The sequence below is a fragment of the Ursus americanus genome, chromosome 2 (genome assembly GCF_024610735.1).
Source record: "Ursus americanus isolate L20-20 chromosome 2, mUrsAme1.1.p, whole genome shotgun sequence".
NCBI lineage: Eukaryota > Metazoa > Chordata > Mammalia > Carnivora > Ursidae > Ursus > Ursus americanus.
The window spans coordinates 16571146-16637066 of record NC_142128.1 but is presented as its reverse complement, the minus strand read 5'-3'; the positions used below and the strand labels follow the sequence as shown (position 1 = coordinate 16637066).

Genomic DNA, 65921 nt, shown 5'->3' with positions numbered 1-65921 from the left:
AGTGTCCGTCCGCGGCCAGTTTCCCCCGCTGGCTAGCGCCACGGCCTCTCTAGGAGCGGCTGGAGGTGGAAACTCGTTGGCATTAACCCTGGGCTGGATGGCCCCGGCTTTGAGGTGGGGGATGACGGGGAGCCCTGGAGCCGGCGGGAAAGGCTTGGGTAGTTTGTGTGCTATGTCCTAGGTCTCCGTCCGTTCAGGACCCTGTCTATCCGTCACCCGGGCCGTGCGTCCGTCTGTGCCTGTGGCCAAGGGCGAGGCGACGAGCGAGACCAAGGTCAGCGAGAAGGAGCGACGCTTCCCGGCGCCAGCGGGGGCGGTGTCTAGCTCCCCTCCCCTCCCGGGCCTTGGGGTCAGCTCCGGCCGCGCCTCGGGAACCTGGACGGATCCCCCCAGGCCTGAGCTTCTGAGTCTGAGACTCCCACCTCCCAACCCGAACTCTACTCCTCCGCCCCGGCGCGCCCACCCAACTCCTCTTGCCCCCTCCCATCTCGGCTCCTCCTAATCTCCACCCTGCCCCCTCCGGGAGGGCTATGATCGTTGCCAAGGAAACAGCCCCGCCTCCGGTTTCCAGAGGCACCGCCCCTACCTCCCAGGGAATACAGCGATTGGCCGCGGGAGCTCGAGCTCTCATCGTCCCGCCTCCTCCCACTACACCAACGGCTAGGCGTTAAGGGTCGCCAGGGAACGCGAGGCCCCTTTCTGATTGGCTGGAGGAGGCAAGCGGCTTCCACCTACTCCAGCGGTCAGAAGAGCCTGCGGGAGGGCTGAGCGGGAGCTGCCCGGCGTCTCCCTTCCAGTGGTCGGGCTGGTGCTTTCAGAACTTTTCCCGTCCCCGGTTACCTTTCATTATGTCTTATCTCTCTGAAGAAAGCCAAGGGATCTGGAGACCGCCTTCCTCCCCAGGTCGCCCGCATACTTCCTTTCCCAGCACTTTCCTTTCTCCCACAGGTTTCTGGTGCTGAAGGGGCCCGTAGGCGGATCCTCTCTTTTCTATTACCTGCCTATCCCTTCCACCTTCCCCAAAGTGGGAGCCTTAGTCCCTGGTTCCCGGATTTTCTCACAGAGAGGCAGGGATCCTATGGGAGTTACTTGCAGGTGAGGGTGGTGGAGTTCAGAAGTAGAGAACCATCTGGCCTTCAAGGGAGCTAAGAACTCCCCAGTCCTGTCTGACGGGAACAGAAGCTTGTAGAAGGGAACCTGGGAAACACTGCCCTTGGTGCAACTTTGAATTAAGGGAAAAGTGATTCTGGAAAGACAATTCTTGTCCCTCTTTTTACCCTTGCTGCTGAAAGTATTTTTGGTAGCGTTCTTGACAATGGATGAGCCAAATTCTCCCTGTGTGAGTGACGAAGGAGCCAAGATTGTGTTTTCTCGTTGCCTTCTCAGACAAATGAAGGGAAGAAACTGGTTTAGGAGGAAAGACGACATCTTCCACTCTCCTGAAAAGAGATGAGGACAAGAATCTGGAGAATTGCGAGTAGTAAAAGCCTAGAGAAAACAGAGGCTGACAGATAGAGTCACAACTATCTCCCTACAAATAAAGCAGGAGTACTTGTCTCCTCTGCAGAGGAACAGCTTCCAGCTCCATGGCTCTCCGCCCCCCCCCCCCCAACTGTCGGTCTGTCCTAAAACCTTGTGTGAAGAATGGCTCACACAGTCCAGCACTAGATGGCCCACACGGGCAGGACACCCTCCAAATGCCCTGACTATGGAAGGAGCTGGCACTCACACAAATGAGAAACAAACATCTCCTTCATGACACACTTTTCTCTGACCTCCAACCTGCTTACCCATCAGAAAATTTACACAGGAGAGTATCTGTTCCTTGCAGTGTGTGGAGAGGCCTCCAGCCACAGCTCTGACCCGGTCCCGTTGCCTGCAGCGCTCTCTGCAAGCCCCACATGCAACAGAAGTCCAGCCAGAGCTGCAAGCTGCTTTGGCACCTCCATTGCCATGTGGAAATTCAGTCCTCCAAGCGCCTAGAGTAAAAGAGGAGCTGACTTCCAGGCAGGCTCCTCCACCACCAGTCCTATCCATGCAATGGGCCCGACTACCACTCACCCATAGCAGTGAGAGGCTCTGAGCACAGGGAATCCTCCGATGTGGGTTCCAGTATGGCCCGGCGCCAACTAATCCAAGGCAAGAGTCCACTGACATTCTACCACTGTGTCCTAGCGAGGAAAAGTTGTGTTTGCGTCCTGAGTTGGGTGGCCACTTTGTCCATAGGATCATTCCTGGTGTGCGGCAGCCCTGGGACAGAGGTATTCAGTGTCCAGCCAACGCTGGTGGTCCAGCCAACTTGGCTAACACTTGAGCAAAGGTCCTCCATGTGAGGGGGACTCCTGTGTGAACTGCTCTTTCCCTGCATGCAACGGACAAACCCTCTAAGAGACCTTCTGTCAGAAGCTACGAGAGACGCTCCTGTATATTCAAGAAGATTTGAGGCACCCAGGAAGAGCTCATCCATGGCACAGTCCCCATTGGGAAGAACAAAGAAAACGGGAGTTTTTGTATATGGCTAGGCCATTCTCTGACCTCAAGCATTTGCAAAACTAAAAGCAGCTAGAAAGTAACATTTTGCTCAGAGCATCATTACCAGGTGTAAGATTCCATCCCTGGAGATTCTGATTCAGTAGTCCAGAAATGGAGTCCAGGGAGCTGGCGACATTTTAGTTACTGAATGGGATTCTGTGGCAGAAAGGGCTTACTTTGAAAACTGGGTGGCTCAGTTGGTTAAGCATCTGCCTTCAGCTCAGGTCATGATCCTGGGGTTCCGGGATCAAGCCCCACATTGGGCTCCCTGCTCAGTGGGGAGTCTGCTTCTCCCTCTGCCCCTTCCCCCCTTGCTTGTGTGCTCTCGCTCTAATAAACAAATTCTTTAAAAAAGAAAAAAAAAAGAAAAATACTGGCCTAGAGCAGGTTTTTGCTTCTTTGAGTCATAAACATCTTTGCACATCTCATTCCTAGAGACACACAAACATTCAAAAATATTTAGGGATCTTGGGGCACCTGGGTGGCTCAGTCAGTTAAGCATCTGCCTTCAGCTCAGGTCATAATCTCAGGGTCCTGGGATGGAGCCCTGCATCCTGCAACCCGCATCACAACCCGCATCGGGTTTCCTACTCAGTGGTGACCTGTTTCTCCCTACTCCCCTGCCGCCCTCCCCGCCCCCGCTTGTGCTCTCTCTCAAATAAATAAAATCCTTTTTAAAAAAATGTTCAGGGGCATTTAAAAGCTCAAGTCAACACTTGTCCTTATTTTGTATGGCTTGGACAAGTTAGGAATGGGTCATGTGGTCATGACATTGACCTTTCACTCTGGCCACGTAGTTGGGGCTCATTTCGTCTGGTTCAGACAAGCATTTCTCCTGATGCACCAAGAAAGCCCTAGGGAAACCCTCTTCCTGCCTTAAAGTGCTTTGGGGTCTGAGCCTCAAAGACCTCTGGTAGCAGAGAGAGAGAAAAGGGAGCCCCACCTCTGGTGGCGATATCCATGCCAAGAAATGAGGAGCTGAGGCTGAGGCTTAAGCATTTCGTGACACTCAAAAATCAACTAAATGGCAGAAAGTTGGGTCACAAGGGCAGGAAGGAGAGGAGCTGGGTCTGGTTTGGGGGCCCGAAGCAAGCTTTGCAAACTTCAAAGCACTTGGAGAAAGTAGTAATTATGGTACCTCTAATTGGCAAGTGGAGGGCAGGATCCAGATCTGGCTTTGAATCTGAGCTGAGAACTGGTGTTGCCGGCTGGGCTTTCCCCGGGCAGTGCGGAGGGTGAGGCAAGGGGAAGGCTGTACACTGGCTTCTCTTTAGGGAATTAAAAGCTTGTACAAAGGTAGCACCTGCTGCCAAGGGGCCTCTTTTCACTGTGCGTCCCCCTTGTGACAAGATGGCACCTAAGCCAACCTTTCCAGTAAAGTTGGGGTAAGTCAGGTCCTGGTGGGGTCAGATGTGAAGATTAAATAGATGCCAATTCAGTTGCTTTTTTCACCTGAACAGTGTCTTTCCCCCCAAATTTTCTACCTCTTCCTTTAGAAGTTTCTCTAGGTTGACAAATCTGGTTTCTTCCTAAGATAGACCAGACAGGACATGGGGCAGAGTTGGGTGAAGAAGGCAGGTGCGCACAGATCAGCAGAAGGCGTCAGCCCCCGCTGTCACTCCTGGAGGTGAAGGTGAAGGAGGCAGGGACGGGTCTGCCCGTGGCTGGCTGCTTCATCACCGGGCCAAGGCTGGACTCTGACCACAGCGGAACTGGGTGGATGATGGGTAATGGAGTCACAAGGGACACGGCTTGGGAACACAGATGAGCGGTTCCCTTGGCTACTGACCCCAAATGTTCCTGGCCTCGTCCCTCTTTGTTCATGATGAGAGACACTTGAGAAGCGGCAAGCTTTGCTTCTGTTTGCCCTGGAACTCATCTCAGGCTGGTTTCTCCCTTGCCTTGCTTTGCTATGTGGCTGTTCTGTCATCTTGTAACTGGGTTTCACTGACACCGGGTTGCTCTGTCCCTAATCCAGGTCATTGCTTGGGAGCCGTCGTAGGGAGGGAGCAGAGGCCTCTGGAACCTTGGCTGAGACACTGGCAAGGAACTCAGGAGTGATGTGGTAAAGACAGCAGTAAACCAAGAACCCCGGAGTCTCACTCTGAATGTGACCTTGGACAGGTCACCAGAGTCAGAGTCCCCAAATGCAAAAGGATAGAAGAGCTAAGATCTCTTCCAGTTCAAAAATGTGGCGAGGCCCTCCTGGCTGGTGAGGGTGGCTAAGGCCTGAACAGTAGGGCTCTCCCAGGGAGGCCCAAGGAGGGCTGGAGGGCACACTCAGAACCTTCCTCTTTAAAATCATGAATTGCCGGTCAGCCGACAGGCCTACAGTGGTGTGGCAGAGAATACCTCTCCGTTTGGGGCAAAATATAGAGTCCTGACAGCCTCCTGGGGACTGGGCTGTCCTTTCCAAGCTACGTGGTTCCCTCCTCAGGCAGTTATGAGGGCAAAATGAGTTGAAGGACAAGACAGTACTCTGTAAACCAGAGAACGTGATACAAGCAAACATCTGAAAATAAGCCTGCTTTTCCTCCTCTCCTGCTGCCCTTTCACACAGGTGCTGTCGGCCTGAATCCCTGGGTCAAGACAACATGAACGCTATCCGCCAGTTTGCAAACTCAGGTGACTCCGGGAGCCCAACGGGTCCCGTAAACAAGGGGACAATGCCCGACGGAGAGGGCCTGCTGTACCAGGGACACAGACAAGCGAGGACGAGGGCCAGCTGATGCTGGTGGCAAGCAAGGAAGGGCTGCTGGGCAGGCTGAACAGCTGCCCCGTGCCTCCTGCCAACCGTGCTTTTGTGGGAGCTCAGGTCGAGTTGCCAAATCCTTGGATATTTCAGAAGAGGCCAGAAACCTGAATTTTTGTGTGAAACATCCTTTAAAGTCTTAACCACGATTTGTAACATTTTTAAAGGCTGGTTGGACCAAAAATAATTTGTAAAAGGTTGCTAGAAGCCAGATTGAGTACATGGCTGTCCGTTTTTAACTCCTGCACTAAAGACAGTGGATACAGCAAACTTCCTTCTACCTCAATCCTCTTAGCATGTCTAAGCGGAGAAACAGCCTCGTCTTCCCACAGGGGAGATCTTGTGCAGGAGCCTACCTCGGCCCTAACGGAGCAGAGGGGACTTCTAGAGTCTGGGACAGTAGGGAGCAAGGTGTCAGCAGATCAAGCTCGTGAAGGCCTAAGATAAGAGGGTCCTCATCCCCAGGTCCCCCTCTTGCCTGGACTTCTGTGACCTCCCTGGAGCTGCCACAGACGTTCAGGCACCTGAGCCCAACCCGGGCCTCGGGCAATGTCTAGATCTTCACCCTTTGCCCTGACATCTCTGAGACCATCACCCACACTCCTGGAATATTTCTGGGTAGTGCTGGAAACCCACAGGTGGGTCCAGGTCCCCTTGGCCAGGGGCCAGAGGCACAGGTAACGCACTGGCACCCCGGCCCCTGTGCCCCCCGGCACCAGGCCTATGGACCCACTGGTGCTTGGCCATGGCTGACTTCTGGCCAAAGCACCTGCCACACTGAGGACAGGGGTAGGGGCGTTCACCGCTGTGGGTGCGCCGATGGGCTGCCATTTCAGAGCTCTGTCGGAAACAGCGCCCACAGTCTGGGCACGCGTAGGGCTTCTCCCCCGTATGGGTGCGTATGTGGCGCCGAAGGTCTGACGCGTGGGCAAAGGCGCGGCCGCAGTCCGGGCAGGGGAAGGGAGTCTCGCCACTGTGGACCCGCTGGTGCTGGTAGAGGGCAGAGCTCTGGCTAAAGCAGCGGCCACAGTCAGCACAGCAGTAGGGCTTCTCGCCCGTGTGGACCCGTAGGTGAGTGGTGAGGGCAGAGCGCTGGGTGAAGGCCCGACCACAGTCCAGGCAGCGGTGCGGCCGCTCCCCACGGTGGATGGCCCGGTGCTTGCTCAGAGAGGAGGCCTGGCTGAAGCCCTTGCCACAGTCAGGGCAACGGAAGGGCTTCTCACCCGTGTGGGTGTACGTGTGCTCCACGAGGGTGGAGCGCCAGGCAAAACTCTTCCCGCACACATAGCAACCATGACGCCGGTCGGCTCTTGGGACAGGGGGATGGGCACAGAGTGGGGGGCGACCCCGGCGAGGTGCCTTGGACGGCTGCTGCAAGCTACAAGGGAGCCCAGCAGAAGGGTGTGTCAGGGCCTTCAGCCCAGGACGCCGAGCTTCCACAGAAAGGCTCTTCTCCAGGGCCTCCGTCCCTTCTCTTTGTCTTTTCTCTTCCTTGTTTCTGGTATCTGCTGGAGGGTAAGGGGAGAGCTCAGACCCTGGCTTATCCTGGTCCTTATGGCCAAACCCCAAAGGGTGACAGAGAAGCCTTTTAGATACAGCCACCTTCTGGACCCACTGCTGCCTCTGGGACTCAGCTCGGTACAGGCAGGGAAGTTCCGAGTGACCTTTTCCTGAGCTGCAGAGGGCAGAAAAGACGCCGAGACAAAGAAGGAAGGAACAGAACACCATACATTCTACCTCAGAGCTGCGGAAATGGGGTCAGAGGGGACATTTCTGCTGGATCATGGAGGATGAGTGGATGTTTTAGGACACTCCAGGCAGCAGGAACAGTAAGAGAGGCAGGAACATGGTCGACATTGACAAGTTCACAGGGAAGGGATGCACTGCAAGGATAAATGGAGGAAGTAAACAGTGGCACCCACGAGAAAGGAGACGGCCAACGAAATTGTAACAGAAAGAAAGGACACTAAAACACAAGAGGTGGCAGAGAAGCTATGGTGTGGCAAAGCCGCAGGAGGGATGATGTGAAGCTCAACAGAGCTTCGAGACCAGCAAGATGTGAGGGGCACAGATCCGCTGGAGAGGCAGGTACGCAGGGTCCCGCAACCCAGCAGAGCCTGGGCCACACTCCCAGCCCCTTTCTAGGCTGAACCCTGCAGCGAGGCAGAGGCCTCGGCAGGGAAAGCAATTCAGGGAAGAAAATGAGGGGCAGGGAAGGTGTTTGGCAGAGGGCAGCTGGCTGGCTCGGGCCCAGAGGCGGTCCCAGGAGACGCAGGACCCCATACTTCACCTGCGTCTGCTTCTGTCAGACACTCTCCCACCTCCGGATCCCGGGCATCCGGGCCCCACAGGTCGGCCTCTTCCTCCACCCAGGAGATGAGAGCTGGCTTGGTGCCTCGGAACCCTGGGGGAGGAGAACGTAAACCCCACGCTGCCGGGAGGCCGCCCCCCGCCGTCCCGGCTTCCCGGGCCTCGGGCCTCCAGCTGCCCGGGCCGGCCCCGGAGGCTGGGCGGGGTGGGCGGGGAGGTGGCCCGGGAGAGCAGGCGGGGCCTCACCGAGCGCGCCCAGGTGGCCGTAGGTCTCCCGCATCACGTCCCGGTACAGGGCCCTCTGCGCGGGCCGCAGACAGCCCCACTCCTCCGGGGAGAAGTACACCGCCACGTCCGCGAAGCTCACGGCGCCCGGTCTCCTCCGCTCGCGTCCGGCGCCGGCCGGTTCCCACGCGGGGAGCGGGGTAGGCGGCGGCGCCATGGCAAGGGCCGGGCCGGGGTCCGCGGAGCCGCCCGTGCCGGAGGACGCCCGGGAGTCGGGGCGCGGTCCGGAAGGCCGCGAGCGCCGCAGCCGGCTCCCCGAGGGCCCCCCCGGGTGGCCGAAGGCCAAGAGCCGCCAGCAGAAGGACCCCAGAGCATCAGAAAGAAATGGCGGCAACGCGCCGCCCGAACGTTGCTCCGACGCAGCCCGCCCAGATGGCACCTCCCCCGGGGTCTCCAGGTGGCTTTGTGCTCGAGCCCTCAGCCAAAATGGCCGCGACGGCGACAAGTGCTGGAGACGGCGGCCGGCGGGCCACCCCTGCCCCGCGAGGGGCCCGCACCCGCCGCGCTGGGACGTTCAGCCTCCGCCCCGCCCGGCTTTGGAGGCGGGACGCGCGCGGCGGGAGGTGCGGGCTGACCCGGCCGGCTCTGCCTTTGTGAGTGCCACGCTCCTTTTCGTCCCCGGGCCGTTCACGAGGGGGGTTCTGGGTCTCGGCCCGTCACTGGGTGACAACACACTTTTCCCAATGTTGAGAGGAGAAAAATGTAGTGGGTAAAAGAGAACCTTCTCTACTGGAAGCTTCTTCGAGCCTGAAGTTCTGGGAGCTTCTATTTCAGGAGATCGAGGGGGAGGTTGGGAGGGGGAGTAGGGGAAGGTATGTAAAAAAAGTCAGAAGGACCCACTTTCTGCAACCTTCCTGTCTCCGCACGTGCCCTGCAGGAGGCCGCTGCAACATCTGTGTGCCTCTTGCTCAAGCCCAGCTCCTAAGCTCCTGATCACAGAGCCACCTGCCCCCTTGCCCCTGCACGAATTCCCACTAGCACCACGCACTAGACATGGCCCCAAATGAACTCCACCCGAGCCTTCTTCCCCCAGCCTGCTCCTCCTAGGGACTCTTATAAGCAAATGGCACCAACTCTCCCTATCATTTCTACCTCCAACCTCCCTCTCTCACTCCACACATTCATTGATGGCTTACTCTGTGTCCCCATATGCCTTCATAAATACCCTACTTAAAGAAGACTTGATGATTTTCCTTTGGTTGCCTAAATCACTGAATTTCACACACCTCTTGGAAATGCACCTCCTTTCACCAGGTCTGGGGTCTAGTCGGAGCTTCTCTCTGCATTGCTCCTTCCAGAGTTCTTCCTGAGGCTTCTGCCTAACACCTTGTATCTGGTCCGTACTTCTCCCCACACCTGAGGAGCTGGGCAAGTACAGGTGATCAAAGCAGAGAAGGGAAAAGGAGACGAGGAAAAGCCTGGAAAAGGTAAGGATGCAGATTTGCCCAGGGAGCTGACTGAGCCCTAGCTACTCTTAGCCTCAGGCCCCTGAAGGACACAAGAAAAAAAACAAGAAAGAAAATTTCAGTAAGAGTAATGGCGTTTTATCATCTGTCAGTGCCCTCTCCTCACGGTGCTGCCTCTCACACACAGGCCTGGAAGAGCTCTGAGTGGTGCTGGAAACTCACATTGGGGTCTGGACGCTCCTGAGGAAGAACCCAGGACAGAGTTCACACCCATGTGTCAGCCCTTGTCCACGGCACCAGGCTGGCACTGGGGTCTGCTGGTGGGCCTCTGGCTGAAGCACCTCCCACAACGGGGACAGGAATAAGACAGCTTGCCTGTGTGAGTCAGCAGGTGGCATGAGAGGTACCAGCTGTGGCAGAAACAGGTGCCACACTAGCTGCAGGTAAAGGACCCCTCTCCAGAATGCACTGAGTCAGGTGAAAGGTCATGGCAAAGCGTGCCTGCCCCCGGGGCAGGGTGCTGTGTGAGTACCGAGAGTCGGGGGTTGGGAAAGGCCTGTCTACCTGGGGTGCTTTGACCAGAGGCTCAGAGACGAAGCTAGTGTCTTTCATGACACCAGCTCATGACAACTCCCCCAGTAGACTCCTTCTGCTGGCTCCTTCCAAATGTTTCATTTTTCTGAGTGGCTGTTTTGAAACATTGCGGATTCAAAACTTAATTTTTACCTGGTTCAGTCAAACTCTATTCAATGTTCAGGTGACAGAATCAACTTTCACAACGGCAGATGGGTGCCTAGCCTCTGGAAGCACCTGCCTAGATTGCATCGGCCAACTGAGGGGGTCACGGTGAGTCAGGGGCATTCCCACTTCAGGACCAATCCAGAGAGATACCCTCAGCCAGAGGAACAGCTGGTACAAGGCACAGGCACGTAGAGACAGAAAGGTGAACTGCTTCCATCCTAAACTTTAATTCCCACACTGCCGCTGACCTAGAGTTTGGATCATTTGTACAGTGTGACCTGATCTTGGGGCCACTGGATGCCTCAGTCAATTAAGTGAGAAAGAGAAGGTCAAGATTCTAGTCTCCAGTGGCTATCATAAATTCAGGCCAGCAAAAAGTACTAAGGAACATGTAGATGGTGTTTTTCTTTTTTCTTTTTTTTCTTTTTTTTTAAGATTTTATTTATTTATTTGACAGAGAGAGCCAGCCAGCGAGAGAGGGAACACAGGCAGGGGGAGTGGGAGAGGAAGAAGCAGGCTCCCAGCAGAGGAGCCTGATGTGGGGCTCGATCCCAGAACGCCAGGATCACACCCTGAGCCGAAGGCAGACACTTAATGACTGAGCCACCCAGGCGCCCCTAGATGGTGTTTTTCTTTTCTTTTTTCTTTTTTTTTAAAGATTTATTTATTTATTTATTCGACAGAGAGAGACAGCCAGTGAGAGAGGGAACACAAGCAGGGGGAGTGGGAGAGGAAGAAGCAGGCTCATAGAGGAAGAGCCTGATGTGGGACTCGATCCCATAACGCCGGGATCACGCCCTGAGCCGAAGGCAGACGCTTAACCGCTGTGCCACCCAGGCGCCCCTTCTTTTCTTTTTTAAAGATTTTATTTATTTATTTGAGAGAGAGAGACCACGAGCAGGGAGCCCAATGTGGGGCGCCATCCCAGGACCCTGGGATCATGACCTGAGCCAAAGGCAGACACTTAACGGACTGAGCCACCCAGGCGCCCCTAGATGGTGTTTCTTTTCCTTTCTTTTCTTTTTTTTTTTTTTTAAGATTTTATTTATTTATTCGACAGAGATAGAGACAGCCAGTGAGAGAGGGAACACAAGCAGGGGGAGTGGGAGAGGAAGAAGCAGGCTCATAGCAGAAGAGCCTGATGTGGGGCTCGATCCCATAACGCCGGGATCACGCCCTGAGCCGAAGGCAGACGCTTAACCGCTGTGCCACCCAGGTACCCCAGATGGTGTTTCTTGTTCAACAAAACATTTTCCCTTCCAGCTAGACCTGGAACATCACCCTGACTTCTCCTCTTTCTCTCAGGTATCCACCTGGGGATCCCAAGCATCTACACTCCACGGCTGGGCCATATGAGGGCTGGTTTGGGGTCTGGGAATCCTGGGGAAGAACCCTAATCACTCAACAAACAATTCTTCATTCATTCATTTATTGAAAACATACTGGGCATCGTGTGTGTGGCAGGCATTGTTCTAGATGTTTTAGGTGTTGGGAGACATTGGTGAGCCAAGATAAGGTTTCTGCTCTAAATTTACACTAAGGGAGAGAGATGCCACCTATGAGCTCTGGGGGCACAGATACAGAGATCTTCAGGCAGTTAGAGAGCTAGACGAAGAGCTGCAGTTAAGACTTCCTGCATGGGGCAGAAGAGCTCCAGGAGGAACTTTTTAGGGGCGGCATTTGAAAAGGGCATTGAAAGACGTTAGATTACCATTAAGCCAGATGTGTGTCCAAAAAAACCAAAGATTCCTTGTAGCTGGAGCCAATGGCATCATTCTCCTGTAGGGAGGGAGGGGGTTTGAATTGGCGGTTAGCATGCCAGGGGCTTTCACACTGTGGTACACAGGTACTGAACTGTTTGCAGAAGTCTTGGGGCACCACGGAGGAGCCGGCCGAAGAGGCTCAGTTGTAAATTTCAGTTAGGCCGATCTCGCGGGGGTCACGGGAAACGAAGTCATCCTAGGGCAGGAGGAGTTGGGGGCAAGTCTGGCACTCAGACCTGCGCATCCCATCCGCCCCCTTCCCTTTTCACAGATCCGGATGGCCGGACCTCATCGAGCGTACCCAGGTGGCTACCGGTATCCCGCAACACGTCTAGGCATTTGGGCCTCGGCGCGGGCCGGAGACACCCCCGTTCCTGGGGAAGAAATACGCGGCTACCTCCACGAAGTTCACGGCCTTTGGCCTTATCCCCCTCCTCCATCCGGCCCGGCCTTGGCGGGTACCTCAGCAGGGAGCCGAGAGCAGGGCCAGGGACCCAAAAGCCCCTCCCCACCAGCAGCCCGGCTCCGGGGAGCTAGAGTCGTCCTGGCCTTCGCGGCCGGAAGTAGCCGCTGGTGGGGCCGCTCTAGGACAGCTAGAAACGGTCGGTTACGCGAACTCGGTGGTTCCACGACGGAGAAAATGAAGGCGCCCTCGGAAAAGATGGTGGCATTCCAGTGTTTTTCAATTTTAGAGAGAAGCGCCTAACAAGGTTACTGTGGTCTGGGATTGATGACCTGGTGTACTCCGCTCTTGAGCTGGCTTCTGTTCCGCAAGCCGCCTTGGGAGCCGCTCTTGCCCACAGTTAAGATGGTCGCAGCCGCTTCGGCGTCCGTGTTCAGGCCCGGCGGGGCGAAAGGGGAGGAGGGCCCCGGGCCGCCAGGGGTTCGAGGGAGGGGCAAGGTGGCCAGGACTCCCGGGGACCTCCGCCTGGCGACTCCCCTCCAATTCCCTTCAGAACGCCCACTCAATGACCTGGTCTTAAAAGAAAATTTATTTTTGGCAAGCTAGTTCATTTCTCAACTTTTTTTCATTTACAAGGTACAGAATATTCTGTGACGTGCCCTCCCCCAACCCTATTCTTCTATTATCTGTTTCTTGAACATGTCTCCAGATATAGCCTATCTGCTGTTTCTATCTATTCGCTAGCTCTTTAACCGAGGGCACTGGGCCGAATGCCTCTGAACGCCTTAGAGTTCAGCTACTTGACAGAAGCGGAAACTGAAGCCTGGTCGTTACCAAGGTCAGGCCGCCCATTAGAGCTGAGCGGCTGCAGACTCCTAAATTCGAGCCTTTTCCGCTATCTTGCGCTGCCTCCTCCAGGCCTGTTCCAGGAAAGCAACTGAAGACTTAGAATGCGCCGACCCCTGCTGACCTTGTGAAAACGAACTCCATTCTCCATTTAAGTGATGATGGTATAAAAAGTAGGTGAGTTACTGAATGACCTGGCTCATTTGTTTTAACGCTCCGTTTGAAGGTGCCTGAAGCCTTCCTAAATCCTCTACGGGAACAATGGCCAATTATGCAAGGGCTGCAGTTGGTTCTGTGGTAGGACTAAGACATTAATCATGTTAGTTTATCTTACTTGATCACTTACTATATGCCAGACTGTTCTAAGCGCTTCTGTCTGTGAACTCATTGAACCCGCACAATCCCTCAGAGGTAAGTGCCCTTCTGGATCAGGAAACAGGCACAGAGGGGTGACCTTGCCCCAGGCCACCCAGCTGGTAAGTGGCGGAGCCAGGATTCAAACCCAGACAGTCTAACTCCAGAACCCATGCTGTAATGCTTCCAGTAATTGAAGGTACGATCCCAGCAACCACAGAGCGAGGCAGGATTTTAAGCCAGGTTACCAAGATGCAGTTGAAATGTGGGGTAGCGTGTGGAGCAGCAACCTGGGGGGTCAGAAGAGCGGCTTCTGGCTGCATATACAATTCCATGCTGTGGTGTAAATGTAAAGAGAAAAAAAAACTTATATGATGGGCAATAAGTATTAAAAGTAAGTAAAAAGGTTGTATTTAAGGATCATGTCATGGCAAGAAAAAAAAAATGTCATTTGGGTGTTTAGGAGGGATGTGAAATTGCCCCGGAAGAAGGGTGACAACAGGCTTCACAAAAGGTACCCTGTGGCAGCTCTCACCAGCGGGCTTCTCTGCTCAGGCCCTTGCTGATGGAGGTCTGGGTCGCCTGGCTGGTCTCTGGGCCTCCAGCCTTTCCCATCCATCAACACCACAGCCTGGTGTAGTGAAAAGAGCAAGAGCATCCACTGAGAAATCCAGAGATTTGGGTTCCAGGCCTACCTCTGCCTCTACTCCAGTGGTCTGATCTTAAGTGAGATCCTTCCCCTCTCTGGGCCTCAGCCTCTCTCAGAGCGAATTCTGTGAAATAGTGTTCACATAAAAGCTTGTGGAAAGAACCAGGAATTCTTCCCCACGTCCCCCAGAGAATCTCCTCAGCAAAGAAACCTATTCCACCCACAGCTTCCTAAACCCTGCTGAAACCTTTGAACCAGGCAAAAAGTTCCCCAAAGCTCCCTTCCAGTTCTAAAATGCTACAGTCCCCCCTGTCATCGCCCCCCAACCCCGGCCATCCCAGGAACTGACCCCTCTGTCTTCCTCCTCACTCAGCCAAAAATCTGGTCATCATTCCTGGCTCCTCTGATGCTCTCAGCCCCCACATCCAGCCCACAGACAGGTCCTGGCCCTTCAGCTCCCAGTGTTTACGTCCAGCCTTCTGCCACTCTCCATCTCCACTCTGCTTGCCCCACTGCAGTCCATTCTCAGAGCAGCCAGAGCGGGTTTGCCAATGACATCACCTTGCCACTCTGCTTGAAACCTCCCCGTGGTTTATATGAGGTCCCTAGAGTAATCAGATTCATAGAGAGAGAAAATGGAATGGTAGTTGCTGGGGGCTGGAGAAAGGAGGAGTGGGGACTTAATGTTTAATGGGTACAGGGTTTCAGCTGGGGAAGATGGAAAAGTTCTAGAGAGGGCTGTTGGTGATGGATACACACACAATGTGATTGTACTTAATGCCACTAAACTGTATACTCCAAAATATATAAAATGGTAAATTTTGTATGTGTATTTTACCACAAGGCAAAACCAAACATAACCCAGTGGCTTCCCAATATATTTAGAATCAAATCCAGATTTGGCATCGTGGCAAGCCAGAGTTCTATGACCCGCTCCCTTCCCCCTCCTCCAAGCTCATCGGTGATTCTCCTCCACTCAGTTCCTCAATCCAGCCACCAGAGTCCTTTCTGCACCTCACCTAAACTCAGCCCTACCTCATAGTATGGCACCTGCTATTCCCTCTGCCTGGAACCCCCACCCCCACCCCTGCCAACTACCAGCCTCTGAAACCCTGCACTCCCTCATTCCCACATCCTGCCACCTGACCCATTTCCCCTTGGCTCCTTATCATTTGGATTTCAGTTCAGATGTCTCCTCTGCACCAAGACCTGGCCTGAGTACCCGTCTGCAACAGGCACTTTGAGGACATCCTCTGTTTTAGTACCTTCGTGATACTTATTGTTTACAAGTTACAATAACTTGTCTCGTGTACTGGCTTATCACTTGTCTGTCTTATCTTTTTTTTTTTTTAAAGGTTTTATTTATTTGAGAGATTGAGCGAGCAAGAAAGAGCACACGCAGGGGGGAGAGGGAGAAGCAGGCTCCCCGCTGAGCAGGGAGCCATATGTGGACCTGGATCCCAGGACCCTGGGATCATGACCCAAGCCAAAGGCAGATGCTTAACCAACTGAGCCACCCAGGCACCCTACTTGTCTGTCTGCCTTATGTGCTGGCTTATCCCTTGTTTTTACCGCACCCCTCTCGAATGTAAGCTCCAAAACAGTCTGCATGTCTGTTTTCCATGCCATATCTTGGCACACAGAATAGTGCCTGGTACATGGCCAGTACTTAGTAGGTATTTGTTAAATGGATAAATGCACAAGAAGGCAGACAGCACTCACTCTGTGCCCTGTGCTGACGTGGGCAGCTCTGTGCCTGATATACTACGCCGGGTTCTGCTCCGCCCTCCCTCGTGGGGCCTCTTCTCTCCCGCTCCACCTTCTCTTTGCCTCACCCCTCTCCAGCGCTGGTCATCCCTTGTCCTCCACACTGTCCCCCTCCTGCCTGATGGCCCCTCGCCAGGCCCTCAGGCTCCCTTGCTCCAGCTCTCCAAGCTCGAACCCCCTGGGACATACTTGTTCACAGCTCCTACTGTCAGTCACTGAGCCACGCAGATTCTGTGGCAGAAGCCTCTCCTGAGTATCTTTCTCCCCAATCCCAAGGTCAGCAAACAAGGGCAACTGCAAGAGAGAGTCTTGCTTTTTAGCCTGGCCCCAGTTCCTGCTCACCTCTTCCTGGAAGCAGCTGCCCCACAGATCTCTAGTCTAGTCTCCTGCACAGGTCACATCTTCTGACAGAACTGGTCAAATAGCCCTGCTCCTGTTCAAGACCTATGTATGGCTCCTCAGTGCCTACCGGGTAAACCTCAAGTCCTCCTGCGGGGATCTGTGGCGTCCCCAGATGGCTGCGTGTGTCTTCTCTAACCCTTTACCTAGGTCTTTATGTTTCACTCAGGTGGAGCTGCTGACCGTTCCCTATACATGCCTAACCTGGTTGAAATCTTTCCCATCCTTCAAGGCCAGTTCGAACCACCTCCTCCAGGAAACCTCCCTTGATTCAGAAGACCTGCCCAGGTCTCTTTGTCCTCCTCACATACTATTTTGTATTCTTTTAGAATAACAGTAACCAGTGTTTTTTAAACACTAACGAGCAAGGCTCTCTTCTGTATTATCTCATTTAATTCATATATCACTCTTAGGACGTAGGTGCTATTATTATGCAGGTTTCACAGATGAAGAAACTAAGGCACAGAGAGGCGGGGCACTGACTTGCCGGAGATTAACCTCTACTCCACGCTGTGCCCATTTTTCATCCTTTCTATGAGACAGGCTCCCTTTGCCTGAAAATCTCGCCCCACTCCAATTCCTACTCTACTCTTCCTACTATTTCTACTAGAATTCCTACTCATGTTACGGGAAGTACAACCATCTCCTTCTCCAAGCTGCATTTCCTGGTGGATCACCAGCCAGCATGGGTTAGGTGGGGCCTCTGGACTTCTTCCAGCATAGCCCCAATCACCATGGAACATAGAACCTGAGTCCCAAGTGTCCCTGGAGCACAGCACAAAACCCCACAGAGGCGTCATATGATGTTTGCTGAGTGAATGAGTGAATGAATGAATGGGATCAGCCTGCCTCATCCTGGGACTCCCTTACCACTGAGTAGTCTCTCCCACAGAAGCCACTCAATCTATGGCCACTGAATGTGGATGGCACTTTCTAAGTGAAAGGTCACCGGCCTTGGTGGGACTCTCCATTTTCTGCTGAGACTCCCTTCGAAGGCAGGGCTAGGCCCCTGCCCAGACCCCAGTTCTCACCTCCCCCTCACCTGAGCCCCGCTCTGTTTACTGCCCAGATGTGACTGCCCATAGAAAGGGGTAGATATCTAGGCACTGTGTGTTTCCAGTTTTGCTGCCTTATAGCAGTGACACTTTGAGAAAATCCCTATTTTCTCAGAGCCTCAGTTTACTCATCTGCAAAATAGGACTATCGATGTCCCTGTCTGCTACAGGCTTCTTTACATTTTCGGAAGCAGAAGATGTCGACAAGAATTCACTTTTTCAACAAATGTTTATTGCACATTTACTCTGTCATACATACTATCTTGTTAAAATTTCAGCCTTCACAGTAACCCATTGAGGTAGATATTTTTAATCTTTATTTTACAGATGAGGGAGCTGAGGCTCAGGGACAGCGTGTGACTTGCCAAAGAGACTAGATCTGTGCTTCTGTACCCTTCCCACCCACTTCACTTCCCAGGCTCCCTGCTGCTCTAAGTTAGCCAGGGCTTGACCATGCCCTGGGTCCCAGGGCCCCCTCCCCAGGCCTCAGTCCCCTCAGCATTTGCCTCTGATGTAGAGAAGCAGCAAGGGGAGGGTTCCGAGACGACAGTAAGATCCTGCTTGTACCAGCTGCTGAGATGAATAGTTGGAGAAAAGTCCAGCATCTCACTCTCTTCATTTTTTTTTATAAAGACTGGGTGGGGGAGTAGTGTTAAGTTTAATCTATTTGCATCTTTACAGGCACTTTTCTTTTTACAAGTTTTGAAACTTGAGGGATCCTTGAGGGGAGACCAAGGGATGAATTTCGGTTCCCAAATCCCTGCCCCAGAAGCCCCCCTTAGGGCTCAGGCAGTCCAAGGTCAGGCTCAACCCCAGCCTGCAGGAGCAGCTCACCCGCACTCCTCAAAGATGTCCGGGTAGTGTCGGAACAGCACAGGCGGGTCCCGGTCACCCCGCACCGGGGCCCGAGGCACAGCCCGGATCCCAGGCCTCCGGCCCCGCCGCCCCCCGGAGCACGAGCGGTGGATCCACTGGTGTGCTTCCACGGCGAACTTCCTCTTGAAGCGCATGCCACACTCCGGGCAGGGGAAGGGCCGCTCCCCTGAGTGCATCCGCCGGTGGCTGACCAGCAGGGAGGGGTAGGTGAAGCGGCGGCCACAGTCTGCACACACGTGGCGCCGCTGGCTGTCCTGAGTGTCCACGCTGGGCGCCGGGGCTGAGGGCTGCGCACCTGTGCTCTGGTTCCAGGCAGCATGGGCGGGCGGCTGTGCTCTTGCCGAAACTTTTCTGATGGTCCAGTCAGGGCTGTGTTTCACCAGCTCTTTAGAAGGCTCCTTCCCAGGAGTCTTTCTGGGTCCCTTGGCTCCTGGCCCTTCCTCCAGGGCCTCTTCCTTCTTGTTTGGGGTGTCTCCTGGGAAATGGGAATTAAGATACATTTTATTTCATTTTTATTTTTTCAAGATTGTATTTATTAGAGAGAGCGCCAGCACAAGTGAGGGGAGCTATTTGACAGAGAGCACAAGTGAGGGGAGCAGCAGGAAGAGGGAGAAGCAGGCTCCCTGCTCAGCAGGGAGCCCCATGCGGGACTCGATCCCAGGACCCTGGGATCATGACTGGAGCCAAAGGCAGCTCAGGCAACTGAGCCACCCAGGCGCCCCAAGATATATTCTAAAACACATTTGCTTACACCATCTCAGGTTACAGAGTTCTTATACTTAGGGAAGTGGCAGAGAAGTACTGCCCAGGCTTTGAAGGATGATAAACAAGGTTCACATCTCCTAAGGGTGACTTATCCGGGCTTTGGCCTCTCATGTTTCAAATGGGAATCAATGGTTTCTTACTTCACAGGGTTGTTGGGAGGACTAAAGCAGGAGAAGCATGTTAGGCATTTAGTAAATGCTCAATAAAACAATATTATTATTGTGTTTTCTCGATTTTTTGTAGGATAAGACTTTACAGATGAGGAAACATATTTGCTCAAGGTCACTCTGCTAGGGGATGGTGAGGGGAGAAGAGCCACATTGTTAATTACTGGGCAGTTTCTCTTGAACCACTTTGCCTTGCTTGAGGAATGTGAAAGGCAGACCTGAAGCCGCTTCCATTCCTAGGGGGTTTTAGTCGTTCTTGAAAAGGGGAGAATGAGTGGTGTCTTCGCTAAGAGGGCCCTAAAAACCTGAGTCTGGGACTTGGGTTCCTGATTCTCCTACTCTGGTCCTAAAATGACTAACTGTCCCAAGTTCTGAGACCTTGTACCAGGTCTGCCTTCTTTCCTCCTTTAGTATCCAACATCGGTGGGCTCTTTCATTCCTTTAAGGTTGCTGGAAGTGGGGATCCAAAGGAAAATTTTGTGAGACAGGAAGCCCTGGAGCACCAAGTGGGGGGAGACTTGGGACAATCCCTCACCTCTCAGAGCTCCTCCCAGGCTTTCCCCCTCCTCAGGATCCTGGGCGTCGGGGCTCCAAGCCTCACTCTCCTGTTCCATCCAAGAGATGAGGGCTGGTTTGGGGCCTGGGAATCCTGGGAGAGAACAGGGATCACAGTGCTGGCCTGAGCGGCTGTCCTGGGCAGATGGCATCCCCCTGCCAGGGTAAGGGCACCTCCTCAGAACTTAGGCTCAACCTGGACGGGGTCTGCAATGCTCCTGCCTGAAGGAAGCGGATGCCGGCTGGAAGCACTCCCTTAACCTGAGGCCCTGGGAATGGAGATGGCTGGTGCTGTTGGTGGAATAGTGCGGGATTAGGGCTCACAATCCTCTCGGTCCTCATGTCATCTCCCCTGTGAACCCCAGTGAAGGAGGAGGGGGGGCTCTGGCCCGGGGCCTCACCGAGCGCGCCCAGGTGGCCGTAGGTCTCCCGCATCACGTCCCGGTACAGGGCCCTCTGCGCGGGCCGCAGACAACCCCACTCCTCCGGGGAGAAGTACACCGCCACGTCCGCGAAGCTCACGGCCCCGGGCTTCTTGTAACCAGGCCCGGTCTCCCCCAGTCTCAGCGCCAGAAGCGGGGCTGGGGGCGGCGCCATGGGGCCTCCCGGCCCCGAGCACCGGCCGCCTTGTCCCCGAGGCCACCGCCTTCCCGCGCGCGGCCTCAGCTTTCGTCGTCCACAGGAAGGGCTCCGAAGCTCGGGGCCCCGCCCAGTCTTGGCGTCCGAACGCAGTCGAGGGTATAGAGGTAGCAGGGACTGGCTGCTAGGGATTCGGGGGTGGTGATGGGGACAAACAAAACCCCTCGGTGTTTATTCACTTCATGGCAGCTTGGACTTAGCCGGGTTAAGGGACCCGGAAGGTGTCTTCAGAAAATATGGCGACATCCTGGCTTCAGTTGTCACTGGACGCTCTTAAGGGCGCCATTCCTTGATCATATCAAACATGGCGCCTGCTTGGCTTCTCTGGCCTCAGCGGCCACTTGCCCTCAACTACCATGGCCGCTGCAGGTGCGGGTTTTAGGCGAGGCGGAGACGGACCTCGGAGAAGAGGAAGGGCCGGGGGGGTGGGGGGTGCGGAGCCATCCTGCCCTCAAGAAAGATGGACGGATCGTGGCTTCCAGCACCGCTCTTTGCCCGCACTGCCCGGCGGCGGGTGATTGGCCCACAGACCAGGAAGAGGCTGCACCGCCAGGCCGCGGGTTGGCGGGGCGTTGGAAAACGCGTCTCGGTCACCTGGCCCGAACCTGTGGAGACTCTCTGCATCTGTGGAACTCGGGATTGTGCCCTCGACGATCTCTCTCTATGCCTCCCGACGGCGGGATCAGGAATCGGGTCCCTAGTCCCTGCGAGAGACGCACATACCCCTGGCCAAACCCTGGGGACAGCCGAGGTAGAAACCAGGTACACGTTTACCGTTGGGACCGCGGCTGCGGAGAGCGCCCGGCTCCTTGCACCCGCGGGACGGCTCTCAGTTTCTGGCCTGGAGTTTAGGGGGAGGAACTTTGCTCGGTGAGGTTGGAATCGGAGTGGGGAAATTTTACATTTGAATTTTCTGCAAATTAATATGGTTTTAAAAAAGTAATACAGAGGTTTATAATGAAAAAGGCAGCCCCCTGTACCCTTTCACTTTGTTCCCTAGAGACCACTTGTTGAACTCTTTTTATGAATCTGAATTATATCATACATACAGTAAAATGCACAGCTTTTCAGTGTGAAATTCGCTAAGTTTTGACAAATGCATACAACCGTGTTAACCATCACCCAAAACAAAATATAGAGCATTGATGAGCCCTGCATGTTTGGTTGTGCACACTTTTCAGTCATTATTACTAATTTTTGACTGTGGTAAAATACATGTAACAAAAATTAACCATTTTAGACCTCACAATTCAGTGGCATTTAGGACATTAACAATGTGCAGCCATCTTTACTGCTTTCATCACCCCTGAAGGAAACCCCTTAACCTTGGAACCGCCACTCTCCCTTCTCCCCTGCCTCCATCCCTTGACAGTAACGAATCTTTCTGCCTCTGTGGATTTACTCTTTCTGGATATTTCACGTAAATGGAATCATGCGATATGTGGCCTTTTGTGTCTCATTCCTGACAGCAAAATGCTTTCAAGTTTCATCGATGTAGCATTTATCAGTACCTTACTCCTTTTTTGTGGTTGGATAATATTCCCTGGTACGGATACAGGTTTCCCCTGCTATTTCAAAGTAGAGCATTTCTATGAAACCTTTCATCAGCTGAAATGGTGTTAAAGCAAAGAAACAATTACCATTAATTTATATGGAAAATTTCTTGAGCATTCGCAGACCCCCAAAATAACCTCTCTTAGGCTTTACTGATACTTTAGGACACATCTTGCTAAAAGATGCACAAAATAAACGTAGATCAAGCACAGATGCTCACAGAGTTCAAAGCTATAGTAGTTTGATGCGGAGGGGCTGAGTGTAGCTCCCTGGGAAGGAGCTTGTTGGGGCCGCTGTTGGTGCTCGGGGTGTGAGCTGCCTCTAAAAGTAAAAATCCTCTTCAGATTTCTTTTGGCTAGTGAAAACAGGTACTAATGTAGGTTTTTCTTAAAGTGAAGTGGGCTAATGGGAGCTTTTGAAAAGTGAGGGGACACCTGGGGCGCCTGGGTGATGCAGTTGGTTCGGCATCTGACTCTTGGTTTGGCTCAGGTCTGATCTCGGCGTTGTCAGACTGAGCCCTGTGTCCAGCTCCATGCTCAGTCGGCTTGTGTTTCTCTCTCCCTCTCCCCCTCCCCCTGTGCTCTCTCCCTCTCTCTCTAAAATAAATTCTAAAAAGAGGAAAGTGAGGGGACACCTGTATACCATGTTTTTATTCATTCTTCAGTTGATGGAAATTTGAGTTGTTTTTACCTTTCATGTTGCTGTGAACATTTTATTTATTTATTTATTTATTTATTTATTTTAAGATTTTATTTATTTGACAGAGAGAGAGACAGCCAGCGAGAGAGGGAACACAAGCAGGGGGAGTGGGAGAGGAAGAAGCAGGCTCCCAGCGGAGGAGCCTGATGTGGGGCTTGATCCCATAACACTGGGATCACGCCCTGAGCCAAAGGCAGACGCTTAACGACTGCTCCACCCAGGCGCCCCTGCTGCCTATCCTACCACACGCTGTCTCTCCTTTGTGTTCACAAATGTTCTTCATTGCTGTTAGTGCCCTCTCCGTCTTTATATTTTCTTGCCCCACCCTTGCTGTTTTTTACCTGGAATGCTTCTGCCTTTTGGTGTGACTTCTGCTATTTCATCTCAACAATTACTTGCTTATTTTATAACTTTTTAAACTTGAGCCCTGGAGGGGCCTCACTGCACTCATTGTGGTCAATAATGTAGAAATGGAATAAGGAAAAATGTATCTTCAGATAGGAATCTTCTTCTAAACAGAGAATCAACTTTACCTACAGAGAAACTACAAAGGATTTCACCAGGACCAAAAAATACCTTGTCTACTCAGCTACTGTGATATAAGTCACTTCTTTTTGTACCAGGGATGGAAAAAACTTAAGGAGATGGAGCTAAACAATAAACCTGGGTGTTAACTGATGAGATCGAAACAAACTTTCAAGACTAAAACTGCCCCATCCTGAGTGGCCGATGTCATGTTGTTTTTTCTGCCAAAAATTATAAAAATACAAAGATGCTCTTGGTTTCAGATTGTTTAATTGCCCACCAAATTGTATATGTTTGTTCCAGAATCTCGATCAGATATAATTAAAAGAAGTTATAAAATATACAAAGATAATTCAAGTTCGTAAATTTTACTTGTCTATAACAGGCTGCATTTGAGTATTTTTAAAATATTTTATTTATTTGAGAGAGACAGAGTGCGAGCAGCAGGAGGGGCACAGGGAGGGAGAGAATCTCAAGCCGACTCCACACTGAGCGCAGAGCCCCACATGGGGCTCCATCTCACGACCCTGAGATCACGACCTGAGCTGAAACCAAGAGTCCAAGGCTCAACCGACCGAGCCACCAGGCGCGCTGGGGCATTTGAATTTTAAGGGAGATCTGAAGTTTCTTGCCTAAAGCTCGGCCTTCCCTTGAAGTGTTTAGGGATGAAGTATGATGCCTGCAACTTACTGGGAAATAAAATGTATAAATGAACAGATGGGGGATGGATTGATCGATTGACATGTGATAAAGCAAATGCAGCAAAATTATGGAATCTAGATTACTTGTAGAAAGGGCATGAGTGTTTCCCATAAAATTCTTACAACTCTTTTGAATGAAAAATGTTATAAAACGTTGGGGGGGGCACGTCAAACTATGACAACATGTGAGGTGCTTTCACGTTTTATCTCAGACAACCCTGTGGAGTTGCCAAGTGAGACAATTAAGGCTTAGAAAGGTTGAATGACAGGCTTAAGGCCCCACAGCTAGTGGGGACTGAGCCAAACCTGGAATCCAGGACTACCAGTTCAGGAGAGGCTATGTGTGTGGTAAAGTAACACCCAGTTTCCATTCATAACCATTTTTGGAACCCGCGGGTTCCAAGAGCAGTCTTTTGTTCAAAGAGATACTTGAGTCCCCCATGACCGTTCCTGGCATGCAGCTGTGCTCAGCGCCACCCACGTCCTTATTCCTTCAGTAGTCTCCTGATCAGAAGTACAGCTAGCAGATCAAAGTGGGTCAGAAGGACCCCTTCTTAACTGCTGACACATACAAGCATTACAATAAAAACTAGCCTGGAGATACTTGGCCTTGATGTCAAGCCTAATCACAAGTCATTTACTCTCTTAAACAAAAGCACCAGCATTATGTTTCCAGCTGCTGTGGCCCAAGAGCACATCTTTATTCAAAAGGTGTAAAATCCAGAAAACATGCAGATATCTAAAGAGGAAAACACCGCAGTCACTAATTCACAAAAGTTTGAGGGGGAAAAAAAACCTTTAGGCTAAGCTTGACACTTCTGTGCACAACGCGCATAGTGGGCACGGGGCAGGACAGTTCCCCACCTGAAGCCATTGTTCCCCTCCCTATGGTCACCTTCAGGATTTTAAGACCAAAGAGTGCCAACAGTGGCTTGACATTGCACACGTCTCCTTGCCAGATGTCTCATCAGCACTGGCTAAAAGAATCCTTGGATGGGCTTCCCCCGCTGGGGATAGGCCCAAGGTGTGCCTTCTGTTCCAGGGGATGCTCAGAGTGTGTATGGGCTCCTTTAATAGGTTCTTGCATCTAGGGGGCCCCATGTCTGAGGAACAGGAGAGATACAGGCCAGAAAGCAGAATGCCCTAAAGAAGAGAACAATCCAGGCAAGAAAGCCAGGTAGGTGAATGATTTGCTGGGAAGAAACTCCAAGTGAGACTTGGAAGTGGGAGCAGGAGCCTCAGAAAGTGGGTTCAGCCTTCAGGTGGCCTTTCAGATTCCTGCCTCCTTCCAAAGGACCAGCCCTGTGCTCCCTTACCTCAGAGCTTTGTTTTCCTTACATGCCTACTTCCTTTCCATTCCTTATCCCCCAAATGCATAAACTTTGCCTTTTCCCTTCCAAAGAAGATGAATCATCTCTCGTGAGCCCTGTCACCCACATTCTTGAAATATATCTGGAAAGTACCGGAAATGAACTGGGGGATCCTGGCCTCCCAAAACAAGGACTGGCTCCGAGAGCCCTACTGCAGGCCGCTGCCACGTCGGCCTTTTGCCAGAGCGATGGACCCACTGATGGGCTTCCAAGGCGTACTTGCGCTTAAAGCCTTTCCCACATTGTGGGCAGGGGAAGGGCCGGCTGTCAGAGTGAATGCGCTGGTGACTGAGGAGGAGAGATGAGTAGGTGAAGCGGAGGCCACAGTCTGGGCAGGGGTAGGGCTTCTCGCCTGTATGTGTGCGCCTGTGGATAGCCAGCAGGGAGCTGTAGGCAAAACGGAGGCCACAGCTGGGACAGCTGTAGGGCTTCTCGCCCGTGTGCTTGCGCTGGTGGATGGCGAGCAGGTAGGGGTAAGTGAAGCGACTTTTGCAGTCTGGGCATGGGTAGGGCTTCTCCCCAGTGTGAGCCCGTCTATGGATGGCCAGGGAACCCCTCTGGCGGAAACGTCGCCCGCAATCAGGGCAGGAGTAGGGCTTTTCACCTGTGTGGATGAACTGATGCTGGAGCAGGTACTTGCGTTGGGAGAAACGAGCCTGGCACTGGTCACAGGGGAAGGGCCGCTCCCCAGAGTGGACCCGCTGGTGGTTGGCCAGGAGGGAGGGGTAGCTGAAGTTGCGGCCACAGTCTGGGCAAGAGTAGGGTGATTTGCGCGTTGTAGTGGCCTTGAACCAAGGCTTGACTGGGCTCCGCGCAGAGTTCCAGCAGAGCTCTGGGCAGGCAGCTCTGTGCCTGGCACCAGGTGGCCGGCTGGATGGTAACCACTCCTCACGAGACACTTCGTCACGCTCCATCTCTTTTTGCTTTGGACACTTCTTCAGTTCTTCTTTCTCTCCACTCTCATCCCTGGATCCTGAGACAGGGAAAAAGATAAAACTTGAAACTCGGTAGCACATTCCATAGTTCCATACAGTGGCCTGCCCTGGGAAGCAGCATGAAGGTCTGAGTGTATGGCGGTCTTGGGACTGGGGCCTCATCAAGCCCAGAAAGCTATCCTAGAGTAAAAGCAAAATTCATCATCTGGCTGGTGTTAACACAAGAAAGCTCTGAAGACTGGAGATACATGGAGGTGTCAACAATATGGAACCCCTAATCTGTCCGGTGACGAGGGTGGCGATGGTCCCAGCCTTCATAGAGCTTACAGTCCTGAACCTGCTTATGATCCCTTTGCAAAACAGCCATTAAATGATCTCCCTTGGTGCCATTCAAGGCCATCGCCAAAATGCCTACACTTGGACTGTGCTCCAAGTTCCACCAGAAGACCTGGGAACAAGCATTTATTATGACATGGCTGCAGAGAAAGCACATCTTGATTTTAAAATCTCTGATGAATGACATTTATCATTACAGTGTGATCCACATGATATCCAAAAGGAACATTTGTCTTCATTTTATTACACAACAAAAAATCAAATTACAGATGTGTTCCTCCTTTCCCTTGGCTGCCCTGGCAACTCGGGCACTATTTTGCATTAAACTCGGGTTTTCCGGTATAATTAAGTGGTGCTGTAAGTCCCAATTTAGCTGCTCTATGAGCCATTTTGCAGTGAGACTGGAACTTTCTGGAGATGAGGTGTAGGGAGACACGATGGGGCTTTGGAGGGGGCAGTGTGTACTGTGTATCCGAGTTGGGGAAGGGGTTCTCAAAGGTCCCATACTGGGTTTGAAGTGAAGTACCTGTTATCTTTCCGCTGTCTCTGATGACAGCTGCTGGGCTCTCACCCTCTGGATCCTGGGACTCGGGGCTCCACGCCTCCACCTCTCCTTCCACCCAAGATATAAAAGCGGGTTTGGGACCTGAAAATCCTGCGGAAGGGAAACATTGGGTTCGGCTGAGAACCCGAGAGGGGAGGATGAGGGTGCTTCCCCAGTGCCCCACACTTCCAAACCACTTGTCTCTAGGGACATCAGTTCCCCCCTTCCCACGGATTACTGGGTCCTGGATGGACCGCCGGGCCTCACCGAGCGCGTCCAGGAGGCCGTAAGTCTCCCGCATCACGTCCCGGTACAGGGCCCTCTGCGCGGGCCGCAGACAGCCCCACTCCTCCGGGGAGAAGTACACGGCCACATCTGCGAAGCTCACGAACCCGGGGCCGCTTTCTCTCCTCGGCCCGCTCCCAGCCTCCCCGGGTACATCCGCAGGGAGCCGGGCCAGGGGCGGCGCCATGGGAAAGCCCTCCAGCGCTACGCCAAGAGAGGATTCTGGAACGTGTGGAAAGGCTAGAGCCTTCCTATCTTCTGAAAAGGTCCTTAAGGGCCATAGCACTGCCCTTGACCAACATGGCGTCCCTCCGGCCTCAACCTCCCTTGCCTTTCAGGTCTGCCCTTACGTACCAAGGGGAAAACCAGAAGGGAGGTTGGAGCCGCAAGCCGTAGATGACGTGCGTTGATTGGACAGCGCCGGGTGGACCGGGTAAGAAGTAAGGCCGTGATTGGTTTTGCGGGAGCGGCCTATTTGAAAGGCTGAAGGGAAGAAAGCCACTGGTCTGAAGGTGGCGGGCGCTGAGGGGCAGTCGGCTCTCTTCTCACCTGGCTTTTCCCGGACAGGACCTAAAAAAGAAGTTTTGACGGGTTGGAGCCACTCCCTTCTGCTACTACATGAGACCTGTTGCGAGCAGATGCAGGTGTCCCGGGCTGGGAGGTGAGTAAAAGCCGACGGGCGAAAACCGAGGCGGATTCTGGAGATGATGGAAGTGAGGGATGGGCTATCCCCGCCTGCTCTGGAGACTCAGGTTAAGGCTAGCCCCGGTTCCTCCCGGTATTTGATTTGGCCCATGCCCCGAGGTCACAGATGTCTTGCCTTATACAGACGCAGCAGCTGAGGAACAGAAAGCCCAGGTGACTGCTCCCCGGCGGCAGAGCCGGATTCACAGTTATTTTCTGGCTTCCAGGTTCAGCTAAGTGCTAAGACTTAGCTAAGTGCTTACTGTACCCTGTCTCAATCGGGAAGCTTGTGTTTAAATTACAGCTCATAAATGAGTAATAAAACTGGGAAACGAATCAGATCATCTCTTAATCTGTTTTTCAAACTTGTCCAACTAAATAATATTCACAGGAGCAGAGAAGGAAAGTTCTAGAGATATAACAAAAAAGTTGTCCATCCCCACAGTGAAACCACTTTGAAGACATAGGATAGCTTTACAATTCATGTGGATATGCATTCTATTTCGTAATATAACCAAACTCAATAGAATGCATAGTCAAAAGTAAGATTTGCATAAATGTTGAACGCTCTTCCACTATAGGTGGAGTGTAAGTTGGTACAACTACTTTGGAAAACTGGCAGTATCTACTAAAGCTAAATATATGCATACCTATGACCCAGCAATTCCACTCCTCCCTCTATACCCAACAGAAGTGCGTACATATGTTTACTGAAAGACATGTGCTCAAATGTTCATAGCAACACTAGTTACAATAGCCAAAAACCAGAAACTATCCACAACAATAGAAGAATGAATAAAAATATTGTGGAATAGTCATTGGAATACTATTCATGGAATACTATTCATAGAATACTATTCAGAAATGAGAATGAATGATCTAGAACTACGTGCATAATATGGATGAATCTTGCAGGCCTGCTGTTGAGCCAAAGAAGCCAGACACAAAATAATATGTAATGTGTGATTCCATTTATATAAAATGTAAAATCTGGCAAAGCTAATCCAAGCTATTACTAATCCAAGTTTTTTGTTTGTAAAGTGCTGATAATATTCTGTTTCTTGATCTAGGCGCTGGTTACACGATATGTTCAGTTTGTGAAAATTGACCTGCACACTTACGTATGTGTGTTATGCTTCAGTTGAAAAAAAAAAAAAAGGTCTCCTCCCTCTAGTCTTCCTACCCCTTCCTAGAGGCAACCTCTATTACCTGTTTCTTGTGTCCTAGAGATAATTTAGGTACATAAAAACATGAATGTTTGTTGGTTTTTCACAAGTAGCATAATAAACGCACTGTTCGCTTTGCTTTCTTTTCTCACTTGATACATCTTGCAGATTGTTTAATTTCAGCACATATAGATCACTTTTTTTAATGGCTGCATAACATAGTGTTCCACTGTATGGATGAAACAGTTTATTTAGTTCATTTTCTGTTGATGAGCAATGAGTTTGTTTCCAGTCTTGCTACCATAAAATACTGCAATCACTATCCTTAGATATACTTCTTTAGGCACATATATGGGCATGTCTGTAGAATACAATTCTAGAAGCAGAATTGCTGATTCAAAGGGAAGGCTAGTGTTTTAAACCATTTGTTAATTTAAGTTATTAAGACTTTCTCCCAAATCCACAAGAAGTGTTGCTATATCCAGAAGATATAATATTTATTTTGCATCTTCAACCTGCCCGGTTTTGAGAAGCATGGTTGTTTTTTTTTGTTGTTTTTTTTTAAGATTTTATTTATTTATGTGTCAGAGAGACAACCAGCGAGAGAGGGAACACAGCAGGGGAGCGGGAGAGGAAGAAGCAGGCTCCCAGCGGAGGAGCCTGATGTGGGACTCGATCCCGGAACGCCGGGATCATGCCCTGAGCCGAAGGCAGACGCTTAACGACTGCACTACCCAGGTGCCCCAAGAAGCATGGTTTTAAGGTCTTTTATTTATTCAGGTAACATCGCAGACAGAGTAATGGACACCGAAGTTGGCTATGTTCTTTCTAATCCCTGAAACCTGTGAATACGTTTGGCAGACAGGACTTCGCAGATGTGATCGAGCCAAGGATTTTCAGATGGGAAGACGATCTTGCATTATCCCAGTGGGTCTAATGTCATCCCAATGATCCCTATAAAAGGGAGGGGAGGCTCCTCTGGTCTTGGAGCTAGCTTACAGCAACTGAAATGGCTAAAATGCACCAAGAAGGTCAGAATTGTCAGTAAATACAGGACCCAGTATGGTGCCTCCCTCAGGAAAATGGTGAAGAAATCAAAATAAGGGGCACTTGGGTGACTCAGTCGGTTAAGCGTCTGCTTTCAGCTCAGGTCATAGTCCCAGAGTCCCCGATTGAGCCCCGGCATCTGGCTCCCTGCTCTGTGGGGAGTCTGCTTCTCCCTCTCCCTCTGCTCCTTCACCCACTCATGCTCTCTTTCTCTCTCTCTCTCTCAAAGAAATAAAATCTCTAAAAAAATTTAAAAATTAAAAAAAAGAAAAAAATTCAAAATAAGCCAGCACTCCCAAGTACATCTTTGCTCCTTCCGTGGCAAACCAAAGATGAAAACAAGAGCTGTGCCGGTCTGGCATTGTGGTTCCTGCATGAAAACGGTAGCTGGTGGTACCTGGACCTACAAGACCACTTTTGTTGTCACAGTGGTCTGCCATCAGAAGACTGAAGGAATTTTTTTCATTTGAAACATTGGTAGCCCGTAATAAATGAGTTAATTTATGTAAGCAAAAAAAAAGGGAGGGAGGAGGCAGGAAGATCAAAGTCGAAGAAGAAGGGACAACAAAAACGGGTGGGAGTGAAGGATTGCCGAAAAGGGGACACAAACCAAGGACTTTTGCAGCCTCTAGAGGCTGGAAAAGGCAAGGAAAGGATTCTCCCCTAAAGACTGGCAAATGCAACCTTGCTAACACCTTGACTTTAGTCCCGTAAGACCTATTTTCAGACTTCGGACCTACAGAATTGTAAGAAATAAGTTTGTGTTACTCTAAACCACCTAGTTTGGTAATTTCTTACAGCAGCACTGGGAAACTCGTCCAGGTAACACTGAGGAGCTATCTCTGAGCTTCGTCAAGTACTGTACTGGGTGTGGGAGCACTCTCCCAGCTCTGAATTCAAGAACTGAAGACCTGAAGGAAGCATTACTCAAAGAGATCATGCAGAGTGAAGGAAGCCGTGCACAGAATACCCACTGGAGGATTCCAGTTGTATGACATTTTATAGCAGGGTAAATGAATCTGTGGTGGGGACACAATTAGAGCAGTGGTTGTCTCTGGCAGGATGGGAATGGGTTTAACCAGAAAGGGAACTTTGTAGGATGATGGTAATATTCTGTATCTTGATAGAGGTTTGGGTGTAAGCATTGTCAACACTCAGCAAATACACACTTAAAATCTGTTTGCATTTGATTCTATGTCAGTTTATTTTTTAGATGTACTTAGGTATTCTTCTGATAAAATAAAGATTTTATTTATTTACTTGAGAAAGAGCACAGAGGGAGAGGGAGCACAGAGGCAGAAGGAGAAGCAGACTCACTGCTGAGCACAGAGCCCGACACGGGGCTCGATCCCAGGACCCTGGGATCATGACCTGAGCTGAAGGCAGACACTTAACCGACTGAGCCACGCAGGCGCACCTCTATGTCAGTTTAACTATAAAACTCTGTAAAGCAAGTACAGAGCTCTAGTTAATGGTGTGTATGCTGAAATGTTCAGGGGTGACACATACTGATGCTGACAGTTTCTTTGAAATGCATCAAAAAATAAAATAAAATGGACTGGTGGAGAGATGGATAGTTCTGCAATAAAGCAAGTGTAGTAGAATGTTAACGCTAGAACGAGGTGGTGAGTACATGGATAGGAACCGTAAAATTCCTTCACCTTTACATTTGAAACTTTCCAAATAAAATGGGGAAAAAGAAAAGAGAAGCAGGCTGGATGTTACCCCCACAAGGCATGAATAACCATTTTTAAAAATGTACAACTAAGTGGCATTTAGTGCATTCACAGTATTTGGCAAACACCACCTCTCCTTCAAAACTTTATCACCTCTGTGATTTTGATTTGATTACGTTGACTGTGGATTTCTTTCGGTATTGCTGCCATCCTAACAATATTAAGTCTTCCAATCCATGAACACAGGGTGTCTTTCTGTGTATTTAAGTCTTTAATTTCTTTCAGCAGTATTTTGTAGTTTTCAGCGTACAAGTCTTTTGCCTTCTTAGTTAAATTCTTTCCTAAGTATTTTATTCTGTTTAATGCTATTGTAAATGGAATTATTTTCCTAATAACGTTTCTGGATTGTTCGTTGCTAATATATAGAAATGCATCTGATTTTTGTGTGTTGATTTTGCATCTTGCCACTTTGCTGAATTTATTTCTTAGCTCCAACAGTTTGTGTGTGTGGAATCTCCAGGGTTTTTAGATAAAAGATCCTGTCATCTGTGACTAGAGATCATTTTACTTCTTCCTTTCCACTTTGGATACTATTTATTTCTTTATATTGCTTTATTGCTCTGGCTAGAACTTACGACACACAATATTGAAAAGAAGTGACAAAAGTTGGCATCCTTGGGGTGCCTGACTGGCTTAGTCGATAGAGAGTGTGCGACTCTTGATGTTGGGGTCATGGGTTCGAGCCCTACTTTGGATGTGGAGCCTACTTTAAAAATAAATAAATAAAATATTAAAAAAAACAAAAAACCCTGGGCATCCTTGTCTTATTCCTGATTCTGTGGGGAAAGTTTTCAGTCTTTCTCCATTGAGTATGATGTTAGGTGTGGGTTGCTCATCTATGGCTTTTATCATGTTGAAGAAGTTTTCTTCTATATCGAATTTATTGAGTGTTTTTGTCATGAAAGGATGTTGAGTTTTGTCAAAATCTTGTTCTGCCTTGAGATGATCATTTTTTCCCTTATTATTGTGGCGTATTACATTGACCTGTTTTCATCTATGGAACATTCTTGTATTCCAGGAATATGTCCCACTGGGTCATAGTGTATAACTCTTCTAACATGGTGCTTTGGTTTGCTAGTATTTTTTCAGGATTTTTGTATCAATATTTGTAAGGGATATTGGTCTATAATTTTCTTATAATGTCTTTGTCTAGCTTTGGTATCAGTGTAAGAGTTTTTAAAATGTATTCTAGATTCAAATCCCTTTTCAGATACATTAGTTGAAAATATTTTCTCCCATTTAGTAGACTGTCTTTTAATTCTCTTCAGGATATCTTTTGAAGCACAAGTTTTAATTTCGATGAAATCAGTGTATCTATTTTTATCTTTTATCACTTGTGCTTTTTGTGTCATACCTAAGAAACCATTGCCTGATCCAACATCACAAAGACTGACATCTGTGTTTACTGCTGATAAGAGTTTTATAGTTTCAGCTCTTACATTTAGGTCTATGGTTTGTCCATATTGAGTTAATTTTTTTTTAAAGATTTTATTTATTTATTCGACAGAGACAGAGACAGCCAGCGAGAGAGGGAACACAAGCAGGGGGAGTGGGAGAGGAAGAAGTAGACTCCTAGCGGAAGAGCCTGATGTGGGGCTTGATCCCATAACGCCAGGATCACGCCCTGAGCTGAAGGCAGACGCTTAACCACTGTGCCACCCAGGCGCCCCTTGAGTTAATTTTTTTTTAAGATTTTATTTATTTATTTGAGAGAGAGAGCAAGTTTGGTGGAGGGGCAGAGGGATAACCAGACTCCTCGCTGAGCGGCGAGTGCAACGCAGGGCTCGATCCCAGGACCCTGAGATCACAACCTAAGCCGAAGTCAGATGCCTAACCAACTGAGCCACCCAGGCATCCCGAGTTAATTTTTATATATGGTTGAAGGTAGGGATCCAACTTCATTCTTTTGTATGTGTCTATCCAGCCCCAACACAATTTGTTGAAAAGACCATTTCACTTTTGGAATTGTCTTGGCAATTTTGTTGAAAATCACTTGATCATAGGGGCGCCTGGCTGGCTCAGTTGGTAGAGCATGGGACTCTTGATCTGAGGGTCATGAGTTCAAGCCCCACATTGGGCATGGAGCCTACTTAAAAGAAAGAAAGGGGACGCCTGGGTGGCTCAGTCATTTAAGTGTCTGCCTTCGGCCAGGATCCTGAGATCAGCCCCACACCAAGTTTCCTGTTCAGTGGTAAGTCTGCTTCTCCTTCTCCTTCTGCTCCTCCCTCTGCTCGTGCTCTCTCTCTCAAATAAAACCTTAAAAAAAAACATCACTTGATTGTAAACATAAGGGATTATTTCTGGAAGGACATTTTCTCTTACTTAATAAAGTCCTCTCATTTAATCGTTCCGTCCTTCAGCTGGAGATGAGCGTCTCTGCTGTGACCTAAATGGGAGTACAATGACCACAGTGAGAATGTTGTAAGGTCCTTATACTGTGCCTGTGGTTTGGAGATTTTGGTCAACATTAGGTTTTTTCCCTCCAAAAGATAAAAACCTTTTAAATCCTTTAGCAGGTCCCTGTGAAAATACCATACTGTGTACAATAAAAGTGAAAGGCGAGTAGCTAGTATCTGACGCTTACCTGACTGAGCCACCGAGGTGCCCCAGTCTTTTTCATTTTAGATTAAAAACGGGCAGGAGCACCTGGGTGGCTCAGTCAGTTAAGTGACCCACTTTTGATTTTGGCCCAGGTCGTGATCTCGTGATCTTGGGGTGCTGAGATCGAGTCCTGCATGGGGCTTACATGGGGTGTGGAGCCTGCTTGGGATGCTCTCTCTCCCTCTGCCCCTCCCCCGCTCTCTTGTGCTCTCTAATAAATAAATCAATAAATAAATGGGCATACAGGGCTCGCTCCGGCAGTACATACAGTAAACTTGGAATGAAACAGAGAGGACTAGCATGGCCCCTGTGCAAGGATGACACGCCGGTTCGTGAGGCAGACTCCCAGTGAACTGCCACCCTTTCCGGATGAACTTGGAGGGAACAATGTGAGTCAAAAGCACAACAGGCATCACCGAATAATGAAAATTGGGGCATCTCACTAGAAAAATATTAAAAATAAAATAAAAATAGGCATACAGCTAAAGAGGAATATTAGACTTAAGTTAAATATATGTGTTGAAAATTTAAGGGTAACTTCCAAAAGAATGTATAACTTTCAAAGAACAAGGGGTGAAAACCTGCGTAAAGAGAGACTATGTAGCAAAAAATCAGTAAGTGACAAATTGGGAAAAATATCTGCAAATTATATTCCAAAGGACTAATTTCACATTAAAGAAGACAAAGACTAACAACAGAGAAATAGGTAAACAATATAAATGACAATTCACATAAAAGAAAATACATGGGGCTCCTGGGTGGCACAGCGGTTAAGCGTCTGCCTTCGGCTCAGGGCGTGATCCCGGCGTTATGGGATCGAGCCCCACATCAGGCTCTTCCGCTAGGAGCCTGCTTCTTCCTCTCCCACTCCCCCTGCTTGTGTTCCCTCTCTCTCTAGCTGTCTCTATCTCTGTCGAATAAATAAATAAAATCTTAAAATAAAAGAAAATACAGCAATGTCTTAAAGCATTGGAAAAATAATCACTCATAACGGGAACGCAAGGTAGAATCCCATGGCAGTATTTTTCAGCTTTCAGATGAGCAAGGATCAAAAAGTTTACTGATGGGGGAAGAAAAGTTTGCTGAAGAGGGTGGGCAGGGGGAAAGAAGTGTGCTGACACTCCTGTCCCAAAATAGGCCCCCCTCATCACTTTCATCCCCTCACCCTGCACTGACCACGTCCTGATACTGTTTGTCTTTTTCTTTAGCCTGGAATCTCCATGAGGGCAAGACTGTCTTTTCCACTGTTGCGTTTCCATCTCCTAGAACATTACATGGCCTGTGGCTATTGCCCAAGATACTTGTTGAATGAAGGAATGAATGATACACTGTGTTTTTGGAGGTAGAGGCATTCCCACATATGGCTGATGGGAGTGTAAATTCATTCAGCCTCCTTGGAAAGTAATTTGGTAATAATTATTAGAATTGCAGATACAACATTCATGTATTTGTTCATTTTTTAATGGGTACATAGTGTCTGGGAGGATGAAAAAGTTCTGGAAATAGGGGTGGGTTGTCCAACATTGTGAATGTCCTTAACGCCACTGAACTTAAAAATGGTGAAAATGGTAAATTTTATGTATATTTCACCACAAAAAAATCTGCAATTTTGTACCTTCCACAGCGATTTAAGAGACCAACTTTTTTTACTTCCAAAACTTATATCTTGAACACCATTTATAGGAGATTTGTACGAAGTATCCTGTGACTACAATATTTTATTTGCAAGAGTGACTCCTGGTTCGCAGCAGGCAGGACCAGGAACACAGACTTACCACGTGGCCACAGCTACAAGCGAGCTTACCTGATCCTGTTGGGACACCTTTTATTCTAGGGCTCCTGTCCCTTTCACAGGTATGTTGAATTTCACTTTCAACTTTGTAGGAGCATTTCCTGGTTTGCTTTTAATGACATCTAAACCAGTAACTTTTCTGTGTTTGTTTATTTATTTTAAAGATGTTATTTATTCATTTGACAGAGAGAGAGAGAGCACATGCAGGGGGAGCAGCAGGAAGAGGGAGAGGACGAGGCAGGCTCCCCTCCAAGAAAGGAGCCCAATGTGGGGTTCAATCCCATGACCCTGGGACCATGACCCGAGCTGAAGGCAGGCGCTTAACTGACTAAGGCCCCCAGGCACCCCTTCTTCGTGTTTGCTGTTAAGCTTGAATTCACAGGACCATTATGATACTTTTTTTGCATTTTCCCAGTTTCTTGACCAGTTGTTCTTGGAACTTGGGGGGAAATGTATACATTTCCCAAGAAACGCCGAGAAGGAATTCCTACATGTATACACACTAGAAGGAACCCCAAGAGGCACCAGGAGCACTAGAAGAACATGAGGCATGAAAGCTAAGTTATGAGAGAACTTCAGTGGGAAAACTAAGATAAATAAGAAAAAAATTAAACTATTGATTTGCTAAGTCATGAGGCGTCTTAAAGGAGTTTCAGTGGGGCACTACCTTGTCTAACAGCCGGCTTTGGAGTGAGAGCTGGCTTGGAACCCTGGCCCTTAGGTTTACCAGATATGTGATCCTGGACAAGTTATTTAATGTATCAGTGAGCCTCAGTTCCCTCCTCTATTAAAGGGAAATAATACCTACTGTCAGGTGTGCAATTTAAGGTTACCCATTGTTTCGTGGATGCTGGCAGAAGACAAGAGACTCCAGTGTCCTAGACAAAAGACCTTATTCATGGCACAAAAGCCACCTGAGTATCATGTATAAATTGGCTCTTTTGCCTCCTAAGCTCCACAGAGGCAACAGGGAGGGGCCTGACGGATGCTGGGCACACCGTGAGTTGCACTATGGGGGAGGAACAATGAACCTGGGGAACCTGGTGTTTTAGGGTAAGTAGTAAGCAAGCTGCTCTTTGTCCCACACAGAGACACTACTTCTCCTTCATGGTTACTTAATGCAAACACAGCCCTAAGAAATGGCTGGGGAGAGAGTAAACGAGTCGTCAGGGCCTTGTCGTTTTGGTTTTTTTCTTTCTGTACTCTAGGGTACAGCTTATTAAAGGAAAAGGATACGGATTAAAGTCAGCAAACGGAAAAGGTGCATGGGGCAAAGCCCGGGAGACACCAGACACGAACTCAGAAACTTCCAGGTGTCTTTGTCCAGTGGAGTTGCACAGGGATGCCCTTTATGCTTCCAACAGTGACTTGTGACAATACGTGTGAACTGTTGCCAACCAGAGAAGCTCACCCAAGCCTTGGTGTCTAGGGTTTTTATTGCGGAGTCAGTTACACAGTCGTGGAGTACTCACGTGACTGACCTCAGCTACTGACTCCGTCTCCCAGAGCAAAAACAGGCATTCATCAGAAACCACATTGTTAGGATAAACTCATCTGGTCAGACTGGTACAGCATGGCTCTCGAGGCCTCCGGCATACGAAAACCCCCTAAGCGGGCAAAATATTACAAGGGCTCGGAATTGATCTCCCAGGAATGAGCTAAGTGCCAGTACTGAAGATGAGCTTTCTTTGGAATGTGCAGGGTTTGAGCAGCCTAGGCCGGCTGAGTTAACCCTTTTCTGTTTTGTTTTGTTTTGTTTAAGATTTTATTTATTTGTTTGACAGAGAGAGAGACAGCCAGCGAGAGAAGGAACACAAGCAGGGGGAGTGGGAGAGGAAGAAGCAGGCTCCTAGCGGAGAAGCCTGATGTGGGGCTCGATCCCAGAACACGGATCACGCCCTGAGCCGAAGGCAGACGCTTAACGACTGAGCCACCCAGGCACCCCAAGTTAACTCTTTTCTGTACGCGGCTGATCTTCACGAGTCCGCTCCCCTGTGAACTACGGTGATGTTTTGGATCTCCGAGAATTAGAATGTGTCTAGATCCAATGTCCAGTAATCCCTGAAAACTCTAGTTACTTCCCCTTTTCCTGTGCCCTGCCACCCTGGGAAATGGCTGCAGGTACATTTGGAAAAGGCTAGAAGGAAGATAGCATGTTTTTGCCAGTATAACATAGGCCTTCATCAAGGGACTCAGCCTTTCCTCATTCAGGAGGCTCTAGGTCTGGAATCGGCTCATCTCACAACTTGCCGAAGGCAAGGCCTTGCTTTTCTGGCATACTCAGCAAGATGTGGTTCAGTGCGAGGGCCACGTGGAAGCACATCTCTGAACTACCCTGTGGGGTTCTCATACACATTAGATCAGACTGTATATAAAGTGCTTAACACAGTACCTGGCCCATCATGAATACTCATCAAACTGGCTACAGTACTGTTGCAGGAGGCCAAAGATTCAGCGAATGCGGGCTACGGTTTTAAGACATTTAGCTGAGGGGCGCCCGGCGGGCTCAGTCTGTAGTACATGCGACTCTTGATCTTGGGGCTGTGAGTTCGAGCCCCCTGTGGGATGTAGAGATTACTTAAAAATAAAATCTTAAAAAAAGATTTTTAGGCTGGCATGTGTGTGTTCCAGGCAAGAGAGGGACTCTGAAACCATAAAACTAAGAGGCTAGAAAGAGTAACAGACGTAGCAAAGTCCCTGAGAGGGCAGATGAAATCTCGCACAGCTGTGTTGGTGAGCGTAGTGCCGAAGTAAATACCGGTAAATGTGGAGTCTAAGAGTTCCTATTTGAAACCTTGGGTTTCTTAGTGCAAGAGAAGGTAGTCACTGGTTAAGGATGTAGGGAAGACTTGTCCTACTGAAGGCTCACTGAGGTTGGAGATCAGGAAAGGCGTCGTGCTGGCTTCTCTACGCAGCACTGCAATTCTCCCCTCTCCACAGCTCATGGGCGATACATCCATATTGGGACAGTGGATTAGTTCATTCTTTGGGTGGCAAGTAGCAGAAACTCAAACCACGTGAAACAGAGGGGGAACGAATTGGAAGGATAATGGCATCTCCCATCTCCCAGCTGGTCATGGAATGGACGCTGGGACCGAAGTGCCTTAGGGGACCTAAGAAGCTGTAGCTCGTCTTAGCCCTCCACTGACCGCAGACTGGAACCTGGCCTCCGAGTCTTATGACTTACAATCTAGGCCCGAAAAAATTACAAAATTCCTAGATAAAGACTTGGGTCAGCCTGGTGATAAAGGTAGAATGGCCAGGGGCGCCTGGGTGGCGCAGTCGTTAAGCATCTGCCTTCGGCTCAGGGCGTGATCCCAGCATTCTGGGATCAAGCCCCACATCAGGCTTCTCTGCTGGGAGCCTGCTTCTTCCTCTCCCACTCCCCCTGCTTGTGTTCCCTCTCTCGCTGGCTGTCTCTGTCAAATAAATAAATAAAATCTTAAAAAAAAAAAAAGAATGGCCAGCTCTAACACAGGGCTAGGCAGACATTCGAATAGCTGTTAGGATAGGGCAGGTCTCCATCAGAACCAAAAATTTTTACCCAGTCAAGGACCTAGACTTCTATTTTATAAACAGTGATTCCACAAGGAACATCATTTTTCGACATTTTAATGAGACCCAATCTGGTATGACCCCTGTCTTGGGGGAGCTCATCCATTCATCCAAGGAGAAACAGACAAATAGTTACAATGCAACTCGCTAAATACCAGAACAGAGGTAATTACAAACACTGTGTTGCCCAGCTGCTCTCCCACTTCGGGGCTGAGATTTGGAGAGCTGAAGGAACAAGCAACAGGGGCAGGAACATGACCCACTCCAGCTGTTGAAGAGGAGCGAAGTCATGTTCAGAAACTCCAATTTGGTGCAGCTACCCAAGGCAAAGTGGTAGGCCTTGTTCACTGAATGCGGTAAAGCTTTACTGAGCAAATACTCAGGGGTGGGTGCCAAGGAGGCATGTCAAAGATTAAGACACGTTGCTGCTGCTGCTCCGGGGAGCTTCTGTGAGGAAGGCAGGCATGAACACAACTCGATGACTGCAGACTCTTCCTGCCCTGTCCTCAATGACTTAACTTTCTACCCTCCTTGAACGGCCTCATCTGACTTACTGAGGACTCATGAAAGGTTCTGTGCTGATGTCTCCTTATTCGATTGGGAATCAGGGAGGAGTAAGACCCAGGTCTCAAGGATTTCTAGCCACTGGCTGCCTGGAACTAATCCAAATCCACTGGAGGAAGTACGAGCTGGTCCCAGTTTTACCTCTTGCTGCTGGCTCAGCTCCCCTGCTTCTCCTTCAAGTCAGTCTTCTCCTAAAGCTCACTTTGCCTGTGTCCCAGACCCAACTTGAATCAATTTTCCAAACACAGGGGGCAGAAGACTTAGCTTCACAGTATGTGGTTTAAAAAAAAAAAAAAAAAAAAGCTTAGGTATTTATCTGCAACCCAACGAAGCCCTGCTACAGTGTCAGCAGCCCTGAATTCAGTGCAATCTAGAGCTGTTAAAACAAGTAGGGACCAAGGAGGTGGACAGGGCACACTGTGGTGCCGGCTTATTTTTGCATGACCCTTTAAAAGGGACATTGAAAAACCGACACCTGTTTGGAGAAAGAGCACGTGTGGGAACTGAAACCCTGTCTCTAAGGAAGGACTGACCAAAAAATGCTGTTTAATTTGAAAACGTGGGCAAAGCAGTTGTGATTAAGTGATCTGAAACGCTGTCATGTAGATGAAGTATTACATACTCTGGGCAAGGCTTCTAGGGAAGAATAGGTTCTTAACCGCCTTCTAAAGATCAGAGCTATCCCACCATGAAATAACCTGCCTTGTGAGGTAGTGAGCTCCCTGTCAAGGGAGGTTTAAAGCAAGGGTAAAAAAACCACTTGGCAGGAGTGTTGAAAAAAGGGGGCTAAAGCAGGTTTCTTTAAACGTGATATGGAGGAAGGGGCAAAGTAGGGCAAGATACTGCCCCCCACAAATGGGATTCTCCTGACTGTTTGCAAGGGGACAGGTGATCCCTGTATACACACGCTAGAAAAGCAAACAGCCCCTCAGACAGATGGGAGAACTTTCAGCCCTGATATCCACACACGGACTTTCTCTCAGGATAGGGCAGCCTGGAAAACCACCACGTGATGTCACCTCTCCTAACGGGACTGTGTTCTAGACACATCCGGTAAGGCAGCCGGGGGGGTGAGATACACTAAAGTTCAGGTCTCTGTCGCAGGAGGCCTGGGCTTTTGTCCTGACTCTGCCTTGTATGACCCGGGGCTTCTCCTTCCCTTCTCTGGGCCCCTCCATGAACTGAAAGGAAAATCTACCGTCCTTTTCCCGTAACTAAAGGGCACTGCCCTTCTGGCCGGCCCCCCCGGGAGCGGCTCTGGGGCTACACTTGTGCACGGCCAGAGACCACCGCTGGCGGAAGCAGCGGCCGCACTCCAGGCAGGGGAAGGGCTTCTCCCCGGTGTGCAGCAGCTGGTGCTGGGCCAGGTGGCTCCACTGCGCGAAGCGCTTAGCGCACAGGTCGCACGCGTAGGGCCGCTCGCCCGAGTGCACGCGCCGGTGACTGGCCAGGAGCGACGGGTAGGCGAAGCGGCGGCCGCAGTCCTCGCAGGCGTGGAGCTTCTCCTCGGTGTGCGTGCTGCGGTGGATGGCCAGCGAGCCGCTGCGCCGGAAGGCACGGCCGCAGTCCGGGCAGGGGTAGGGCTTCTCCCCGGTGTGCAAGAGCTGGTGCTGGAGCAGCGTGCTGCGCTGGGAGAAGCGCGCCTCGCAGTGCTCGCAGGCGTACGGGCGCTCGCCGGAGTGCACCCGCCGGTGGCTGACCAGGCGGGAGGACGAGGAGAAGCGCCGCTCGCAGTCCGGGCACGGGTAGGGCTTCTCGCCGGTGTGGATGCGCTGGTGGATGACGAGGGCGGTGCGCTGCCGGAAGCGGCGGTTGCACTCCAGGCAGGTGTAGGGCTTCTCGCCCGTGTGCGTGCGCTGGTGGATGGCGAGCAGCGAGGGGTAGGCGAAGCGCCGCCCGCAGCTAGGGCACTGGTGGGGTTTCTCGCCGGTATGCGTGGTCCGGTGGTTGGCCAGGGACCGGCTCCTCCGGAAGCAGCGGCCACAGTCAGGGCAGTGGTAGGGCTTCTCGCCCGTGTGGATAACCTGGTGCTGCGAGAGGTTCTTGCGCTGGGAGAAACGTTTGCCACACTGGTCGCAAACATAGGGACACTCGCCAGAGTGTGCCCGCCGGTGACTGACCAGCAGGGAGGGGTAGGAAAAGCGGCGCCCGCAGTCCGGGCAAGGGTAAGGCTTTTTCAGATTCTGGGCACACTTGTGGCTCTCCAGGGCCAGACGGTCGGGGAAGGTGCAGCCACAGTCAGGGCAGATGGGGCCCCCAGATGTCTGCCTGGGGATCAGTCGGGGCTTGCTGGGCCGCCGGCCTCGCTTGCCCTTTCGGGGTGCCTCCTTAGGTGGGAAGACTTCCTTCTCTCCGTTCTTCTTTCTGGTTCTGGTTTCTGCAGAAACACAGGGAGAAAGTAATTTAACAACTACTGGGCCCCTACCCTTGCCTATGACAGCGTTACAGGTTAGAAGACAAACAGACCCAGCCCGTCTTCAGGGAGCGTTAGTGCCACTGGCATCCCACTGGGACACACTAGTACAGAAATGTGGAGGACATTCCAGGAGTCCCCAGCTCCATCTGGAGAAGTCGCGACGTGTTTCTTGCAGGTTCTGCAGGCTTGAGAAATTAAACGTTTGTGAAGAGGTAAATATAAGGCAGGAAGTGGGCACACGAGGTATGAGCTGACACGGACTGGGCCAGAAGGCCCCTCGAAGCCAAATGGTTCTCAAATTTTATTGTGCTCAGAGTCATTTGGACGGCTCCCTGAAACAATCTGGGATTCAGCGGGTCTGGGATGGGGCCCAAGAATTTGTATCTCTGATTCTTTCCAGAGTGATGCTGCTGCTGGTCTGCCGACCACATGCTCAGAACCACCGCTGTTCAGGACTATTATCCAATGGTTCTCAACCCTAAACATGCATGCCCATCACCTGGGGCTGTTAAAAAAGGAGTACAAGGTCCCAAACATCCATCAGAGTAAATCAATAGTTCTGGGTCCAGGAATCTGTGTTTTGTTTTGTTTTGTTTTTACCGAATTCCCCAAGTGACTTAGAGATAACTGACAGCCATTTGACAACCTGCCGTGACAAAAACTGAAAGGTTTTAATCAAGGAAGTATCATGGTCGGATCTGACTCTTGGAAAGAAAGCCCTGGTCTCAGAGAATCTAGCCCAGAAACGGCAGCCCAGATGCTTCCATTCACCCCTGTGGGAGGATCTGGGGCCGTTCTACTTGAACGGCATTAATCAGAGCCTTGCTTGATCCGAGGAGAACGCAGATTCCTGCACTCATTAGGGGTCACCCCGCCAAAAGGGCAGAAAGAGGCTCCTGCACCCCAGGCAGCTGTTCCCCATGAGATCCCTCAACCCAAATCCAGAAAACTCAGAGAGGTACCAAGTGTCTCAGTCAGAGCACAGTTCAGGGCAGACTGGGGACGGGGATCTTGGGAAGGAGGCCAGAGGGTAGCTCCTTTTAAGAGCTCACGGATTCTTTCACAAGATAAAGAACTGCGGACCCTTAGTTTGCAAACTGACTTGTAAATCGCTCTATGGGGGACCCACCCACCACCATCAGAGAGACAAGCCCCTGAAGCTGTGAAACAGTCCCAGTAAATAAAGCATTATGCGGGGGCCAGAGGCACCCCTAGCCACCAACCCTCACAGACTGAGCAGCTAGAGGCTGTGGGCCCTGCACACGCATTGTTCACTCACTTCTTTGGACTGTTACCCCCCTTGGGCACTCCCGCGGATCCAGGGCGGCCGGTTCCCACTCATCAGTATTTCGTTCCAACCAGGAGATGAGGGCTGGTTTGGGACCTGCGCACCCTGGGGAAGGAGAACCAGTCAGACGTCCAGCTCCTAAATGAGGCTGGGTAAAGATCTACCCGGTGTCATCTCCTACCAAGCCCCTGTCCTCCTCCCCTGACACTACCTGGTCACGGGCCAGGTCCCTGGACATTCTGGACTCCCTGCCGTCGCCCCCCACCCCACCCCCCGCCCGCCCGCCCCTAAGCTCCTCCAACCCTTCGGGCCCCGCGGAAGCGAACTGGGCCGGGCCTCACCGAGCGCGCCCAGGTGGCCGTAGGTCTCCCGCATCACGTCCCGGTACAGGGCTCTCTGCGCGGGCCGCAGACAGCCCCACTCCTCCGGGGAGAAGTACACGGCCACGTCCGCGAACTTCACCGCCCTCGGCCTCCTTCCCCTTCTCCGGCCGGGTCCGGCCTCTCCTGGTCCCCGCGCGGAGAGCGGAGCCGAAGGTGGCGCCATTGGACCCCAGAAGCCGGCGCCACGGCCTTCCCTATCCCGGCCTGGACCCCTGGCGGACCCCGGGATTTGGGAGCCCCGGCCGGACCCGGGCTGAGCGTGCCCGGGGAGGCCCGTAGGGAATCGGAATCGGCCGCCTTGCGGGGCTAACGGAAACCTTTTGCTGTTATTCAGGAAACTCCTGCCCGAACTTGGGTGAAAGGCACCGGAAAATGCCTTCGGGGAAGATGGCGGCGCTGCTACCGCACCGCCTTAGCCTGGAACACAGGCAGCTTCCAGCTATCGATTTTATTGACCGGAGCGCCATGCCGGCTTCCTAACCTCTTTGCCCTCAAGTGTGATGGCGCTGCGATTGGGCTTCACGCCCTTTTTCCCCCCATTGCACGCGCTCATTGGGCGGCGGCCGAAGATCGGGCGTTCTGATTGGGTGCTGTCGAAAGCGGCCTGTTTGAACGAAGCCAACGGAAGCGTAAGGGCAGGAAGCCGACCTTCCGCGCCGGGTGCCTGCAGCCAAGTCGGAGGCGGGCGGCGGCAAGCTGGCTCGGTGTCAGTGACCGGCCCCTCTTCTCTGGCAGGTGCTGCCTCGCTGACGGAGGGAAGGATTTGAGTGACGGAGCCACTCCGGCCAACCCGGGGCTGCGATTACCTCGGGAGGCTTTCTCAGAATTGGACGACTTCCTCGTTGCCCTTTCGGGAGGGAAATTAACGTTGGCGTTTCCTGAGCGCAGGCACCGTTCCCCGCTTACACATTTCATCTTTTTATTTTCTTTGCCACCATCGTGTGAAGTCATGGTCATCATCCCGCTGTACTGATAAGGAACATCTCAGAGGGATACTGCTAGTTAGGAGAAGGAACAAAGATTTGAGCCCGGGACTGACCGGGCCTTTATTCAGACCGCGGAACTCGGCTCCCTTCCCCCGCACTATCCGAATTCGCTTGTCAACAGCCTGTTCTCAGGTTCAGTCTTCTGCACATCTCTCCATCCTTTATTTCTACATGACATCTGTCCAGTGTACAAAGCGTAGTGCTAGGCAGTTTGGAAATAAGTCATGCACCGTGCTCTGAATGGAGTTTAGAGTTGAGTGAGGCATATGCATCTACAACTAATAACAGTGCCGCAAGCATGTATGTGAAAGGTATAGGAAAATTGCTGATGGAACCGGTCAGCCCCCACTCTTGTGTAATCGAGCAGCGTTTCACCAGCTCAGGGTCATCTCCCAGGGGATCTATATGTCATTTGCTACATACTTCAGCTGGTGACATATCTCTCCAACCAATTAATTTTTAAAGCACCTACTATGGGCAAAACACTACCCCAAAGCCTGCAAGGAGTAAAGACAACATGTCAGGAATTCACAAGAGAGCAAAGGTAGTAAGAGATTCCAAGGAAGATGACTTTGAACAGAGGAAGTAGGAAACACGCACAACTGCAGTAAACATTGAGTTCTACTCCTTTCCAAGCAGAGTGGCCGGTTTATTGAACAAACTACTAGGGGAGCAGGTGTCAAGATTGCCAAAATGGATAAGACAGAGTCCCTCTGAATGACCTTCCAGATGGATGCATCAGGTGGGAAATGAGTTTGGGGTATGAATGGGTAGGATTTAGGGAGGGCAGTGGTGCTCAATGTACATCCGTTGAATAAACAGCTGAATTCCATGGCTGTAAAGATCTCTGGTACAAAGACAGGAATTCAGGAATGTTCTGAGTGTGCAGGGAATGAGGACACTTCCTGATGCAGTACAAAATACTGTTAGGGTAAAACTGAAGGATCAAAGGGATAGGTTGGCGCCAGACATCGGATGGCCTCATCTGCCCGTGGGAAAGCTCCAAATCAAAACTAGAGGAGTGGATTCCCTTCCGGTAATGGCTTCAGAAAATCCCTCTCGTAGTTCACTTGCAGGGCAAACTGATAGCTTTGCGTCTATGCTTTCTGCCTATACATAGTTCCGTTTGGAGAAATAAGAAGGTAAACTTAGGCTGCTAAGAAAATACAAAGGCCAGTGCACAGCAAACCATTTCATTTCGAAGGAAGTGACTGAACAGAAGGCTGGAAAGGGATCTGCGGACATTTTGCCTCAATGGTAATGATGTGCTGTCGATGATGCTGACATTGAACAGGAAGGATGACTGACCCCGGAGATGAAAAGGTGCTGAGCCCTCTTCCCGCATGCAGGAAATGGGAGGGCAGGCTAGGCCCTGGGCTGGAAAGGCCCCATTTGGCCTGGCTTGCCATCATCTTGGTGGGGGGTACTAAAGCAGGACCTCGGAATCAGGCAGAGTCAGAGGCTCTCAACTACAGGGAAACATTTTGGAGAGAGGAGCACCCAGGACTTAATGTGAGAACAGAGGTTCTTGCCCCTCTTCTGTATAAATTCCTGGATCCACACTGGGCACAGGGACAAGCCGGGCTCCTCTTGAAGATTGCCCACTATAGAGAAGGATGGAGAAGATCCAGGGAGTCTGCACACCAAGAGGCTATATAAAGACCAAAGACACCTTGTTTTGGATTAAGGGCAATGGTGCTGAGGACCAAGTACGAGGTGCCGCCTTGTAGGCACATCGTTGTAGATGACCGCAGCTGAAACTCACCTTCCAGGGGCGCCCGGCCGGCTCAGCTGGAGGAGCATGTGATGCCTAAAAAAAGAAGAAAAAAGAAACTCACCTTTCAGAGTCCTTATGAGGGACAGTTATCAGATGGTAGAGTGGCTTGCCCAAAACCTGTTAGTAAAGGCAGGGATGAGATTTGAACCTAGAATGTTCTCCACATTCCCCGGGCAGCTCTAAACTGGGTGCAAGGCTTTGAGATTAATTTCTCCTTGTTTCATGCTCAGTGAGAGGGAAGTGACTGGCCGTGCAACCTTTGATTACAGCACACATGGACTCCACCTTATGGACTAATGGAACCCAGCCTTTGCCTCGAATGTCGTTGCACCATAAACCCAGACTCCAGCAAGCAGTGTCAGTCCTGGGAGAAAGTCATGTCATGGATAATGAAGGAATCTTACCTTTTTTTTTTTTTTTAAGATTTTATTTACTTACATGAGAGAGAGAGAAAGCAGAGAGAGAGAGGGAGAAGCAGGCTCCCCGCTGACCAGAGAGCCTGACATGGGGCTCAGTCCCAGGACACTGAGATCATGACCTGAGCCGAAGGCAGACTCTTAACCGACTGAGCCACCCGGGCGCCCTAAACCTTACCTTTTCTTTCTTTCTTTCTTTCTTTCTTTCTTTCTTTCTTTCTTTCTTTCTTTCTTTCTTTCTTTCTTTTTCTTTTTTTTTAAGGTTTTATTTATTTATTTGACAGAGAGAGAGACAGCCAGCGAGAGAGGGAACACAAGCAGGGGGAGTGGGAGAGGAAGAAGCAGGCTCCCAGCGGGGGAGCCCAATGTGGGGCTCGATCCCAGGACACTGGGATCATGCCCTGAGCCGAAGGCAGACGCTTAACAACTGTGCCACCCAGGCACCCCAAACCTTACCTTTTCTTAACAGATTCATGTAGTCCAGTTCCAGCCTGTCTGTGCCTGGTGAGGTAACTCACTGGAACCTTTCTGATTACCTCTATATCCTGTTCTCTGAAGGAGGACGTCAAGGCATCAGAGACCTTTACACTTTCTACATCTCCCCCTCCCCCTTCCCTCTCTCTTCTGCCTCTACTCGCTCTGTGTGGCTAACACTTGGTGACAAGGGATATCTTCCATCGTAAGCTTCACAGCACCCACACTTCTGGAATTTATCTAATACTGGACATGAACTGAGGGGTCCTGATCTCCAAGGGGGGAGGCTGGGGCACAGGTCTCCCACACCTTGGCCTCGCCATGTTTGGGTTTTGGGGGGTTTGTTTTGTTTCCTTTTTTGTTTTTTTAAAAACAGCAAGCAAGCATAGGGCAGGGGGGCGAGGGACAGAGGGAGAGAGAACCTTAAGCAGGCTCCACGCCGTGTGGGGCTCGATCTCACAACCCCGAGCTCATGACCTGAGCCAACATCAGGAGTCCGACGCTAACTGAGCGAGCCACCCAGGTGCCCCTTGGCCTCTCCATGTTCGCACGATGGCTTCACCGGCGGGCTTTCTGGGCAGACTTTCTCTCCCCGCGCTCAGGGCCGGGAAAGGGCCTCTCATTAGCGTGGATGTGCCCGTGGGAGGGAGACGCAGGAGGAGCAGATGCTGTAGTCGGGGCAGGTGTGGTTTCCTGGGTGTGTGCGCGTCTGTGAACAGCCAAGGGCGCGTGGCACAGGCACCACCTACCTCCCCAGCTCCCGGTGGCCAGCACCTGTGTCGGGGCCTCACGGGCGCACAGGGCCCTGCTCGGGCGGAAGCGGCAGGTGCAGTCAGGACACAGGTGTGCCGGGTGTGGAACAGCTGGTGCTAGACCACGTGAGCCCTCTGGGAACAGGGGACACTGCATGAACCCCCCCCACACACACACACACGGACACGGTCACCAGAGTGGATCCGCCTGCGTCTAACAGTGAGGGGACGGCAACAAGCCACCCACAGTCCAGACGTGTACAAAGCCTCTTCCTTAGGGAGGGGGCCAGCGCCCTACTTTTTCAAAAGCACCAGCCACGCTGGGGGCAGGGGAAGATGGTCCGGCCTGGGTGGTGGGGCTGATGGCGGGGCAGGTCCCTGCACGGCGACAGCAGCATCCGTACTGTCACAGGGAGAGGCTGCTCGGCACAGCGGGCCTGCTGGGGGCTGGCCAGGAGGAAGAGGACAGCCCAGACATGGGCACGGTTTCTTTGGAGCCTGACAGCACCGTTATCCTGTGGCTCGGGAGCCCTGAGGCCCCCCCACACACAGCCCCCCAAGGTGAGCGCCCTCACTGACCTCAAAGGAGTCTTGTCGTGCTGCCTTATAGGGTAGCCCCTCTCGCACAGGCTGCATTAAGTGCCTTCACCCCCATCTCTCCCTTCTTTTCTTTACTCTTGCTTTCTGCACACACAAGAGAATTGGAACTAAAGATCATGGGGTGCTTTGACTTACCACAGACTCACCCTGTTCATCCAGGGCAGAAGGACCTAAGGGTGAAGCCCTCACCCAGCGACGGCCCACCCGCCTCCAGCAGAAGTTTCCCATTTTCAGAAAGAGGACCATCCCTTCTCACTGCAGGCCTCCGGAACTGTAGAGGTTCTCATACGGAAGGGCTAAACTTTTTTCAGAGGGAAGCTGGCACCTTTTCCTGGTTCAAGACCTTACATATGGACATTTCAGTGGAAACATTTCTCAAAAGACACACCTCGGTGCCTTTGGAGCACACAAGAACACCCTATTTTCATCCTAAATGAAAGGTGGCAAGTCATTAAATTCTACAGAGGGCTCTAGGCAGGTTCCATGGCAGGATATGCCCTGAGAAACGGGCAGGCCAACAAACCAAAGTGAACCTCTGGCCTCTTTCCAAGGCCCGTGCATGTTCCAAGAACCATGCATGCTCTCTAGGCTTAAGTTAATTAAAATGAAAAACTCACTTCCTTGAGCACATGAGCCACATTTCAAGTGCTAAATGGCCACCTGTGGCTAGTGGCTTCTGTGTTCCACAGCACAGATAGAACATTCCCGTAATTGAGGAAAGCTCTATTAGAAGCTATAACCTAAGTACTCAGAGGAGTGAAGGCAAAAGACCTCAAACCCCAACTGTTGCCTCTCTCCGATCCCCCGTTGGGACCAGCGGGACCTGCTACCCTTGAACACAAGGAAGCCTCCAGGTCTGGGAAAGAAAACAGTGGAAGAGAAGGTTCGTCAGATTCTTACGAATTGGGGTCTTTAAAGAGAAGGGTGCAGTGTAGGTGTGGCTGGGTGCCTCGTCCCCTCCTCGGGATCCTCGGCCTCGGGGCTTCACACCGCCTTCTTTCTCTCCAGCCAGGAGATGAGGGCAGGTTTGGGGCCTGCGAATCCTAGGGGAGAAGAGGCCGACAGCGGACAGGGTGAGAGGTTGGAGCCTAGACAAGGCGCTTCCTGTGCAGGGGTGGGTACAGCCTCGTGAACCCAAGCACAGAAAACCCTCCCCAAAATCACACTCAGACGCATCCGGACCGAGGCCTAATGGTACCCCTTTGCGCTAAAAGGCGGAGAAGGGGAGGGCTGGGACCCTTCGGTCACGCCCAGGTGGTCCGGGGTCCCCCACATCACATCCCTGCAGAGGGCCCAGTGCGTTGCAGCAGATCCATAAACCCTTCGCCCTCTACGATGATGGCACCGTGGGGCTTCACGCCCTTCTCCCACCCGTGCACGGTCATTGGCTGGCGCGGGGCAGGAAGCCAAGAGCCGCGTTCTGATTGGGACTCGGCCAATCACTCCTTGGAGGGAAGCCGCCTTCTTCCTGGAGCGCCAGCCAACCCGGGGCGCGCATCCGCCGAGCACAGGCTCCGAGTCCCGCGCGGTGTTGGGCCAAGTGTGCGAAGGGACGGCGGTGCGCCCACAGCGCCGCTCTTCCTCCCGGGCCGCTTCGGCCTCGGCCTCGGTCTCGCCAGAGCCCCATCTGCGTCGCTGTGGGGGCTCCCTGCCGCCTCGGCACTCAGACTTGAACGACGCTCGAACTTGGATTAAGCCCGCCTGAGCGCTGCTCTAGGAGCTGGGTGCAGAGCAGGGAGCTAAACAAAGTGTCCCTGGCCATGGACGTTACATGGCTGTCCACAGCCTTCCAGGTCCTCGGGTCTCCGCTGGGTTGGACCCAAGGTTTAGTCCCAGAGCACCTGCAGGTCTCCGTGTCTGATGATGATTATACGTGCCATCTCCAAACATAATGCTGGGGGCTAGAAAGAGGTGGCGCTAAGGGTGCCTGCTCTCGGTGGTGCTTACATCTACTATATAAGCAAAGGTCTGGGTGCCTAAGCCACAGGGACACACTCCAGGGAATTATGGGGCCGTCTCTCCCCTCTGAGTTGAGCCCAAGAAAAAATAAGCATTGTTGAATCACTTCAGGAAAAAATAAGGCAATAATACTTTCTAACTTGCTGTAACATATGAAAGAGCTAGGAAATTTACATTAAAAGCTGTTTTCAGCAGGGGTGATTGGGTGAGGCTGTCCTCCGTATTCAAACAACTCTACTGTAACGTGCAAAGCTTGGAAGGATATACACAAGTGAGAAATATTGCACTAGACAGTTTTAACTGAATATATATTATTTAATCCTCACAACCACCTTGGGGGCAGTATTAATGTACTCATTTTATAGTCAGAGACATGATGATGCGAGGGATGAGCCAAGATTGAACAAGAGATAAACTGGTTCAAAGCCTATGATCTTCCTCTTACATTCTGGCTCCTGGTCCAAGCTGAAATTTGTTCTCCTGAGATCTAGAGTTAGGGGACACGCGGAGCTGACACTCGCACTACTGGAACATATTGGGAAAATGTCGGAAGTGTACTGATGGTTCCTGACCCTCAGGGACACGGGCCTGGGCTGGGGGGGGTAACAGAGGTCTGCCACCCCTCTGACTTGTCCTGCCTGTATGATGGGTCCATTGGTGGGCTTCCAGGGCACTCTTTCGTTTAAAGGTTTTCCCACACTGGGAACAAGGGAAAGGCCTCTCAACAGAATGGATGCGCCTGTGGCTGTTGAGGACACAGGACGAGGTAAATTGGTGCCCACACTCGGGACAGGAGTAGGGCTTCTCCCCTGTGTGTGTGCGTCTGTGGATTGCCAGAGAGCCGCTCTGCCGGAAACAGCGGCCACAGTCAGGGCACTCATAGGGCTTTTCCCCGGTGTGAATGAGCTGATGCTGGAGCAGGTTATTTTGCTGGGCAAAGCGGGCACTGCAGTGGGCACAAGGGTAGGGGCGCTCACCGGAGTGGACCCGCTGGTGATTGGTCAGGAGGGAGGGGTAGGCGAAGCCCCGACCGCAGTCCGAACAGATATGGGGCTTCTTCCTAGTATGGGCACGCTGGTGGATAGCCAAGAGGGAAGGGTGTGTAAAGTGGCGTCCACACTCAGTGCACACGTACGGCTTCTCCCACCCATGTCTGTGCCTGTGGATGGCCAGGGCCCCAGTCTGGCGGAAGCAGCGGCCACAATCTGGACATGAATACGGCTTGTCCCCCGTATGAAGCAGCTGGTGCTGGACGAGGTGAGCCCTCTGGGAGAACTGAACCCCACAAGGCCCACAGACATATGGACGGTCTCCAGAGTGGATTCGCCGATGCCTGACCAGCATCGAGGGGTAGGCAAAGAGCCTCCCACAGTCTGGGCAGGAGAAGGGCTTCTCCCCTGTATGGATGCGCATATGGACGGCCAGGTTGCCTCTTTGGCGGAAGCAACGTCCACACTGGTCACAGGGAAAGGGCCGCTCCCCCGAGTGGACCCGCTGGTGGCTGGCTAGGAGGGAGGGGTAGCTGAAAGAACGGCTGCATTCCAGGCACGGGTAGGGCCTCTTGGGAGTCTTGTTGCACGGCGGCCCAGTGTCTGTGGACAGCTGAGCCAATGGACGGCTGCAGTTCCTGAAACCAGGAACCAGCCTGGCCTTCTTCACAGGGACACCCTCATGCTCCTGGGCCCCGATTTTGCTGCTGGCTCCATTCTTTTTCTTGCTTTCTAAAGAGACAAGAGGATTGAAACGGAATTGTTGAGCGCTTGCACGATCATGCCTGCGTTTTCTCTCACAATGGGGAGATGGAGGTGAAGGGAGCAGCAGCAGGGCGTTCCTGTGTTCTAGACCCTGTTTCAGAGCCCCCAGGCTCATTTCAGGCAGCAGCTCCCCCTTCCATGGCCCACAGGCCCTTTTTCCCCCTTGGGTAGGACTTGGGAAATGGCAGTTTTGTCAGAAGGTGAGCGATTGTACTGCCTGCTGGAAATAGGCAATCACCTGTCGTGTTAAAGCCTCTAAATGCAGGCATTTCTCCAGGGACAGAGATTTCTCCAGGGACTGGACGGGATTGCAGGCCAGTGTATGTAAAAATAGCAGTCACCCCCTGGGCCAACATTACCGGTGTCACTGAGTGAACTTCTGGCCCCTTTCTGAAGTATGCAGACACTCCAGGAACATAGAGGAAGGCTCAGTACATTCTATCCCCAACTTCTCTTCCAGCTACCTAGCTGTCCTTGACCCAAGGAAGGCACCAGGTCTCGTAAAGGGAACTTTGAAAGAGAAGGCTCAGAGGATTCTTACCAACCGGGGCCTGTAAGAGAGGCCGTCTGTGGGAAGGAGGCTGTGGGAAGGGCCTGCCTGTGGCTCGCTCCCAAGAGATGCTGCAGTCCAGCTCAGCCCCACTTTCTTCACCTATCCCAGATCCTGGGTGCCTCGCCCCCGCCTCGGGATCCTCGGCCTCCGGGCTCCACACCTCCTTCTTTCTCTCCAGCCAGGAGATGAGGGCAGGTTTGGGGCCTGCGAATCCTAGGGGAGAAGAGGCCGACAGCGGACAGGGTGAGAGATTGGAGCCTAGACAAGGCACTTCCTCTGCAGGGGTGGGTACAGCCTTTTGAACCGGAGCGAAGACCACCCCCAACAGCAGAAACTCAGGCGCGTCCAGACCCGAGTCTAAAAATCTCCGTTTGTCCTGGGGCGCCTGGGTGGCACAGCGGTTAAGCATCTGCCTTCAGCTCAGGGTGTGATCCCAGCGTTCTGGGATCGAGCCCCACATCAGGCTCCTCTGCTATGAGCCTGCTTCTTCCTCTCCCACTCCCCCTACTTGTGTTCCCTCTCTTGCTGGCTGTCTCTATCTCTGTCGAATAAATAAATAAAATCTGTAAAAATAAATAAATAAATAAAAATCTCCGTGTCACCAAAAGGGAGAGAAGGGGCGGGCCGGGCCTCACCGAGCGCGCCCAGGTGGCCGTAGGTCTCCCGCATCACCTCCCGATACAGGGCCCTCTGCGCGGGGCGCAGACAGCCCCACTCCTCCGGGGAGAAGTACACCGCCACGTCCGCGAAACTCACGGCGCCCGGCCTCCCTCGCCCGGACCGGGTGTTCCCCTGCCCGCCGGCGAGGCGCGGGGACCGGGGCGGCGCCATGGGTCCAGCGCTTTTCCCTGCGGTTCGCCCTCGGGTCCGGGGTTCTAGACGCGGCGGAGCGGAACCCGGCCGGTGCTTGGGCTCAGAGCGCCTCCCAGGAGGCCCGAAGGGCACCAGGACCAGCCTCTCGTGGGGCCAGTGCAAACCCCTCCGGAGTTATTCTTACGGGTCCTGCAAGGACCTGGGTTAGAGCACCGAAGGATGCCAGCTGCCACGGCGGGAGCACGGCAGACGCTCACCCACCCCTCCGCTGCACCAGGGCTAGACACCCTTCGCCCTCAAAGATAATGGCACCACTGGGCTTCACGCCCTTCTCCCTCCCGTGCACGGTCATTGGCTGGCGCGGGGCAGGAAGCCAGGAGCCGCGTTATGATTGGGTCTCGGCCAATCACTCCTTGGAGGGAAGCCGCCTTCTTCGTGGAGCGCCTGCTAACCCGGGGAGCTCACCTGCCGAGCACCTGCTCCGTGCCCCGCGGGGTGTCGGGCCGCGCGTGCGAAGGGACGGCGGTGCAGCCCCGCTGCCCGGGTCTCATAGCGCCGCTCCTCCTCCCGCGTCGGCTCGGCCCCGGTCTCGCCAGAGCCCCATCTGCGTCGCTGTGGGGGCTCCCTGCCGCCTCGGCGCTCAGACTTGAACGACGCTCGAACTTGCATTAAGCCCGCCTGTGTTGAGCGCTGCTCTAGGATCTGGGTGCAGAGCAGGGAGCTAAACAAAGTGTCCCTGGCCATGGACGTTACATGGCTGTCCACAGCCTTCCAGGTCCTCGGGTCTCCGCTGGATTGGACTCAAGGTTTAGTCCCAGAGCACCTGCAGGTCTCCGTGTCTGATGATGATTAAACGTGCCATCTCCAAACATAATGCTGGGGACTGGAAAGAGGTGGCGCTAAGGGTGCCTGCTTTCAGTGGTGCTTACAACCCCGTGAGGTAGACACACAGATATAAAAGGTCTGGGTGCCTTAAGGGCTGGAAAAGCCCCGGATTGGAGCCAGCCGTCCCAAGGTAATAAAGACATCATAATGCAGTGCAGATTTCATCCCTAGCTTAGCTGACTTCTATAAGCATCTGAGGGCAGGCCTGTCGGCCTCTTGCATATTTCACCTCCGCTGACATCCTTTTTCCAACATACTGGTAAACCTGTGAAGATTCACGAGGAATCTACCATGAGAAAGCCACAGTAATAGCACTGACACACTCCAGGGAATTATAAGACAGTCTCTCGCGGGAGTTGAGCACAGAAAAAGAGAAGCATTGTGAATCAATTAGGAAGAAGAAAGCAAGCAAGCCAGCAAGCAAGCAGGCAAATAGCTCCTCATTGACTGAAACCTGGAGAAAGAGCTAGAGAAATTACATTGAAAGCAGTTGTTTAGGGGCACCTGGGTGGCTCTGTCAGTTAAGCGTCTGACTCATGGTTTCAGCTCAGGTCATGATCCCAGGGTGGTGAGACTGAGCCCCACGTGGGGCTCTCTGCTTAGTGGGGAGTTGGCTTCACTCCCTCTTCCCCTCCCCCTGCTTGAGCACATGCTCTCATGTTCTCCATCTAAAATAAATTGAATCTTTTTTTATTTTTTTTTATTTTTTATTTTTTTGAATCTTTTTTTAAAAAAGCAGTTGTTTAAAACAAGAATGATTAGATAAAACTGTTTAATATTTTAAAAAACTGTGCTGTTCTCCAAACCATTAGGAGGCCTACTATTGGAAGGAAGGAAGGAAGGAAGGAAGGAAGGAAGGAAGGAAGGAAGGAAGGAAGGAAAAAGAAAGAAAGAAAGAAAGAAAGAAAGAAAGAAAGAAAGAAAGAAAGAAAGAAAGAAAGGCAAAGGAAGGAAAGAAGAAAGAAAAGAAGAGGAAAGAAAGAAAGAAAACAGAACAGCTGCTGGCCAGGATGTGGAGTCACTGGGATCCTGTGCACTGTGGGTAGAAATGTAAAATGGTGCAGCCACTATGGAGAACTCTATGATGGGTTCTAAATAAATATTAAAAATAGAATTACTTTATGATCTAGCAATTCCACTTTAGGTATGTGCCCCAAGAATTCAAAGTGTGGCCTTGAAGAGCTATTTGTCTACACGTGTCTATAGCAGCAAATTCACAACAGTCAAGAGATGGAAGGAACCCAAGTGTCTGCGGACCGATGAATAGGGAAACAACATGTGGTCGATGACGTGCTATGGAATACCATCCAGCTGAAAAAGGAAGGAAATTCTGACACATGCTACAACTCGGCTTAAACTTGAGGACGTTATAGTAAGGGAAATAAGTCAGTCACAAAAAGATAAATACTGTATGAATTCACTTATAAGAGTTGTCTAAAGTATCAAATTCATAGAAACAGGAGGTTGGGTGATTGTGATAGTTGTTGGGTGATTGCCACAGGCTGAGGTGAGGGGGGGAACGGGAGTTGCTTAATGAGTATAGAGTTTCAGTTTTGCAAGAGGAGAAAGGTCTGGAGATTGGTTGCCCAACGATGCGAGTGTACACTTAAAAAATGGTTAAGATGGTAAGTTTTATGTTGTGTGCATATTACCACAAATAAAAATAAAAAATTCTTAACCAAATATACTAGCAGACCCAATCCAGCAACATATAAAAAAGATTATATACCAGAATCGCACAGGACTAACCCAGAAATGTAAAGTTGGTTTAACATCTGAAAATCAATTAATATAATACATCATACATCAATAAAATAAAGACAAAACCCACATGATCATCTTTTTTTTTTTAAGATTTTATTTATTTATTTGACAGAGAGAGAGACAGCCAGCGAGAGAGGGAACACAAGCAGGGGGAGTGGGAGAGGAAGAAGCAGGCTCATAGCGGAGGAGCCTGATGTGGGGCTCGATCCCAGAACGCTGGGATCACGCCCTGAGCTGAAGGCAGACGCTCAACCGCTGTGCCACCCAGGCGCCCCCCACATGATCATCTTAACAGAAGTGCAGAAAGCACTTGATAATATCCAACACCCCTTCATGACAAAACTGCTCAAAAACCAGGACTCAAAGACAGTGTCCTCCACCTAATGAAAGACTGAATGCTTTACCCCTAAGATAAGGAAAAAGACAAGGAAGTCCATTCTTGCCACTTCTATTCTACTCACCATTGTTATTCCCATCACTTCTCATCTCATCACTTCTATTCTATTACATCGTACTGTTCTAGCCAGAGCAATTAGGCAAGAAAATAAAATAAAAGCATCCAGATGAGAATGAAAGATGTAAAACTATCTGTAGATGACAGGATATACAAACTCTTGAGGAATTCATTGAAAAAGCCATTAGTACTGGGCTGCCTGTCCAGCACCTGTCCAGTAAGTAGAGCATATGACTCTTTATCTCGAGGTTGTGAGTTCAAGCCCCACATTGGGTGTAGAGCTCACTTTGAAAAAGGAAAAGAAAAAAAAAAGCCATTAGTACAGCCATTTTATAAGACTGTTGATTTCTTATAAAACTAAACATGCTCTAAGCATATGATCCGGCAGTTATGCTCCTTGGTACTTACACAAATAAGTTAATAACTTATGTCCACAAAAAACTTGCACACAGACGCGTATAGCAACTTTATTCACAACTGCCAAAGCCTGGAAGGAACCAAGATGTCCTTTAGTAGGTGAACAGATAAATAACACGTGGTACGTTCATACAGTGAAATATTAGCACTAAAAAGACATGAGCTATTAAGCCATGAAAAGACATGTAGTAGCCTTAAATGCATATTACAAAGAGAAAGAAGGCCATCTGAAAAAGCTACACACTGTATGATTCCAACTATATTACATTCTGGAAAAGGCAAAACCATGGAGACAGTAAAAAGATCAGTGGCGGTCAGGGTTTGGGGAGAAGGAATGATAGGTGGAGCACAGAAGATTTTTAGGGTAATGATACTATAATAATTGGTGGATACATGTCATTATGCCTCTACCAAAACCCGCAGAATGTACAAAACCAAAAGTGAGCCCTAATGTAAACGGTCGACTTTGGGTGATAATGATATATCACTGCAGATTCAAATGCACCAATCTGGTATGCGATGCTGATAGTAGGGTGGCTGAGATTGGGGGTGCTGGGATATGGGAACTCTCAGGACTTTCAACTTAACCCTGAATTACTCTAAAAAATAAAATATACTAAAAATGTTTTAAAAAAATAATGAGGGGCGCCTGGTTAGCACAGCGGTTAAGCGTCTGCCTTCGGCTCAGGGTGTGATCCTGGCGTTATGGGATCGAGCCCCACATCAGGCTCCTCTGCTATGAGCCTGCTTCTTCCTCTCCCACTCCCCCTGCTTGTGTTCCCTCTCTCGCTGGCTGTCTCTATCTCGGTCGAATAAATAAATAAAATCTTTAAAAACAAAAAAACAATAATGATTCATGGTATAACATGAACCTTCAAAACAGTATGCCAGATGAAAAAAGCCGGACAAAAGACCACATGTCTTATGATTCCAAGGATATGAAATGTCCAGAATAGGCAAATTGATAGACAGAAAGTAGATTAGTGGTTTCCAGGGGCTGAAGGAGGGGAGAATGGATCCTGATGGCTAAAGGGTTTCCTTCCGGGGTGATGAAAACATTCTGGAGTTAGATTGTGGTGATGGCTGTACAACTCTCTGAATATACTAAAAATCACTGAATTGTATACTTAAAAGGGACGAAGTTTAGGGTGTGTTAATTATATCTCAATAAAGCCGTTAAAAAAACCCAAACACCCAACTATGTTGTAGCTTTAAACAAGGAAAGATGGCTGTGTAAATTATTTAAAAAACAAAACAAAACACCCCAAGTCTTCCCGAGGCATTCTAGAACAGTCCCTCCCTAAGGCTCAGCCCCGTCACTTTACCCCCTCTGTCCTCCATCCCCTCTAAGGCCTTTTGCACGTCTGGGTGGTTTCCGTGGCTGCAGCTCTCGCCCAAGAACTGGTTTAGATACATTGTGAAAAATGAATGAGTGAGCCGCAAAAATGGGCAGAGCGAGCGCCCCCACGTGGCCTTAGGTCTCCGGCATCCCAACCGGCACGAGGCCTTCTGAGCCTCAGAATTCTCCATTCCCGCATGAAAAAATACACAACCGCCGCGGCGAGCCTCCTCGGCTCGGGTCCAGGTTCTGCGCTCCAGATGCGGAGCGGGGCTGGAGGCGGCGCTTTGGGCTCTTCCAGTCCCCAGATCCTGGATGCTCCAACCCCAGGGCCACTGTCTTTTCCGGGCTGAGGAGACACGGCCCCACTGGGCCCGGAGTCTGAGCTGGCCCGGATTCGGCTTCGTGTGGGGGCCAAGCTCTGGCCGGAACGGAGGAATCACGGCATCGTGGGTCACTCTGGTAGGCAGAGTAGACGACGGTACCGGAAAATGCCCCAAGAGAATATGGCGGCGACCTGCCTTCACAACCGTCGTTCAGATGCACTCGGAAGCTTGTTATTCGTTCCGGTTGACCTTATCTGTCAGGAGTCAGCTCCGAACGCTCCGCTCCGGCTCATATAATTCCTAGGCCCTTATTGGCGCTGGCGGAGAGCGGCTAGAGGACGTTGCCCCTGGCAGCGCCCACTGATTGGACCATTCCATCACTGGAACAACTAGGTCTGCGCTGGTTGGTCCCTGGGGCCAGGCTCTAGGACGCTGTTGCTAGGTAACGCCTGACCGGGGGCCCGTTCACACGCGCGGGACGAGGCGCCGCGAGGAGGTTACTGCACAGCGAGCCCGCACTGATCCCCGCCTTCTGCCCGAGTGCGCTTCGGCTCCTGCTGTGCCCCTGACCCCCGGGCCTCCGGGAGTGCTTCCTGGCTGCAAAATGAACCGCGTTCCTTCCTGGGAAAGCCAGTTCTAGGGAGCCAAGCACATTTAGGGGATTTCTTCATTATCCCGGGTGGCGCAACAGCCTTCTTGAGAATTATCGAACTCTGAGCAACGCTCCTCGTGAGGGTAGGGAGTGTGGTCCCTGTTTAAGAAGAACATTGCGACTGGCTCGCTGGTACTCAGGGCTATCTGGCTCCAAGTCCAGTGCTCTTTCTAGTGACATAATCACTAGAGCTTTCCGTCCTGAGCCATCGCAGCCGTTAAGCCGTCACACACACTCCTGGGATAGAAGTCCTGGCCACCAGTTGGACTTCAGTGGCTTACAGAAGCGCCCTCTTCCCTTTTACCCACCACTCTGAAGGCTGATGGGCAAAGGCAGAATCTTATTCTTTGTTGTTCATAAACATCTAATAATTGTAGTGTAATGACAAAACAACCTACACAATTTGCTAGGAACTGCAAAAACACTCCAGTACGTTATCTCATTTAATCCCCGAAACAACCCCACGAAGCTGATCATTTCACTTTCTGAACGGGGCACTCAAACTCAATTCAGTAAGATAGCCTCCTCTGTAACACTGCCAAATTAAGGCGCCAGCATTAGAATCCAATGTATCCGACTTTGAAGCCCATTTACTCTAACCATTGTGCTATACAGCTACTCCTAAGCACAGCAATTGTCCAAAAATATCAAAGGAATTGGGGTCCCGGGGATGACTCAGTCGGTTAAGCCTCCAACTCTTGCTTTCAGTCAGCTCATGATCTCAGGGTTGTGCGATCAAGTCTCACGTCAGGCTCCGGGCTCAGTGAGGAGTCAGCTTGAGATTCTTTCCCCCTTCTTTTTCCTCCCCCTCTGTGACTCCCCCTGCTCATGCTCTCTCTCTCACTCTCTCTCAGATAAATAAATAAAATATTTTTTTAAAAAATCAAAGGAATGAAACATTTTTTTTCTTTGCTTTCCCCTTGCTCCTGTGTCCCACCCCCACCTAAGAAAGAGATGGTCCTTCTACTTCAAGAGGTTTGCAACGGACCCTCATTCCGTAGTTCACTCCCATTACAGATATGAGACACCAGACCTGTGATGAGCTCCTAATTCAGTGGGAAGAGCTCAGGAGAAAGAGGAACTTCTCTTGAGCCCTGGCTTTACCTCTTGGCAGCTGTGTAATGTAAGCAAGTTACTTTACCTTGCAGTGTAGGTTTCTTTGTAAAACTGGGGTCATACCATCTGTCTCACAGACATGTCATTGAGGTTAAATAAGCTAACTGTGTAAAGTTTGGGGCCTGGTAGGCAGTTAATTCAAGAGCGTTGTTATCTGAGGGAGATGGAACTTGCCAACAAGAGAGATGCTTCCTACCATCTCCTACTATCTTGAAGCAGTGAGAAATGTCATGTGTTTATATTTTTTATTCTTGGAGAAGCCTTGAAGGTTGGAGGTATGGCCTTTGCCCCATCTGCTTCAGAGTCCCATCACTTAGCTATTTAAGTATCTCCCAAACCCATATCCTTGGTGCCCCCTCCCTCTCCCAGGCTCAACTAACCTAGACTTCTGGAAGCTATCTGGATAGTGTTTGCAATGCCCTCAGGTGAATCTGGATCGAAGAACTGAGACCCCAGTTCTTTTTGCTACTTCTTAACATGTTTCTGGATTTTTTTTCTACTACTGAGGGTGATTCTGTTGATGCTTAATCAGAGCTAATAGATGGAAAAATACTTCAGGCCCTTGGGAAAGGTGTGAGGTCACTTCCCACTTTTTCATTCAGGTGATGTCCTTGTAAGAGCTCAAAAGGGCCCAGCACTTCCTGTACCAGTAGTGAGAAATTTCTGGGTACTCTTCTGTGGCTAATCAGTTCTTAGGCCCTAGAGAAGCAACAGTCACATTCAGGAAAGAGGCAAGGCCATGCACCTTGGTGCAAATCCAACGTAGAGAGTTTCCAGAAGGCCCAGTTACAGTCAAGGCAACGTATCTGATTCCAGGGTTTAAAGTGGGGGATTAACACAGACTTGGATGCAGACTGTAAGTCCCAAGATGTCAGGGCATCGTGACTGCCATGCCATGGTCCTCAGTCTCAGGGTGAGGCCCCTGCTCTGGCACTGATATTTCTATCTCCCAAGGTTTCTTGGCTTTTCATCCCTTCCTTCTGCATCCACTTCCTCTTATTTTCTGCTGGAAAATAGGGAGAATCTCAGAACTTCGTCTGTAACCATTTTTGGTCATGAAGGCAGTGGGCAACTTCAAAGACTTGAGTCAGAGCTCCCCTGGAGAGTTGATTAAGAGAGGTGCCCAAGTCCCCACAGTTGGCTCACAGTCCTATAGAATCTTGGGACCATTAAGCCCTCATCAAGAGCCCATCTTGTCTATGAGGATTGACAGAATGCCTCGGTCTGGGCATTATTCTCCACCTGGGAAGGTAGACTCCCCCTCAACACTCCTTTCCAATAATAGGAACCCCCTAGGGACTCTCTAGGATTAGCTCAGGAAAAGGCAAGGGTCCTGAGATACTCACCCTATAGAGAAACTACTTCGATATCCTTTACATTTTAGGTTTCTAAAGGCCCAAAATTAGTAACACATGAGTATTCAGAAAAGTGTAGCTGGAAACCTAAAAAAAAAAAAGAAGAAGAAGAAGAACCTACTAGATTGTAACCTCTTTTTAGTGAATGGCATATTAAAATCCTGATCTTCACCTTAAAGTGATCATGAACATCGACTGACCTCGTACAACTCTCCCACCGCAACCAAAGAAAATGTACCCTGAGCTCCAACACTTCATTCATCTTTGGGACCCTTTCCAAAGAGTTTATGTTTCCTTGTGAATTCCCATTTATAAAGCATTCTGATCCTATGCTCCCTATTAGCAATGGACTAAGATTCTCTGCCTTAAATTTCTTTTTTTTTTTTAAGATTTTATTTATTTATTCGACAGAGAGAGAGAGACAGCCAGCGAGAGAGGGAACACAAGCAGGGGGAGTGGGAGAGGAAGCAGCAGGCTCCTAGCAGAGGAGCCCGATGTGGGGCTCGATCCCTGAACGCTGGGATCATGCCTTGAGCTGAAGGCAGACGCTTAAAGACTGCACCACCCAGGCGCCCCTCTGCCTTAATTTTCTTACCTATTAAATGTGGATAATCATTTCATTTTCTTATGGATGTTGTGAAGATTAAATGAAGATTAAATTTCTCTTCCCCAGTTCCCAATTGGGACCCTCTCTCTCTCTATCATTCATCGGAGAAAAGATGTGTGGAGAAAGAATAGTCAAGGGTTCTTTTTAGAAACTTATTGTTATATTCCCCCAACCTAGAAGCAGCTTGGTACCACTTGTAATCTGAGAAAATGGAACTAACCTAGGAAACGTCCTGAAATTGAACCAGATGGTTCCTTTAGAGGGAGATCTTTGCAAGGGATGGGTCCTCGAGGCTTTCCAAGAAGTCTGACTTCAGGCATACATTGATCCCCTCAACTCAACTGACTTCTCTGGGACGTGCCTTATCTTTGGGATCCGGTGCTTCAGAGGACCACAGATCTTCACTTTTTGTCCCACCCAAGAAACAAAGGTCCTCTCAGATTCTAGGGAAGAAGAAATGAGTCACAGATGGTATAGGAGTCCCAGAGGAAGTGTGTGTGTTGGGGGAGAGGTGGTGGTGGGGGTAGGAGTCCTGCGAGGCCCCAGCTAGGCATTATTGGAACCATTTTAACATTAAACACACACACACACACACACACACACACACACACACAAGCTGGAGGCTCGGAGAAATTAAGTGGTTTGCCCAAGCCCACACCACATGTAAGAGGAAGAATCAGGACCAGAATTCAAGTCTGTTTGGTATCAGTGCCCAAGCACTTAACCACTTGGAGGCACTGAGTATGTTGCCTCTGTGATCCACAGCTTCAGGGCCTCAGAAGCAAGGCCTAGGGGCGTGGGCGCAGACGGTCTTTGGCCCGAAGGCCTTATTTTCAGGAAACTCTGAAATATAAACTTCTTTTTTTTTTTAATTAAGATTTTATTTATTTATTTGAGAGAGCGCGAGCGAGAGAGCAGAGCAGGAGTAGGGGTAGGGGCAGGGGCAGAGGGAGAGGAAACAGACTCCCCGCTGAGCAGGGAATCCAATGCGCCACTTGGTCCCAGGTCACTGGGATCATGACCTGAGCCGAAGGCAGCCGCTTAAATGACTGAGCCACCCAGGCGCCCCTGAAATGTAAACTTTTGATTTTAGTTTCTAACAAGTAGTCTGGACCCAGAAACTATTACTAGACCTTACCTTATGTATTATTTTTCTCTTATAGTTATTTTGTGAATAGCACAATTACATTGCAGTGTATTTTCGTGTTAAGAGCATCAGTGCGCTAAATGCATTTAAGATACACCACTGCTGTACTTTTTGTTCCGTTTTGTTTTGTTTTAGTCCCTCCCCTTCCCATTTAAAAACTACGACAGCTTGGGAGGGGGTGGGTATGTAGGGCTAGAACTTCTGCCTACTTTTTAATTAGACCCACGTCGGCCTGGGGCAGCGCTCCCAGGACGCCTCCTTGCCGCCCAGGGATCCTCCCCATTCGGAGCCCCAGGCCGCCCCTTAAGTTTATGAGCCACTGGAGGACCTCTCATTTTGGATCCGTACCCTGAGAAAGTCCCGTAGAAAACCTGGCGACGCCAGCTTCACCGCCGCTTCCCCCAAAGCCGTGTGATGAGGTTAGGTCAAGTTCACCCTACTCGCTAGGTCAAGTTCACCTTACTGAAAACAAGCACAGCTGGTGCTCCAGGGTCCCCGCTGCCCTGGGTGCTGGGACAACCGGCTCCCGGGGCCACTCGAGCTGGGGGTGGGTGGTGGGGGGGCCGTTCCGCGATCGCGCTCGCTGATAGGCCATTTCCAGTAGAAAGCCGGAACGAACTGCGCGGTGATTGGACCTCGGCGGGGGGGGGGGGCGGGAAAGTTTGAACGGCGCTTGCGCGGTGTGACCTGGCTCGGCTCCGCTCAGGAGCCTAGCTGGGCGAGTGATCGCGGTGCCTGGAGGAAAAGGCAGCCTGTGGCTGCTCTCACTTGCAATGCAGCGGCCAGAGTGACGGGGGGAGAACCCAGGCGGCTCTCCCTGCGGAGCTCGGGGTTAGCTCCTCCCGGCGCGGCTTCTATGCCGGCGGGGCTGGTGGATGGAGCACAGCAGACTTCCCACTGCCGAACTCAAGATAGCAGCTCTATGCAGAGAATCCGAAATCCGTGTGCGCATTTAGGCTTTACATATCCTCCACAGCGGTCAGTTTTCTCCTGTAAACTAGGGGTGTTGATCCCCAAAGATCATTGTAAAAAGAATCCCACGAAGAGAAAGAAGTCCTTGTGGAAGTCAAATAAAAATGCGTGAAGGTAATGGACGCATAGGATGGCCTGGGAGAGGGTGGGAAAGCGTAGGATACATAGCACGGTAATAATTAGATCACTTTGGCTCTAGTGCAGAGTACTTGAGGGAAGGTTTTTGCAAATGTCCCCAGAAATGTTCAAGTCCTAATCCCCAACAGCTCAGAATGCGACCTTATTTGAAAAGAGGGTCTCTGTAAATGTAATCCTGTTAAGATGAGATCACACCCAATTCGAGTGGGCCCTAATCTAA

The 65921-nt window shown here is 50.8% G+C and overlaps 6 protein-coding genes, 2 long non-coding RNA genes and 1 other non-coding gene across 19 annotated transcripts; 3 read left to right on the top strand and 6 right to left on the bottom strand.

Moving 5' to 3' along the window:
* Positions 1–5587: 5587 nt before the first annotated feature.
* Positions 5588–8036, bottom strand: LOC123784768 (zinc finger protein 764-like). 2 transcript variants are annotated; one of them, XM_045786256.2, is made up of 3 exons: positions 7841–8036; positions 7575–7688; positions 5588–6792 (listed from the first exon to the last, which is right to left on the bottom strand). In XM_045786256.2, exons 1-3 carry the CDS (start codon positions 8034–8036, stop codon positions 5876–5878), a joined length of 1227 nt encoding a protein of 408 aa, XP_045642212.2. In that variant the 3' UTR covers positions 5588–5875. The 2 variants fall into 2 exon arrangements, with proteins under 2 accessions (XP_045642212.2, XP_087724913.1); XM_087868787.1 differs by having other exon boundaries at positions 5588–6789.
* LOC123784648 (uncharacterized) lies at positions 6979–18578 on the top strand. Of its 7 annotated transcripts, none has more exons than XR_015727111.1 (4): positions 8035–8472; positions 9473–12828; positions 12937–13215; positions 16377–18578. XR_015727111.1 is itself a non-coding variant. In XM_087868809.1 (2 exons), exons 1-2 carry the CDS (start codon positions 8035–8037, stop codon positions 9527–9529), a joined length of 495 nt encoding a protein of 164 aa, XP_087724935.1. In that variant the 3' UTR covers positions 9530–13228. The 7 variants fall into 7 exon arrangements, 1 of the variants encoding a protein (XP_087724935.1); XR_006777526.2 differs by lacking the exon at positions 16377–18578 and having other exon boundaries at positions 9473–9728; positions 12061–12828; positions 12937–13228; XR_015727116.1 differs by lacking the exon at positions 16377–18578 and adding an exon at positions 9178–9306 and having other exon boundaries at positions 12937–13228.
* On the bottom strand, positions 15381–20611 carry ZNF688 (zinc finger protein 688). 2 transcript variants are annotated; one of them, XM_087868791.1, is made up of 3 exons: positions 20027–20611; positions 19606–19719; positions 15381–18613 (listed from the first exon to the last, which is right to left on the bottom strand). In XM_087868791.1, the coding sequence occupies exons 1-3, from the start codon at positions 20220–20222 to the stop codon at positions 18093–18095; spliced, it is 831 nt and encodes a 276-aa protein (XP_087724917.1). In that variant the 5' UTR covers positions 20223–20611; the 3' UTR covers positions 15381–18092. The 2 variants fall into 2 exon arrangements, with proteins under 2 accessions (XP_087724917.1, XP_087724921.1); XM_087868795.1 differs by lacking the exon at positions 19606–19719 and having other exon boundaries at positions 20027–20606.
* A 140-nt stretch (positions 20612–20751) lies between these two features.
* On the top strand, positions 20752–32949 carry LOC123784647 (uncharacterized). 2 transcript variants are annotated; one of them, XR_006777525.2, is made up of 4 exons: positions 20752–21026; positions 27552–27646; positions 27781–27874; positions 29844–32949. It is a non-coding gene; the product is annotated as an uncharacterized LOC123784647 (long non-coding RNA). The 2 variants fall into 2 exon arrangements; XR_006777524.2 differs by lacking the exon at positions 29844–32949 and having other exon boundaries at positions 20758–21026; positions 27781–29202.
* Positions 22549–27565, bottom strand: ZNF785 (zinc finger protein 785). Its single transcript, XM_045786005.2, has 3 exons — positions 27196–27565; positions 26911–27039; positions 22549–26086 (listed from the first exon to the last, which is right to left on the bottom strand). Exons 1-3 carry the CDS (start codon positions 27398–27400, stop codon positions 25173–25175), a joined length of 1248 nt encoding a protein of 415 aa, XP_045641961.1. The 5' UTR covers positions 27401–27565; the 3' UTR covers positions 22549–25172.
* Positions 32950–34692: 1743 nt separating the features above from the next.
* LOC123784797 (U6 spliceosomal RNA) lies at positions 34693–34799 on the top strand. The gene has a single exon (XR_006777557.1). It is a non-coding gene; the product is annotated as a U6 spliceosomal RNA (small nuclear RNA).
* A 5036-nt stretch (positions 34800–39835) lies between these two features.
* On the bottom strand, positions 39836–45772 carry ZNF689 (zinc finger protein 689). 2 transcript variants are annotated; one of them, XM_045786003.2, is made up of 3 exons: positions 44404–45430; positions 44054–44167; positions 39836–42735 (listed from the first exon to the last, which is right to left on the bottom strand). In XM_045786003.2, exons 1-3 carry the CDS (start codon positions 44606–44608, stop codon positions 41573–41575), a joined length of 1482 nt encoding a protein of 493 aa, XP_045641959.1. In that variant the 5' UTR covers positions 44609–45430; the 3' UTR covers positions 39836–41572. The 2 variants fall into 2 exon arrangements, with proteins under 2 accessions (XP_045641959.1, XP_087724904.1); XM_087868778.1 differs by lacking the exon at positions 44054–44167 and having other exon boundaries at positions 44404–45772.
* Positions 45773–51286: 5514 nt separating this feature from the next.
* Positions 51287–54829, bottom strand: LOC123784649 (uncharacterized). Its single transcript, XM_045786007.2, has 3 exons — positions 54352–54829; positions 53705–53929; positions 51287–53130 (listed from the first exon to the last, which is right to left on the bottom strand). The coding sequence occupies exons 1-3, from the start codon at positions 54545–54547 to the stop codon at positions 51932–51934; spliced, it is 1620 nt and encodes a 539-aa protein (XP_045641963.2). The 5' UTR covers positions 54548–54829; the 3' UTR covers positions 51287–51931.
* Positions 54830–61517: 6688 nt separating this feature from the next.
* Positions 61518–63882, bottom strand: LOC123784778 (uncharacterized). Its single transcript, XR_006777547.2, has 3 exons — positions 63665–63882; positions 62829–62924; positions 61518–62485 (listed from the first exon to the last, which is right to left on the bottom strand). It is a non-coding gene; the product is annotated as an uncharacterized LOC123784778 (long non-coding RNA).
* Positions 63883–65921: the final 2039 nt, after the last annotated feature.

What these genes read in the sequence shown, in the direction of transcription:
- LOC123784648 (XM_087868809.1), top strand. Translation starts at nt 8,035, where the DNA reads ATGGCAAGGGCCGGGCCGGGGTCCGCGGAGCCGCCCGTGCCGGAGGAC. An exon ending in ACCCGGCCGGCTCTGCCTTT is followed by an intron (nt 8,473 to 9,472) that starts GTGAGTGCCACG and finishes TCTCACACACAG; the next exon opens with GCCTGGAAGAGCTCTGAGTG.
- LOC123784768 (XM_045786256.2), bottom strand. Translation starts at nt 8,036, where the DNA reads ATGGCGCCGCCGCCTACCCCGCTCCCCGCGTGGGAACCGGCCGGCGCC. An exon ending in CGGCCACCTGGGCGCGCTCG is followed by an intron (nt 7,689 to 7,840) that starts GTGAGGCCCCGC and finishes CTCCTCCCCCAG; the next exon opens with GGTTCCGAGGCACCAAGCCA. An exon ending in TCTGACAGAAGCAGACGCAG is followed by an intron (nt 6,793 to 7,574) that starts GTGAAGTATGGG and finishes CTTACCCTCCAG; the next exon opens with CAGATACCAGAAACAAGGAA.
- ZNF688 (XM_087868791.1), bottom strand. Translation starts at nt 20,222, where the DNA reads ATGGCGCCGCCCCCAGCCCCGCTTCTGGCGCTGAGACTGGGGGAGACC. An exon ending in CGGCCACCTGGGCGCGCTCG is followed by an intron (nt 19,720 to 20,026) that starts GTGAGGCCCCGG and finishes GTTCTCTCCCAG; the next exon opens with GATTCCCAGGCCCCAAACCA. An exon ending in CCTGGGAGGAGCTCTGAGAG is followed by an intron (nt 18,614 to 19,605) that starts GTGAGGGATTGT and finishes CCCATTTCCCAG; the next exon opens with GAGACACCCCAAACAAGAAG.
- ZNF785 (XM_045786005.2), bottom strand. Translation starts at nt 27,400, where the DNA reads ATGGCGCCGCCCCTGGCCCGGCTCCCTGCGGATGTACCCGGGGAGGCT. An exon ending in CGGCCTCCTGGACGCGCTCG is followed by an intron (nt 27,040 to 27,195) that starts GTGAGGCCCGGC and finishes TCCCTTCCGCAG; the next exon opens with GATTTTCAGGTCCCAAACCC. An exon ending in AGACAGCGGAAAGATAACAG is followed by an intron (nt 26,087 to 26,910) that starts GTACTTCACTTC and finishes TCCCTGTCTCAG; the next exon opens with GATCCAGGGATGAGAGTGGA.
- ZNF689 (XM_045786003.2), bottom strand. Translation starts at nt 44,608, where the DNA reads ATGGCGCCACCTTCGGCTCCGCTCTCCGCGCGGGGACCAGGAGAGGCC. An exon ending in CGGCCACCTGGGCGCGCTCG is followed by an intron (nt 44,168 to 44,403) that starts GTGAGGCCCGGC and finishes CTCCTTCCCCAG; the next exon opens with GGTGCGCAGGTCCCAAACCA. An exon ending in GGGGGTAACAGTCCAAAGAA is followed by an intron (nt 42,736 to 44,053) that starts GTGAGTGAACAA and finishes GTGTTTCTGCAG; the next exon opens with AAACCAGAACCAGAAAGAAG.
- LOC123784649 (XM_045786007.2), bottom strand. Translation starts at nt 54,547, where the DNA reads ATGGCGCCGCCCCGGTCCCCGCGCCTCGCCGGCGGGCAGGGGAACACC. An exon ending in CGGCCACCTGGGCGCGCTCG is followed by an intron (nt 53,930 to 54,351) that starts GTGAGGCCCGGC and finishes CTTCTCCCCTAG; the next exon opens with GATTCGCAGGCCCCAAACCT. An exon ending in TCTCTTACAGGCCCCGGTTG is followed by an intron (nt 53,131 to 53,704) that starts GTAAGAATCCTC and finishes TTGTCTCTTTAG; the next exon opens with AAAGCAAGAAAAAGAATGGA.